Source organism: Aedes aegypti, chromosome 3, assembly GCF_002204515.2.
Source record: "Aedes aegypti strain LVP_AGWG chromosome 3, AaegL5.0 Primary Assembly, whole genome shotgun sequence".
NCBI classification, from domain to species: domain Eukaryota; kingdom Metazoa; phylum Arthropoda; class Insecta; order Diptera; family Culicidae; genus Aedes; species Aedes aegypti.
Genome location: NC_035109.1, coordinates 94,093,173 through 94,162,912, shown reverse-complemented (window position 1 = coordinate 94,162,912; position 69,740 = coordinate 94,093,173). Strand labels below are relative to the sequence as shown.

At 38.3% G+C, this 69,740-nt stretch overlaps 2 protein-coding genes across 2 annotated transcripts; one reads left to right on the top strand and one right to left on the bottom strand.

The window, feature by feature from the left end:
- The first annotated feature begins 34,220 nt into the window (after positions 1–34,220).
- On the top strand, positions 34,221–65,699 carry LOC5564638. Its single transcript, XM_001648938.2, has 2 exons — positions 34,221–34,810; positions 65,412–65,699. The coding sequence occupies exons 1-2, from the start codon at positions 34,618–34,620 to the stop codon at positions 65,633–65,635; spliced, it is 417 nt and encodes a 138-aa protein (XP_001648988.2). The 5' UTR covers positions 34,221–34,617; the 3' UTR covers positions 65,636–65,699.
- Positions 65,700–66,363: 664 nt separating this feature from the next.
- Positions 66,364–68,884, bottom strand: LOC110678096 (the record flags this gene model as incomplete). The annotated part of the gene is made up of 1 exon (XM_021850690.1): positions 66,364–68,884. A coding segment is annotated over one exon (1,593 nt), but the record flags the coding sequence as incomplete, so codon positions are not given.
- Positions 68,885–69,740: the final 856 nt, after the last annotated feature.

The following is a 69,740-nucleotide window of genomic DNA, read 5'->3' as shown; positions in this document are numbered from 1 at the left end:
TGAATGATCATGGCGTTTAATGTGATACAAGAAATATAAATTCCTGACTGATTCCTGAAATGTTTGGTCCTTTAACTGTTTTGATGTGGTTATAACTATTTTTGATGTGGTTTCAAGTTTAATGATAAGTTTATGCTGCTTGTCTGTTTGGCGTTTGAACGTTATAACTTTGTTATGACAAAATGATTTTGGCAGCACTTTCGTCGCAGGGAAAACATTGTTGACAGGTAGTACTGTTTGTTGAACATAGTGAAACAATGTGTGCGGCAAAGCGTGAATTTAAGTGCAAAAATGATCCGCAAAAATTTTGTTTCGTCTGCGGAAACTACATTTTTACGACACCGGTAAATTTTACTAGTTCATTGCAAACTGCATATCGGCTTTATTTCAAAACTGATCCCAAAAACCTCGACAAAACGTGGACTCCAAACGTTGTGTGTAGTTCGTGCAAAACATGCTTGGCTAGATGGATGTCTGGAGAAAGGTAATTATTTAATTTTCTACATTCAAATGACTAACAAGTGCTATTTACTAACTAACTAACCAACAAATCTTGTACCAGCCGCCATTTGTCCTTTGTTGTACCGATAATATGGCGCCAACCATTTTGTCATGCAGCGGATTGTTATTTCTGCTTAACCAAAGTCATGCAATGTTAATAACGGCTAGCCCCGTGGCTACACCCACTCAGGGTCGGCGTTTGCTTGCTTCGGGAGGACACACTAACCTTTTCACTGGAACTGAAGGGGACAATACAAAGTACAGGCAGACCCACTGAAATGGAAACCAAGGCGGTCTTCAATAGAGTAAAGTGGCACAGAACATAGTGAAATTTTACTTAAACATATTTATTTAAAGAAGTTACATTGATAAGGGGGGGTGTAATCGTTGCGGCCGTGCAGGTAGTAGCGAGAGAGAGAGGAGAGGTTTTTGGGGGTTACTTGCCACACTTCAGGAAGCGCTATTTTGTTGATCCACGTGCTTGGTCTTGTGGGTTCTTCGGGGCGTCATCTTGGCTGTGCGGGTTCGGTTCCAGCAGCTGGGAATTCAGGGCCTGATCTTCGTCGTGGGTTGATCTTCAGTCGGGGATGTTCGTGGGTTATTCCCGGCCTTTGACCGACGTCCGAACGCTCACCGACGGGGCTGTGACTCATAGGATTTTGAGCTACGGTAAGCGGGGCACGCCCACGGGCCTCACCGTCGCTCTCACCTCCAAAACGTCCGTCACTGTTCCCTCGTGGCGTGTGGTCCAGTGATAGCTTGGCTCACTGACCACCAGCGTTAGGCTCGCCGATCTCCAACGTGTCGCCTCGTCGCGAAGCTTCCGCAAAGTGGTAGGGTTGACGACCAGAATGTTGCGGATAATCCGGGGTTCTTCCAGGCTCCAAGGTGGGTTTCGCGGACACTTCTCACACCGGTGTCGAACTTTGGCTTTTTCCGCGCCAGAGCTTTCCCTTTCTGTCCGCACACGCACTCGTTTTTCTTCTACAACTTTCTTTTCGGAGCTACTTTAGATTTAGTCCGTATTCTTCGAGCGTCAATCACTTTCTGCCCTCTTTTTTTCCCAGACTCTCCTTTCCTCTCCATTCCCTTCTCCTCTCTTCCTCTTCTCTCCGCTCTTCTCTCCTCTCTCTTGATTTGGTCCCGGAACTGTCATTTGAGGCAGGGATGCCACACCCGTAGAGTCAGATTTATTTCAGATAGAGATGTGAAACGTGCCTAACCTCTTGCTAATCATAGTTGTAATAAGGGGGGGGGGGGGTAGCCTTTACTTAAGCATTACAAATTATTTGAGTTATACATTTCTGTTTTTATTTTACTCCTTTTGTCCCTATTTAATTTCTTATGGCTACTATAAACAAAACTCCTAGCTGGCAAAATAGTTTGACTACTTCTTGGCCTCCATAACGTGGGTGAATTTAATTGGTTCCGATCAGTCGGTAACAGCAACACGGACGTCACAAAGCAGTTGAATATCCACAAGTTCAATCAATGACAAAACCGATTCCACATGAAGATTCATCTCCTTATCCTGTTTGTCCAAAGCGAAAACGAGAGCCTTCAGTGGATGACAGTGACGAACCACCCTTTGATGAAAGCGACGTGGAATACGAAAGAAAGCCGATGCTGTTTACACAAGCGGAACTCAATGACTTGATAAGGGACTTGGACTTATCAAAAGAAAAATCAGAATTGTTGGCATCGCGCTTGATGGAACGAAACTTTCTTTCTGCTGATACAAAAGTTACTTCCTACAGAAAGCGTCATGAAAAATTTGGAAAATATTTTTCCAAAAAAGACAGTTATGCTTATTCTGCGCGGCGTGTGAGGTGAGACGAATCGAATAGGGTGACAATTGTCGACTCGCTCTCATTTGATTAGCATTAGTCGTCTCACGTCACCCGAGGTGAGAGCGACCCGTCTCGATTCACACGCCGCGCAGAATAAGTACGAGTGCTTGCTTTTGCCATGACATAAGAGGCTTGTTTGAAGAATTCGGTGAACCATATGATCCTTCTGAATGGCGTTTGTTTATCGACAGTAGTAAATTAAGTTTAAAAGCTGTTCTGCTGCATCAAGGGAACAATAAGCCTTCGATTCCGCTAGTTCATGCCGTGAACATGAAGGAATCATACGAATCGATGGCTTTTATACTTGACCTGATATGCTACAACCAACATAATTGGAAAATATGCTCAGATCTCAAAGTTGTTGCAATGTTGACTGGCTTGCAACAGGGATATACTAAGTTCATGTGTTTTCTTTGCAAATGGGATAGCCGAGCACGTAAACAACATTACGTTCGGGAAAATTGGCCCGAACGAAAGTCTTTTACAATTGGTCAAGAGAATGTAAGGTGCCATCCTCTCGTAGCGAAGGAACAGATAATACTCCCGCCACTGCACATAAAGCTTGGGTTGTTCAAGAATTTTGTAAGGGCGCTTAACAAGGAAGGACCAGCTTTCGGATACCTGAAATCCATTTTTCCAAACTTGTCGGATGCCAAGATTAAGGAAGGTGTGTTCGTTGGTCCTCAAATTAAAAAAATGTTAAACGATGAAGATTTCTACACCGTATTGAACAATCATGAAGCCGAAGCATGGAAATCGTTCCAGCGTGTAGTTGCTGTGGGCAACAACCGCGCAGGAACCAAACAACCGAAGCGAATAACCGGAGCGGACAAGTAATCGGATCACGAAATAAAAAGATACTAGGCGTCGCGTAACAAAAGGAAAGTTAACTGTATTTTGGTTCAAGTACAAAGTTCGAATGAAAAAGGAAATAGCACTGACTCGACCACTGCTTGTTTTGGTGCGATGATGTTGGCAGCAGTTCGATGGAGGTTTGACAGTAGATGGTGTATCTAGGCGAGGTAGTCATTTCAATACCCCACACTCCTCCTAAATGTAGACCGAGCCGTTAGTTGCTCGATAATCCCAGGCTCTCCAAGAAACCCCGGAACTTTACAGTGCCCAAGGGCTTCGTGAGCACGTCCGCGGTCATCTTCTCAGTAGGGCAGTAGACTAGCTTCACTTCTCCACGATCGTATAGGTCCTTGATGAAGTGCTGTTTAGTGTCTATGTGTTTAGACCGCTTGTTTGTTTTCTCCAGATTCACGAAGCAAAGACAGCTCTGGTTGTCTTCGTAAACAATCGTTGCACCCTGTTGTGGTTCACCAAGATCAGCCATTAAACGTCGAAACCAGATCAGCTCCTGGCAGGTCTCGCTCAGTGCGAGGTATTCGGCCTCCATGGACGACAAACTCACGCTGGTCTGCCGGCGACTGACCCAAGCAACGGGACCACCACCGAAAAAGAACACGAATCCTGTAGTCGATTTTCTGCTGTCCTGGTCGCCTGCCCAGTCGGCGTCCGAATATGCAACCAGTGACCATCCGTTGCCCGGCCCGAACTGTAGCTTGAACTCCTTTGTCCCCTTCAGGTATCTGATGACTCTTTTTGCGGCCTTCCAATCCATCCCACTTGGCTTGCTGACTCTGCGACCGAGTAGTGATACGCTGGCCGCCACGTCAGGCCGAGCGTGGACTGCGATGTAGAGCAGAGCACCTACTATGCTCCTGTACTTGCTTGGATCCTCGAATAACTTGGTGTCGCCGCTTGACTTTAGGTATCCCGGTTCCATTGGCGTCTTAGACGGTTTGCAGTCGCTAAGGCCAAACTTCTCTATCAGCGACTCGATGAAACAGGTCAATCGTAGACTGTATATTCCAGCTTCACAGACAATCTCGTATCCCAGAAAATGCTTAGCTGTTCCGAGGTCACAGATATCCAAGTCCTTCCGCAATTCTTCGTACACCATCTTAGCGACCGATTCTTTCGCACAAGCGATCAAAAAGTCATCCACGTAGACGAGTAATATGACTAAGCCGTCACCGTTGTCGCGTACGTAGAGGCAAGTATCAGCCTGGCACTGTCGGAACCCCAGCTTGGTCAACACTGCGTGAAGTGCACGGTTCCAGCAGCGCGCAGACTGCTTGAGACCATAAATACTTTTTCTGATCTTGCAAACCTTCTCCTCCTTTCCGCTTACGGCGAATCCCGGCGGTTGCCGCATGTAAATTTCTTCCTCGACGATTCCGTGTAAATACGCTGTCCGTACATCCAAATGTCGAAGAACGAAACCACGCTTGCCGGCCACTGCTAGCAACGCACGGAGAGTTTCATGTCGGGTTACAGGTGCAAAGACGTCCAGATAATCAACCCCGTATCGCTGGTTAAATCCTTGCGCCACGAGGCGCGCCTTGTGCTGCACAACATCGCCGTGTTCATTTCGTTTTAGCTTAAAAACCCACCGCGAACCGATGGTTTTTCTCTCTTGCGGCAACCCGACAAGTTCCCAGGTGGCATTCCGTTTGTGCGAATCCATTTCGGCACCCATGGCTTGCTTCCATGCCGGAATCTTCAGCGCGCAGCGATAATCCGTTGGTTCCTCAGTCATCGACTTTGCCATGCCGACTACGTAATCCTCTAGCTTCTTCGGACGAATCCCTCTCGTCGGCCGATCTTGCCGTCGAAGTTCCGGCTCCTCCTCAACGGCTGCCGCTTCCTCGTCGCCCGAAGATTCCTCCAACGCCTCACTGTCAGCTGTGTCAAAACCATCCCAATGGTCCGACATCTCTCCATCACTTGCTTCATTCTGCAGCAGCTCTGTATCTTCACGGTGCTCGAAACCGATTGGCACTTCGATCTCATCTTCAGCTACGTCGATCTTCTCCGGAGTCGCAAGTTGCTCCGACCCATCACCAAGCTCAATAAATTTAGCGTCCCGGCTGACGGTTATGTGGTTGTTGGAACGATCTAGAAACCGGAAGCCTTTACGATCCTCGCAGTAACCAACAAAGGTGAGCTTTACTGCCTTCTGGTCCAGCTTGGAACGTTTTGTCTCCGGAATCTGCACGTAGGCGTCGCATCCGAAAACCTTCAAGTTGGAAATATCAGGCTTTCGGCCGGTCCAAAGCTCGTATGGAGTCTTGTTGATCACTCGTGATGGCAACCGATTCTGGAGGTGTGCTGCTGTCATCACGGCCTCTCCCCAGTACACCTTGCTCATACCAGCATCAGCCAGCATGCAAATAGCCATCTCCTGCAAAGACCGGTTTTTGCGTTCGGCTATTCCGTTCTGCTGGGGAGAGTATGGCATGGTATACTGCGCTTTGATGCCCTCAGACTTGTAGAAATCGTTTAGCTGTCGGTTGACGTACTCGCCCCCGCCATCGGAGCGAATTGCGAGCGGCTTCCTTCCGAAAATGTTCGCAGCCCAGCGAACGAACTCTTTTATTTTTCCCGCTGCTTCGTCCTTGCTTTTCAGCAGATAGACGACCGTGAATCTACTGAAGTCGTCGATGACCGCCATAAGGTAACGGTTTCCCGACGGCGTCTTCGTCTCCATGGGTCCACAGAGGTCTGTGTGGAGCAAATCTAACGGTCGATCCGCTTTTCTCTCAGTCACTCGTGGGAATGGCTAACGTGCCAGTTTCCCCTTTAAACAGCATTCACAAGTGATACGCATGCCACAGTCAGTAATATTGAGTCCACTTACCAGATCGTCTCGCTCAAGCTGTCGGATTACCTCGGGATCACGGTGGCCCATGCGCCGATGCCACGTATGCTGGCACCGCTGGTGGTGCTCGCAGCTGGCACGCAGCGACCGCTCCTGCAATCGCAGCCGGTATAGACCACCGACCTTGTCGCCAACAACAACTGTATCTCCCGCTGGATCTTTGATTTCACATAGAGATGCACCAAACACTGCCGCAAAACCTTTGGCAGCCAGCTGACCGACGGACAACAAACCGCCGTCGAGATCCGGTACAAAAAGCACATCGCTCAATGTAATTTCAACGCGTTTACCACTTCCATCCTCCCCGAAGAGCACACCTTTGCCGATACCGTGCACTTTTGTGTTCTTCCCGTCTGCGAGCGTGACTTTCGAATCACCACTGGGATTTAACTCGACGAAAAATGACCGGTCACATGTCATGTGACGTGACGCTCCACTGTCAATCACCCAGCTCTTCGGAAGCTTTTCTCCGGCAACGAAACACACCGCACTGTTGTCACTTTTTGCTGGCTTCGCTTTGTGATTGTCGTCTTTAGCCTTCTTCTTTCCGGATCCACTAACATTTTTCTGCGATAACCACTTTTTGCACTGCTTCTTAAAGTGCCCCGGTTTGCGGCAGAAAAAACACACCGGTTCTTCCCGATCACTGGCACTCATCTTCATCGCTTTCACACTCTGGGATAGCGATTCATCCCTTTCACACCGCTGATTATATTCGTCCAGCAGCCGCGTCTTCACCAATGTCACAGTCCAGTCCTCATCCGCCCGGCTCTGGAGGCTCTGCACCAGGCTGCGGTATGACAATGGCACGCTTCGGAAGATCATTGCAATTTGCAGTGATTCTTCCAGATTTTGACCTGCCGCGTCAAGTTTATCGAAAAGGTCTTCCATCCGATCAAGATACACTTGCATATTGTCACTGTCGTGCATTTTCGCACTGCACAAGATATTTAGATAATGCACGATTGTTGACATCGAGGCTTTTTCGTGTTGTTCTTTCAATGCATTCCACATCCCGCGAGCACTGTCAGCAGTTTTCACAAACTTGAATTGGCTGTCCTCTAAGGAGAGGCCAATATTCGAACGCGCTTTGCGGTCTTTGGCTTTCCACTCGTCTGTAACGGGCTCGGGCTTAGCCAAATCAACCACATCCCAAAGGTCTTCTTTTTCGAGCAGCCACTCCATGCGCTGCTGCCACGAAGCCCAATTATTCTGGCCGAGCTTCGGAAACGAAACCTTTACACTATCCGCCATCTTTTCAATCGCACGTGTAAGCCGCCGATCGGGAAACCACTCGCGCCGGCACGTCGATCAATCCGAAAAAAATTCCGCGCTTTCCGCACTTTTCCGCAAACTCCGAACTGGAGCCCATAACCTGTGGGCAACAACCGCGCAGGAACCAAACAACCGAAGCGAATAACCGGAGCGGACAAGTAATCGGATCACGAAATAAAAAGATACTAGGCGTCGCGTGACAAAAGGAAAGTTAACTGTATTTCGGTTCAAGTACAAAGTTCGAATGAAAAAGGAAATAGCACTGACTCGACCGCTGCTTGTTTTGGTGCGATGATGTTGGCAGCAGTTCGATGGAGGTTTGACAGTAGATGGTGTATCTAGGCGAGGTAGTCATTTCAATACCCCACAGTTGCGGAGTATTTGGGGAACACCAGGAGCCCAGACTATGAAGAAATTGTAGCCGATTTACTCAAAAACTACAAGAGAATGGGTAAATTTTAAAGTTTTGTTTTATTTACTTTCAGCTGTAAAATTTTACATTTTATTTTAACAGGTGTGAATATGTCTCTGAAGATACATTTCCTACACTCGCATTTGAACTTTTTCCCTGAAAACCTCGGCGACGAAAGCGATGAGCACGGGGAACGTTTTCATCAGCAAATGAAAATAATGGAACGTCGTTATCAAGGATTTTGGGATGAAGCGATGATGATCGATTATTGTTGGTTTCTCTTTCGGGAAACAAATTGCAAGCATAACAGACGGAGTGATTCAAACAACCATTTTTAAACATATATTTTTTACATGTGAATTTATAGCTTAATTTAAGGAAGCTTTGAAATATATGAAATGAACTGATTGTTGTAGAGATAATAAGTAGAGATAACACTTATGTTCTGAGTGAAGTAGAAGCTCTGTTAATACACACGCCCTTTTTACAGATTAGTTGTGATCTAAAATTATGGATTGATAACACAACATTAAATCTTAACTAAGACTTATTAACTGTTGAAAGTTTAAGCAAATCTAAATGAAAATGCATTAAATTTTCTTCATGTTGTTGAGATCGCTTGAAAATCGTAAAAACTTCAAAATTCAAGTGTTCTACAAAAAATGCCATAACATCTTCAATTTTCAATCGATTTCAGTCATTAGGTACTTTTTTCTTTTGGTTTTTTACATACCTTGAGTTCAACAAGACGGGGTTGGTGGTCTGATGGCTACCGCTTCTGCTTCATATGCAGAAGGTCATGGGTTCAATCCCAGGCCCGTCCCTTTCCTCGTACTTTGTAGTTGTATATCTCTCACTTGCTTCTATCTTCCATTCTAAATATATCACACTCAAACCATTCGTTCATAGCAAACGCTAGAACCAGAGACGGACAAGAAACCGTTTCCCTAACGCTTCCTACTTCCACGCGCACGCCTTTCTTACGCCTGATATATAGGCAGTCTGCTAACCACAAAAGCAAACCTCTCTGCCATGCCTTTCCCCCAATCCATACACTCCCGCATGAACTGGCGTGGATGTAGTGGAATATACGGTCTACGTGGGAGCCAGTTCAATGCATCATCAATTCCTCCCCCTTCCCCTCATTGGTCTGCATTCTGACGTGGCAGGTGCCATTGTTGCCTAAAAATAGAAGATCACCAGCACTTATACACTGAGGATGCCTGTTAGTCCCAAGCAGTCATTCGGTTGGTTCCTTGTGTAAGTGCAGCTGATCTGGCGATACTGGAGTGCATCCACGGGCGGCCAATCAAGCTCAAGCTCAAGCTCAAGCTACCTTGAGTTCAACATGATAAACGAATTTTAAAACATCAGCATCGTGCTTAAAACTTAGCTAAAAGTTGAGAATTTGGTTAAATTTTACTGAAAAATATCGAAAAAAAAATTGATTATGCCATAAATATCTAGAAAACCGTAATTTGCACAACAAAGTGATGTTGAGACGGTAGAAAGCACATTTAATTAGCTTTATTTTGCTAAAAAAAGTTTAGATTTGGTGCTCTAAATCCGGAGATACATCAATTTTAGCAAATGACTTTTTTGAAAAACCAAAAAAATCAAATATTGAGCGTATCTCAAAAACGGTTCTACTGTGAATTATTTGACATTTTTTTTTTGGATTCAGCGTACGATTTTACATTGAAAATGGAGCTCAGCTTACTAAGTTCAGAAATGTTGTAAACTAGTGTTATCAAAATCGTAAAAAATAGTTTTGATATAGTCAATATTTATATGATTGGTTTTTCAATTGTATCACTATTCAATCGACAAGAAGGCTGTATAAGTGTTCTAACAAGCTTATAATCTTATTGCAATACCTGCGTTACAATATCAAACTGAGTTAGATTATGTTGGATTCGTCACAAAGTGACGGTGCTCTATAGACACCATGAGTCATAATCAGTGGCGCAACCAAGGGGGGGTTTTGGGGGTCAAACCCCCCCCCCAGAGCAGAAATTTTTTATAAGAATTATCAAATATAATTTTGAAAATCAACACAAAAATCTATAAACACTGGTTGAGTAAGTTGTTTTAACAAATTGTTGTTCTAAGTTGTGGCTTTCTAATTTGAAGACCTTGAAGGAGTTTAAAAAAACGTAGTGTTCCTACTTTTGTTTGATAAATAAGCTAAACGTTTTTAAATCGAAGTTTGTCAAACAAACATGCAGATATGTATGCATATCAATACCGTTTAGAAAGCTATTTCATTCGAAATTCGATGTTTTAATTTTTTTTAAGTTAGCGCAGCATTTAGTCGAATTTTGAAACCTACAAAGAACACGTAAATTTTCGGAGAAGCAATTCTTTAGTTTTTAATGATTACAAATAATAATCCAAGCAAAAATTAAGGGAGATGTTGGTTCAGAAATTGTCGTCTACAATCTGAAAATGTTTTAATATCTGCAATGCTGATTTGCCTTCGACAAAATGCTAATGATAGTCGCAATGCTTCTCACTTAGACTTGCGCTGGAAGATTCTGTTCGTTGATAAACTTGAAAAAGTATAGGGTAGATGTACCAATAGTGGAGGTACTAAGCACGATTGAACTTCATTTAACCGCCTAAATTCAAGAAGCGCAATTAATGTACATGCTAATGTTGTAACGGGAAGTAACAATCATTGACTTAATGGGAAAAATGATTTCATCGCAGTAAGCCACGGTATGTCAGTGAAAAATAATAACTTCACTATTAGTACACTGTTCCTTTAGTTGCGGTATATTTTTAAATTGTGTTGCTATAGTTGCGGTATCCGTTGTTTTTTATGGGATCCTCCACTATAGGAACACTTTACCGCAACTATTGGTACAAGTAAGAGAAGTTTTTGCAATTTTAGTGATATTTCATCAGTTTTGAAGCAATTTGAACGCTTTTTTCAACTATTCCGTGTATCAACAAGCCAATACGTCGATTGGCAGTGTCGGTTCGGTGGCTAATATAATAAAATTAGTGAAAACGCCTTTACCGCAACTAAAGGAACACCCACAACTAAGGGAACACTTACCCTATAAGGAATAGAAAAGAAATGTTCAACTATCACGCTAATGTATGTGCGTGCATCCAAATGTAGCTTGGGTAAACTTTCGAACAAATTATGAAATTTTAAAAGTAGATTTGAACGATGTCAGAATATTGTAATCCCGTTTTACCATTCACATTTAAAATGTAGAATCTAAGACAATGTTTGTAAAGAACGAATTGTTCTTTGGAATCAGAAGGTTTTTCCATGCCCAACAAAAGTATTTCGGAAAATTTTTGGAAAATTTCACCAGGTGTAACAGATTTCGTTTGAGTAGAGTTGTAAATTTATATAAAAATGTATGCCCAGGGTGGAAGAGAAGAGCTTTAGATAGCATATGGTGTTACGTTTTTTTTAGTATGAATATAGTAATGTTTTAAATTTTTTCCGCTCGAAATTTTATACACCCGATTAATTTTCCCAAAAACACATTATCTTCAAGTTCACAAAATCCCCCCTAGAGCCAAATCCTGGTTGCGCTACTGGTCATAATAATTACAGAATCTAACTTAAAATACTAAACGTTTATTGTCTCGGTTTTAGTGAAGACACGGTACAAAATAATTAAAATCTTGATTCTCCGTAACATGTTAAAAAAAATCATTAACCTTTACGTTACCGAACTCTGACATGACATTTTCAAATAGCTGCCATTTCGTCAACTTCCATTCATTTTTTTCGAAACCATCTTCAGTTTAATTAAATTTTTTATTTGGTTATTTGTCATAAATGGACAATGCTGAATTCGTAACCATGCTGGAGATATTCCGCGTTGTACTGGGGTCACAACGGTGTCAAATTTAAGAAATTTGTATAATTTTTTATTCATTGAAGTTCCAACACTAAAGTTTTACGTATAACGTATGATAATGATCGATTGTCATCAATTCTCGATTACTTTTTCAAATCGACGTAAGTAACTTCCAGACGGTTTTGAGAAAATTAATTCAGAAGAATCACAACTGTCTTCTTAAACTGTTTTAAAATGAATCACCTGTTTGACATTTTTTCACCGTGTACATTGCTTAAATTTTGCATACAAACAGCTCGCCAACATAATTTGAATGTGTGGACCGTTCCGGAACATCGTATCCGGTTGCGTCAGGGCCCGTTTGGGGACATTTCCGATTTATGTCCAGAACATACGGTGCAACTTCTCAATCTTCACGAATTCGGGAGAACATGTCAAGAAGAAATCCTCGGTACAAACAGATGAGGCCACTCCAGATATTCTGGCACAGGTTGAGGACTTTTCCGTGTAAAAAAATATTGAAGCTAGCAGAAGATTTGGCCACTCCAGAGCACCTGACATAGGTTCCGCCAGGGCCTCTTTGGGGACATTTCCATTGTATGTCCAAAATATAGTATGCGACGCCTCAATTTTTATGAATTCGAGGGAACTTGTCAATAAACGGAGTATCAATTCATTATTAACTGATTTGGCCCCTCAAGAGAAATACAATTAGAATTGAGGCGAATGAACTGGCTAAAAAAGTTTAAAGCTTCAAAAATAAAAAATGCATGAGGAATTTGTAGGTAAGATCCTTGCGGATAATGAGCATGAGCATAAGCATAGATGACCGATTGACCAGAACAGTCGAAGTTACACAGAGATTTTATGAATGGGGCCGGACACGTTTGATCCCGATTGCATCGCTCTCCCCCATAGGGGCAAACGACACAATCAATGGACCGAACACTAATGTGTAGGAAGTAGGAAAACCCTCTGCGGATAATAGAAGAAATCTCGAATGTGATTCAAATTAGATAATTGCTTGTTAGATTATTGTTTCGTTTCTAATGAAATCCTTAACATATTCTAAGCATTTTTTTATTTTGTTACACGTGGAATTCCTCCATTAGTAAATGAGCGGAACGATTGACGAAATCGACGTTTGGTCGAATTTACTCTTCTTGAAATGGGCAATAGGTTGTTCTATTTTTTATGCTGTTAAAACAATTATTGGCAGTAAATATGCCGTAAAGCCATTAATCATAACAGTGTTTTTATGGTACCGTAATCCGGGGTAACATCGATCATTTATTTGAATGTTTCTTAAACATTTAATTTGAAACTGCATGTGTTGTTATTTTTATATTTTTAAAACAAGTACTGGCACCAATTGCTCGTGTCTATGTACTGTATTTTGTTTTCTGAAAGTTTAAAGCATGTTCAACAAAATATTTTAAGTGATTTTTTTTATTTAGCTGATATGGGGTAACATTGATCACCCATGAAAACATCGTTCGGTAATATTGAAAAGATCATTATTTACTAAAATCATGGTTCCTGAAGCCGAAAATGAAGGCCAAACTCTTACAAGTCATTTACTTTTTGAGTTATTTTAAAATTAAAAACACCTTGGATTGTGGAATACGCCTAAAGGTAGGCAATATCCTAAGGAAATTTTACACGCTTTATAGTAATTTGTGAATTATGCTATTTTGAACATATTTATGAAAGTTTTGACAACGGAATCGTTTTCGGCAATGTCATTTTTAGTAGCAACCGCTTTTCTCTTGCTCATATCGTTTTCAGAACTCACGTGAGACATGATTGTTTGATGGTGTTATGTATAATCATAAAAATCATTGTTTCCAAAAGTTGATAAATTTACGCATGAACACAACTTAATTTTCGCAAAAATATTTTTGTTTATTAGCTCATTAATAGAAGAAAGAGAATGACCATTCATGCATTGGAAATATTTCATCAATAAATGGTGATTCGAGCATTTTACGAAGAGGGTCTTCTTCTTCTTCTTTCTGGCGTAACGTCCCCACTGGGACAAAGCCTGCTTCTCAGCTTAGTGTTCTTATGAGCTTTTCCACAGTTATTCACTGAGAGCTTACTATGCCAATGACCATTTTTGCATGTGTATATCGTGTGGCAGGTACGAAGATACTCTATGCCCTGGGAAGTCGAGAAAATTTCCAACCCGAAAAGATCCTCGACCGATGGGATTCGAACCCACGACCCTCAGCTTGGCCATGCTGAAAAGCTGCGCGTTTACCGCTACGGCTATCTGGGCGAAGAGGGTCATTGCGATCAATTTTACCCCGCTGATCAATGTTACCCCGGATTACGGCATATTAATGTGGAGTTCCATAGCGAATTCCCTTTATTTTTGTTTAACCTTCATCTAGCCAACATACTTTTCACATGCAAAAAACACACTAAAATGTGCATAACTTTTTTGTTTCTCGATGGATTTTGTTAAATTTTGAGAACTTCCCGAAAAACTCTTCTAGTTTATGGTCCAGGAAACTTGGGAATATGGTTTACGTGATTCCAGAGTTATTCCGGATTGTCTTGGGGTACCAAAATTGGCCACATCGTCCATTCAACGGATATCTCAAAATCCAGATATGCTAGAAGGTTGGTGTCTTCGGCAAAGTTGTTCAGCGTATTAAGGGCTATCTGGCAATAACAATCTTAGTTGAGAATTTCTCCGCTAGGTGGCGCCAGCTACAATTTTTCTTCAATCTTTTATATTCCAAGATCCTGATGAGCTAGAAGGTTGATGTCTTCGGCAAAGTTGTTTAGTAGACCAAGAGCTATCTTGTAGTGATTATGTAATTATTCGCTAGCTTGCGCTAGTAACAATTTTTCTTCAATGTCCTATATCACGAGATATTGATAAGCTAGAGGGTTGGTGTCTTCGACAAAGTTGTTCAGCAGATCAAGGATTTTTGGGCAGTTGCAAATCTTATCAAAAATTCATCCCCTAGGTGGGGAACATTCTATATCTCGAGATTCTGATAAGCTAGAAGGAAGGTGTCTTCCGTAAATTTGTTCAACAGATCAAGGTTGAAAATTCATCCACTAGGTGTTGCTAGCAATAATGTTTTAATCTGATATATATTGAGATCGCGAAGAGCTAGAAGGCTAGCGATAAAAAATGTAAATGGGAATTAATTAATTAATTGACTCTTTATTATGGGGAAATTTAGCCCGAGGCTGGTTAATCCCCGTATGAATGGGATTTCATCTGGTAGGTGGCGCCAGTAACAGTATTTCTTCAATTTTCTATGTATTGAGAAAGTTTATATGTTTGGCAAAGTTTTTCGATTTTTGCATGGTTTGATTTTGGCAACACCAAAATACATATGCAAAACTATGAATTATGGATCAGTCAACAATCGTGCTGATCTCGATATTTCTGTGAGCCGTCTTGAGGCTTTACATGTTCAATTTAATTCGTGGTCATTATCACGTTGATAGAGGTTTCAATTAAAATAACTGTTCTATTTTGCATGGTTTGATTTGGGCACCATGAAGGTTTTTTTACATGTTGGCATGTTTGGCATGTATATCTGGCGGAGAAAAATCTGATTGAGAATTCATCCACTGGAAGGTTATTCTCTACAGTATATATTTCTAGACTACGATGGTAGGATTCTTACTATCTTATAATCCTGATAAAATTCCTAATATTTTAAGCATATACTATCGGCTACGATTATACTTACAGTTGATCAAAATAATTAAAATCGTTTCATTTTTATGGAGAAAGATATTCACTAGAAATTTCCCGAATATTAAAACGTTTGTTTGAAAAAGAAATTTGTGAGGATTTTTGTTTTTCTCCATTATGTACTACCGGTACTAAAAATACTTTCCTAAATATATTTTTCAATATCGTGAGGTATATAGTTTATCAGACGAATTTTGCCATACAAAATTATTCCATATAACTAGCGCCACCTAGCGAATAAATTTCCAATTAAGAATGTCTCTGGGTCTGTTTAACAACTTTGCCGAAGACACCAACCTTCTAGCTCATCAGGATCTTGATCCTGATATGGATGATTGAAGAAAAATTGTTTCTAGCGCCACCTAGCGGATAAATTCCCAATCAGGATTGTTACTGACGGATAGCTCTTAGTCTGCTGAACAACTTTGCCAAAGACACCAACCTTCTAGCTCATCAAGATCTTTATATATACAGTATTGGACATAACATTTGCAACTTTTTCGATTTTCCATACAAAATGACCAACTTTGATAAACTATATCTCAGTTATTTATGGTCCGATTTGGATGAAATTTTCACAGAATATCAGACATAACTTGAATTTTAACATATATTTTTGAGTGATTTTTTCAATCACAAGTTGAAAAGCAGTAACGGTTTGACATGGATCTTTCTTTCTGTGTATCACACTAACTTTTTACATCAAAAGATGCGCTTACACCAAGAAACATCTCCGAACAAACTATATCGCTAAAATCAACGGTTTGGACGCTAATCGAAAAGCGCATGAAATCGAGAAAATAAAACACAGTGCACTGGAGTGGACACATTTTTTATTACCGTGTTTATTTTTCAATTATTGACAAGTTCTTTATAATTCATGAAGATTGAGACATCGCACGGTATGTTTTTGTACATAAAATGGAAATGTTCCCAAAGCAGCCCTCATTGAACCTGTGCCTGGAGATCTGGAGTGGCCACATCTGTTCGTACCGGGTTTTTTCATCTTTTATTAACATGTACTCTCGAATTCAAGAAGATTGAGACGTCGCACGGTATGTTTTGGACATGAAACGGAAATGTCCTCAAACACGCCCTGGCTACGATGTTCCGGAGCGGTCCACTTATTCAAATGATATTGATATGATGACAATCGATCATTATCTCACGTTTTACCTAAAAACTTTAGTGCTGTAACTGAAATAAATAACAGAAATAATCACATTTCCCGAATTTGGCACCGGACAAACCGGACTATCTCCGGCATGGTTCCGAATTCAGCATTGTCTATTTATGACAAATAACTGGAACCTTTTTAAGGTAAACTGAGGGTAATTTCAAAAAAAATCGAATGGAAATTGACGAAATGGCAACTATTTAAAAATGCCTTGTCGGGGGTCGGTAACGTAATGGTTAATGACGTTGCTGAGCATCCACAACATGTTCAGCTAAGGCTCTGAACCTACTTTTTTTTTCATAATAACGGATATTCGCAGATGGGCCTTATGTTATTCAATTCAAAGGCACGTGTTCTTAGGTTTAACCAAATAGATGTTCCAAATTTGTATTTTAATTCTTTAACCGGGCAATCTCTCAGTAACAAGAGATTCCTCGAGCTGGGTCTCAGGGTGGGCTTGCTACTGGGTAAGCTGAGGGAAAGTTAGGGTTTTATTTGGGTAAGATTGACTATTGCGGGTTTCTAGAGTTATCCGAATTTATTGCAAGCTATTGTTCTTGTGGTGGTGTGGGTGTTAATGGGTTTTCACGTACCGGTACGACTTGCTGCTTCTGGTTGCTGCCGACGGTCTCCTGATGTCCTACGAGCGCTCGCTGATGCTGCTAATAGGCTGATGATATTCTGCGGCTGGACAGGTGGTAACGACGACACCGTGAACGTAGTGTCGTAGGGGTTTGGCTTTCGTTAGGTGTCCTCCGTCTTTGACGGCAATCGACACGGCCCAGGACGGTACCGGAGATACCGTACCGAGAGGGAAAAGCTCTTTTACGTTTAGGGGTGAGTACTCTGAGCTGTGGACCTCCTTAACGGTTATGACCGATATTGTCAGAGGTCAGCGATGATCCTTGACGGGTTAGGCTTAGCAGACTTCCGTCTACTAGGCCGAAACGTAGGCCACACCAGTTAAGATGACAATATTTTGGCGGTACAGTCAACTTTCGTTAGTTGCACTAAACCTGTGGCCCACTTAGTGAAAGACTTTCACTAATCGGGCTGAGTTTCGAGCTGTCATATAACATAGAACAAAAGAAAAACAGAGCTACCAACATTGATAAATTGCGTCTTATGTCAGAAAATTACGTTTGCCTTCGTTTCAGGTGGGCTATAGCCCAACTAACGGGAGCGCAATTAAAACGTAGCCCACTTAAAGATAGTGCAACGAACGAAATTCGACTGTTATGAAAAAGTTCCTGTGAGGGTAATGGGAGGAGTTATCTAGCCGAACAAACCTTCTAGTCTTTAGTTATAGGCATTAGATTAAGATAGACTTAAGCTTTAATCATACCTGATGAAATAAACTTCCTCTCCCAATTTGAAAAGTTACGACTCACTCACTTTAACCCGTTAACGCCCAAGGTATCGCACAATTGGAATTCAGCTCCATTTTTGTTATTCATAGTCGTATTCCCATAAATTAAACCTTAGTTCACCAAAAAATTTCAAGTCTATGTTGGGGATCCAAAAAAAGTCTTGAAAGTGTGTCGTCCATATCTAGCTGTTCTATAAGTTTATTTTCGAGATTAATCAAATATATTTTCATGCTCTTCGACCCATTACAATGTGAACAAGTTGAAAAAAAAACTGCAGGTGAGGGGTGATTCATAAATTACGTCACGTACAGAAGAGGAAGGAGGGGATTACAAGGAAACGTGACTACCCATACATAAATTGAAATACATACAAAAAGTGTGATACAGAGGAAAATTGAGGATGATGAATATGGCAAAACTTTACGTGACGTAATTTATGGACGTACCCTGATAAATAAATTGCAACATAAAGAATAAAAATTTCAGAGGCGATAGATGCATGCCAGAACTAAATCATTTAGAGACTTCAATTCAATTTTCTGCTCGTAAGATACTGACATACATACATTTCCATACATCTAGATGTAAATGTACAATTATGCACACTTACACCATTTATACCAAAAACAAAAGCTTACGTCAAATATTTTGATTATAAAAAAACTACAGATGTTTCAGAATAGTCTTCAAAAAGATTCTATAAAACTTGGCAGCTGATAATGAAAACATAACTATCAAAATATTTTTTCTAGTACTACACTTTTTTATATTAAACTTTGGGAGGGATTATTAGAGTATGTTTAAAACTACAAATGAACTTTAACACTCCACTTTTTGCAAAAAAAAAAAATAAAATACTAAAATCACTAAGGTGAGCAAATACCTTTAAACTCTAATATGTGTTGCTTATCTTGACAGATAGGCCTATTTCGTCTGCGACTTACAGACTTCTTCAGTATCGAGTGCTCGACTTGAAGAGAACATCGCATGGATCTTTTATTTATACTAGAAAAAGTGTGTGTTATTTTTTCTAGGTCGAGTTATTAGTATACAATGTGGCTCGGATCTGACAGCGATCAAAATATATATATTTGGCAATATCAGAATTTCTTTAGTGCTAATCAAAAGTTAGTCCGTCCGTCAAATGACAATCAAATATTGGACTCCAACTATTAATGCTTTACAGACGTGAATATTTTAAGCCAACATTATTCGTCTATAACGTTGGCGTTACTGCATCACTGATGCATAAATGATCTTATCCACCGATAGAACCGAATCCACGCGGTCCAAGATTTTTGACATTGGAGAGAGCCAGAATACCTGGGGAACATACGGAAGCATGCCCGCTCAAATGTCTCAATTATTGGACATAGTGAGTTCAGCAAGGAAGGTTCTTTACTGCTACCTCAACGTATCGCTGGTTCTAAAAAGTAAACAATCATACAAAATTACGACCAAACAATGGTGAAGGCGTAATCAATTTTCTCGAAAACATTCATTTTGGGACTTAAGTAGAATTTTCTGATTAAATTGGCAACAACTCACTGCAGTAGCGCGTAGTAAATAACTGCTTGCAAACAATATCTTTCAAGCGCATTTATTACCTGTAATTTTGTGAATAATAATTTTTACTTTTCCACGTTATGCCATAAAACTGGTTCTGGATTTAGGTTGGCGGCTATTCAATTTTACTCTCATTTGACAGCCGCCCTTTACCCTTGGAGTACAGTTCATGGATGGATAAGTCAATTTGTCGGTTGTTTCGTTCTTCACTCCCTGCAAAAGATCAAAAGATCTAAATGGTGTCAAGGTTCATCTAAAAATGTAAGGAGCATTGCATCCGAAATAAGCGATTGTTGCTCGATTCGATAGTAAGTATCCATTGTATTGATCTAGGTAGACCAATTTCTTATTGATTGTTTCTTTGATGTTTCGCACATAGAAGCAATTCCCAGCTAATTTTTTTTGCGAAAATAGCTCCTTTAGTTGATTATCGTTTTCGAAGATACCAAATTTTTCATCACTGGACTTCAATATAGGCGAATAAAATATTTGCCGACTTTCGAACTAAGAAAGTTTTAGGCGAATAGCTTTCTTTGGATTTAATCAGTGGACTGATATATAAGCGTATTAAATGTGTGCCCAGTAGTGCCATTTAGGTGATTTCTGAAGTAATAAGTGTCCAGGCGAATAGGTCTCATCTAGTTCTTAAACTTTGTCAAAAACACTAACTTTGTATCCAATCACTGGATTGAGATATAAGCAAATAATATGTTTGTCTACTAGTGCCACCTTGGGAGAGTTTTCCAAACTACTATGTTTCTGGGCGAATAGATCCCATTTAGTTGAACACTTTTGTCGAAGACACCAATTTCGAATCTCATCGCTGGACTGATACAAAAAAAAATAAATATTTGACCACTAGCGCCACCTTGTGAGTGTTTTCCGAACTAATATGGTTTTAGGCGAATAGGATTCATTTAGTTGTTCAACATTGTCCAAGATACAAACTTTGTATCTAATCACTTGACTGAGATATTTGCAACTAAAATCTTTACCCATTAGCGCCATCTTGTGAGTGTTATAAGGTTTTATGTGACTAAGAATTATTTAGTTGTTCAACAATGTCGAAGACACCAATTTTATATCTCATAACAGAACTGAGATGCAACCAAATACAATACTTGCCCACTAGCGCCATCTAGTGAGTGTTTTCCGAATTAATAAGTTTTCGGGTGACTAGATCTCTTTCAGTTAAAAACATTTATCGAAGACACCAACTTTGTATATCATCACTGAACTGAGATATAAACAATCAAAATGTTCGACAATTAGCGCCATCTTTTGAGTGTTTCCCGAACAAAAAAGGTTTTAGGTGAATAGTTCTCATTTAGTTGATCAACTTCATCGAAGACACCCATTTTGTATCTCATAACTGGACTAATATATAAGCAAATAAAGTTTTGGCTTACTAGCGCCATCTTGGGAGTGTTTTCCGAATTTATAAGGTTCTATGTGAATAGATATTATTTAGTTGTTCAACTTTGTAGAAGACACCATTTTTGTATCTCATAACTGGACTAATATATAAGCAAATAAAGTTTTGGCTCACTAGCGCCATCTTGGGAGTGTTTTCTGAATTTATAAGGTTCTATGTGAATAAATATTATTCAGTCCTTCAACTTTGTCGAAGACACCATTTTTGTATCTCATAACTAGACTGCACAGCATTCAGCAAGACCAAGCGCAGCATTCAGCAAGACCAAGCTGAGGGTCGTGGGTTCGAATCCCACCGGTCGAGGATCTTTTCGGGTTGGAAATTTTCTCGACTTCCCAGGGCATAGAGTATCTTCGTACCTGCCACACGATATACGCATGCAAAAATGGTCATGGCATAGTAAGCTCTCAGTTAATAACTGTGGAAGTGCTCATAAGAACACTAAGCTGAGAAGCAGGCTCTGTCCCAGTGGGGACGTAACGCCAGAAAGAAGAAGAACTAGACTGAGATATAAGCAAATAAAGTTTTGGCTCACTAGCGCCATCTTGGGAGTGTTTTCTGAATTTATAAGGTTCTATGCGAATAGGTATTATTTAGTTGTTCAATTTTGTCGAAGACACCAATTTTGTATCTCATCGTTGGACTGAGATGTAAACGAAGCAAATATTTTTACGCTGGAAAGTTGTTTCATATGTTGCTTATATATGCGACATTTGTTGGCGTCTGTGCGCCACCTGGTGAGTTAATTCTGAATTAAAATAGTTACCAAGTGGACGTCAGCAGTCCTGTGATCAACTTTGCAGAAAACAGTTTTCTCCTAAACATCTTTATTTTCAAGATATTTGCACTACAAGTACTGTCCTATTTATAGGACGCTCGGCGTTCGGGGCTTCTGTCCTATTTTTAGGACGCTGGGCGGATATGGGTTAATTAAAACTTTGAGGACACTTTCAAAGATATACTTGAGCACACGTATGCTTTTTACAGAAGGAAGGAATGGCAATTCCTGAATTTGGCTTGACCCTCTTATCGGGTTCGCCTCCCCTCACCAATTATCTCAATCGTGGGTTCGGGGGTTGTTACCAGCTGTAGCGTGTAATACGCCTGCTGGCCCGCTTATCGTTTATGATTGTACTTGTACCCACAGCTTGCATGCAACTTTTTCATGTTTATAATTCAAATTTAACAATTCTTCTGATATACTAACAATCATATTTTAACATTTTGACAATCTACTAACATTGATAACATTTACTAACCCTTTATCTACTAACCCTATACTAATCCAACACCACTGAACACTAGAAACGTGACAGAATACAAATGAAAAAATAGCACGAATTAAAAAAAAACTAACAATTTGTAACAAACGGTTACAATTCCAACATTCTCGAATTGCATAACAGGCAGTGCCGGATTTGGGTTTCGGGGGGCCCGGGTTTAAATCTCTTTCCGGGGGCTCTTGGAACAAAATAAGCGGTTCTTTCCCGAAGGAAAGTTTAGTATTATTATAATAGGATATTTGGAAAATTCCACAAAATTGTACTACAAGTTTTTTTTCGCGGTACTGCGTAAACAGCTTTAACTCAAAAAAGACTTAAAAAACGAGTTATTTCAAAAATCGACGTTAATAAAACCTGAGTCAAAATTTTTGTTTCAATGCAAAACAATGTACTACATTACGATTCGTATGGTCATGAAACTCAAAAAAATATCGCGGTTTTTACATCGTTCTATGAATTAATGCGGCTTTTTACGCAGGACGTCGAACGACGTAAAAAATCTTATTGTATTACTCGGATTTGACTTTAACCATACTACATATTCGTAAATGCTGCTTAAAAAAAATCATCTGTATAAAATACTTGAAAGTTGTCAATGATCAGTATGAATTTCTACTGAATAGTTTTCAATCAGGTCCTAAAATAAAAATGTTTCGGATAAGAAGCAATTGCATTCAGAAAAGCACATGAGTTTCACTATCGGTCAACTTTAAGAATTAGCTATATGAACCAACCCCAAGATTCATGGTCCAGATGATCCTATTGTCTCTGTAAATAGCTCTCGAGCGGGAATCTTGCAAAGATTATAGCAAAATTGCCTTGATATTGATATATGGGCTATTTATTAAGGATCCGGGAAACTATTGTATATAAATTATGTAGATTTGTAAAATTTGCAATATTTAAACATAACTCCTTGGGGCCCAGATAACCGTAGCGGTAAACGCGCAGCTATTCAGCATGACCATGCTGAGGGTCGTGCGTTCGAATCCCGCTGGTCGAGGATCTTTTCGTAAAGGAAATTTTCTCGATTCCCGGGGTATAGAGTATCTTCGTACCTGCCACACGATATACACATGTAAAAATGGTCAATCGGCAAAGAAAGCTCTCAGTTAATAACTGTGGAAGTGCTCATAAGAACACTAATCTGAGAAGCAGGCTTTGTCCCAGTTGGGACGTAACGCCAAAAAGAAGAAGTATGACCTTGTTATTATTAAATTATTAAAATCTGGTACAAATGGAAAAGAGTACAGTAGAATATATAAATATTGAAATTCCGGTAGAATTTCAAATGTGTATGATAGAATAGTAGTTTCAGTACCCTGATAGTAAAATCAAGAAAATGTATGAATTACAGAGAATCTTCGCCTTTTCCTTATCATTCCAAGATACAGGGCACGGTAACTTTGAAAGTATTTCACCAGAAAGCTGTGACAGTTTGCAATTATTAACCCGAGTAGAGATTTAAGGTTTTTTAGAAAACCTTGATGATTTTCATTGAAGAGTTAGAAAATTTTCATTGAAACTGAAAAATATAGATAAAATTCGTATTGATTTTTAAATAACATAATCTCATGTCATAATATCTGTGTTTGTAATCGTATCAGATTTGTATTTTAAATTTAAAATCAATAATGTAAAAACAATTAATTGAACTGTGTTTATTTTTTTTCACTTCTCGGGGGGCTCGGGGCATTTTCCCCCTTGGCACCCCCCCCCCCCCAATCCGGGCCTGTAACAGGTACTTTCCTGTACGTTCATTGTTTCTGAAAAATCAACAAACTGTTTGATTTAACGACATTATAGGCAGAGCCATTGTTGATCGCGATGTGGCTTATAAGCGGTGGAAAATCTCTAAAAGCTCATCTGATCTGAAAGCATTTGAAACTCTCCGTAACAAGGTGACATTGAAAGTTCGCCAGACAAAAAGAGCATACTATGAAAGAAATTTAGATACGTTATTTTCCTCTAAAGAGTTATGGAAAAGATTGAAAAACATCGGTTTTGGTAAGGGAACTAAGAGTTCAGAAAATGAATTTGAATCCAATGAGATTAATGCAAATTTTGCTAATAATTTCTCTGAGAGTAATTATATTTTGGATACAAATAATGCTGCTACCAGAAACCAATTCTATTTCGACCAAAAATGAAATTGATGTAATCAATGCCCTTTATAATATGAAATCAAATACCACAGGTTTGAATAATTTACCAATCAAATTTTTGAAATCAATCAATTATAGTTAGACCTGTTACACATTTATTCAATTCCATTGTTACAACCAGCGAGAGGGGACAAACTTACAAATTTTCGAAGGACTCATACAAGAAGTGTGAAAAAGGGGGGAGGGGTTAGTCGAAGAAGTTGAAATTTAGCGTGACATAATTTGTGTACCATCTTTTATCTACCAATATCATCGGGCGTACCAAAAGGCTCCATTCTATGGCCAATTCTATTTTCTATCTACATCAACGATCTGCCAGAAGTTTTAAAAAAACACTGTGAGATACATATTTTTGCGGACGATGTTCAGCTTTACTTCGGGTGTATGGAAAATACATCCATAGCTATCTCCAAGAAAATTAATGAAGATTTGTCCAATATACATGCATGGTCTCGTAGAAACAATCATTTGTTGAATGTCGATAAAACTTGTGCTTTATTCCTAAGCCATTCTCAAACTAATAATATTTTGAAACCAACTTTGAAGCTGAACAACACTGTAATTGTGTATTTGGAAGAAGGTGTAATATTGGGTATTATGATTCAATCAAATTTCAAATTTGATAAATTTATTTTCAAACAATGTGGGAAAATATATGCAAGTTTACGTACTCTTTATGCAGTTTCCTCTTTTTTAAGTACGGATATTAAACTCAAACTCTGCAAAGGTTCATTTCATTGCCTGTGATTTCCTTTCAACCGAATCGTCAATGTATGCTAAATCAAGGTGGCAAGTAGCTTTGAATGCTTGTGTAAGAGTTGTGTTCAATTTGAATAAATATGATCGAGTTTTCCATCTTCAATATCATTTGATAGGCTGTCCATTTAATAAATTCTCGCAGCTAAGATATTGTCTATTTTTATTCAAACTTGCGAGAACAAAAGCTCCTGAATATCTTTATACAAAACTGAAGCCCGTACGTAGTTCCCGTGCAAGAAAATACGCTATCCTACGTCACAACACGTCCCTATACGGCAACTTCTTTTTCATAAGAGGTATTTCTTACAGGAATTGTTTACCGAACGATATAACCCTAGAAAACTAAAAGCTTTTAAGAGGAAATGTATTGAGCACTTCAACAATTAAATTAGATTGAAGCGATGAATTATTGAATTGTAACTGAATTAGTGTTGATATGTTGATGCGCCTTTCTGTGCCCCTTTCTACAAAAGGTAACAGTTCAAAGAGACAATAGTCTTATGTTACTTAATGAAAAATAAATAAATAAAAAAAATGGAGAACCATACACTTAGTAAAAAGTTATCCTTAAAGGGCTATACAGGTATGTTCCGTTTTTATCACGTTCCGTTTTTTTCTCGCTCCGATTTTGTCACGTTCCGATTTCGTCAACAAATTATTCCGTTTTTATCAACACAAAAAAAAGTTTCATTTTTATTTTTTTAAATGTTTGAAATATAAACTAAAAACCCATTTTGAAGCTATTTACATGTTTTTCAATAGCCTCAGGCTTGAATTTTCGACTTTATGTTAGTGTTGCTCACCATGTATCGTTGGTATGTGTCAAGTCATATACGATTTGATAAGGTTTGACTCCTTCCTATCCGCTAATCAATTAAAGTTTTCAAACTTAGCAAGGGCTGTTGGAAAAAAATGACGCATCTTTCAACAGTCGAGAGTTGCACTGGCTACGTCCTAGCAAACCAGACTTGACAGAACTCCTCTGCGATACAAAAATGAGACGGTTTTGATGTTTAAATACAGATCTTGATGATACAACACAGATCCTCAAACGATTCAAATGAGAGTGCAAAAAAATATGAGGATTTTTTCTGGTACTCTGGCACTACCACAGTTATTAATTGACAGCTTTCTTTGCCAAAGTTGCCATTTTCGCATTCGTATATTGTGTGGCAGGTACGATGATACTCTATGCCCAGGGAAGTCAAGGAAATTTCCATTACGAAAAGATCCTGGACCGACCGGGAATCGAACCCAAGCACCTTCAGCATGGGTTTGCTTTGTAACCGCTCGGCTGAGGAAGGCCCCATGCTCACATTTACTCACACTTTAAAAGAACTCTTGAGTGTCCACCCCGAACAAAACAGCCCTCTCGGAGTTGCAATGGCACTCTTTTTTTATGAAATTTTGCTCTGTTCAGCATATTTCTCGCTCAATTTTCGTTGTCTCTTTGCTTATATTTTTTTCGCTCCCTAGCAAAGAGGCAAAAGCAGCAAGCTGTTCTAGAGTATGTCAACGAACTTTGATTATGTTGAGGAGTATTATCAAACCTGCTAGCAACAACTGAAATTTGTGATTAGTTGGTTACGTACTTAGTAGAGTACTCACTCAAAAGAGTCGCCTCTTGAAAATTAGTGAACGAGTCACGATTCTTTTCTAATGAGTCGCTATCATCGCATTTTTTGGAGGAGAGCTCAAGAAATTTCCAGGGTTAAAATTTTTGGCTTGGATTTATCACAGCAAAGTGCACCAGACATGTGTAAATAGTTCAACGTTCAACTAGTTATATGAAAAATGTTCTAATTCAAAAGCGTTCGTTCCTTATGCGAGATACATGATTCGTTTTTCATATTATAAAATGAAAATAAAATAGTAAAAGGCGTATTCAAAACTAGTTTAGATTACTGAAGAAAATATATTTGTATAAACGAGAGCAAAATCGTAAGATTTATTCGCACTCTTAAGTATATATTTTACTTTATGGTCATTTTACTAAAAACTCTCATACTTTTAAAATCATGTATGCGTATTTATCGATCTACATCAAATTGTAAACGTTTTTCTCCAAATATTCCAATCAGTAATCTAAGAATAATATAATATGAAAATAATATGTGGAAAATAAAATCGATTTCATTACAGCAGTGTTGCTAGTTTGAATGATTGTCATTGGGTTTTGAGAGATCTTCTAAAAATAAAACATTTATTTTTATTTTTCAATTCAGTTCGTGTTTAGACTCAGAGCAAGTCGGTCGATAGTGTCTATAGCGGAGTGTATTAATCGTGCTGTGTAGCTGAGACTACAGTAAACCCTGCTTTCCTCTTGTTCGCTTGAACAATAGGCGACCTTCAACTAATCGGAAACAACGGAATATAGGAAAAATGGAAGAAGCGCGTGCAAATTCCATGCGAATTCACTTTGGCCCTGGAAAAAAGGAACCAACCGATCATGAAATTTTTCATTTCATGAAGGTCAAGATGAGTCTAAGTCCGGCTACTCTGCTTTCGATGTACAAGGACCCGAAGGAAAACTGCGTTTTCATCAAGTTCAAGACGGAAGAACAACTGAAGGCTGCTTTACTGCGGCTACCATCGGCGATGGATTTCGATTACAGCAAGTATGAGTCAACAAGGGTCACGTTTTCTGCAGCGTCAACCGTATTCAGGTATGTCCGGATTTTCAATCTCCCCCCGGAGATCGACGATAGAGAAATCTCTTCAGTGCTTTCCAAATATGGAGTAATTCAAAGAATGGTGCGAGAGAAATACGGAGCAGAGACGGGATTCCCGATATGGACATCCGTGCGAGGCGTACACATGGAGATCAAAAGCGATATCCCAGCGTCGATACACGTGCGGAACTTCCAAGCACGTGTATTCTACGAAGGACTGCAAAATAAGTGTTTTCTTTGCGGCAGTATGGAGCATCGGAAGGCGAATTGTCCGAAACGAGTGAGCATCAACCACAGGTTGGATGTGACCAGCGTGGCATCGGAAAATACAAGGACATCGGAACCTTCAACAAGTTCGGAGAGGCATTCTAGTGCGATAGGCGAAACCGCTGTACCATCGTTCAGTGAAATTGCAGCTGGACGTTGGCGGTCTCGGTCTGTGAAGACAAAGGTTCCAGAAAACAATGAAGGTATGGTCGTTTTGAACAAACTGTTAGCGGCTGGCGAAGAGAAATCTGTAACGGCGGTGAGTAGTACGGTGAGTGCTATTCTAACGAGTGACCAATTAAGTGTATGCGTGGAAGCTATGAACGATAGCTCTACCAAAGAACGAAACGTTGAAGCAGTAGCGGAACTCTCTGAGGTGGTCGATAGTGGTAGTATCACTCCAGATGCAGCCGCTGGTCACTCTGCAATAGAGGTGAGTGAGATGGAGGTAGGTGAATTCCAGATGGTAGGGAAAAATAAGAAGCGTGGCCGCACTTTGAGCAAGAAGGATAGTAGGTCGGCATCCGAGACGTCACCAGATTCGGACAAAGGTGATGTGCAATCGATCAAATCACAATCATCTGGGATAGGAGTGAGTCAAGGAATCCTCACTAGAGGAAGATCAAAGAAAATCATAATTGATGGCAATGAAAAACGTGAATGTAGTGTATAAAAATGTATATTTCTCTTTGTTTAACCTCTCAGGCTTCTAAGGAAGTCTGTTAGTTTTTTGCGATAGATCAGTAATTTGACTATCAATACTAGTTTTAAGATCCAGGATGAATCATATTTTGAAAATTGCAACGGTCAATCTGAACAGTACGACAACAGTAGTGAATCAAAATTTATTAAGAGATTTTATCTGGAATCATGATATCGATTTAGTATTCCTGCAGGAGCTTTGTTATGAAAACTTTTCGTTTCTTCCATCTCATTTCGCTGTAGTTAATATTAGTGAACATGGTATGGGTACTGGAATACTTTTGAGGAAATTGTTTGATTTTGAAAATGTGATTCTAGATCCTAATGGACGAATATCTTCTATTGTAATTAACAAAATTAATTACATCAACATTTATGCTTTCGCTGGAACTAACAGAAAAAAAGAACGGGAAGATTTATTTGTAAATGGTTTAGCGGTCCACTTGAGTAAATCTGGAGTTTCGTATTCGGTTCTTGGTGGAGACTTTAATTGTATTCTTGAACGGTCAGATTCTACAGGAATTTTCAATGATTCAGCTGGTCTCAGGCGCTTGGTGGAATCCTTCCAATGGAAGGATATTTTGAAGGAATTGAAACAGAATCAATTTACATTTCACAGATCTGGATCAGCATCTCGATTAGACCGATTTTACGGTCCTGTGGGATTCGTAGAATCAGTTTTGAGTGCCGAAACTCTATCTATTCCATTCTCTGATCATTGCGCGGTTATATTAAAGGTAAAGGTGGACCCAAACAGTCTTCCTATCAAAGGTAAAGGCTATTGGAAGATTAATTCGGTATTTCTGAAGGACGAATCGGTTTGTAATGATTTTTCTGTGAAATATAACTCCTGGAAGGCATTCTCGTCATATTGCGCTAGCAGAAATAATTGGTGGAATTCAGTAGTGAAAAGTAAAACAAAACAATTTTTCAAATCTGAAAGCTGGTGTAGAAATCGAAGAACACATCAAGAAAAATCCTATTTTTATTCAGTTTTAAATAATTTGCATAACAGGCGATGTCTTGGTGAAGACGTTTTAAAGGACATGAAAATAGTGAAATCTAGGCTATTAGAGATTGAGCATGATAGGATGAAGTATTTCTGCAGTACAATTCAGGATCATTCTATAACTCAGAAGGAAACAATAAGTATATTTCAAATTTCTGCCCAGATTCAAAGGAATTCTAAAACAGGTAACTTAAGACTTTTAGACGGGAATGTAATTACAGGTGATGTTGGTAAGTTAAAGCAAATAATCAATGGATATTTTTCAGAACAATTTGAAAAAGCTGGTTCGAACAATATATCTCTCAATTTGGAAGAGGATCCTTTAAACAATGTTACCAAACATCTGACAGTTCAACAGCAAAGAGAATTAGTTAAACCAATTACGATAGAGGAAATGTATAATACTTTAAAATTATGCAAGAAAAAGAAAAGCCCAGGTCCAGATGGATTAAATTACGAGTTTTATTTACAAAACTTTGATACGGTAAAGGAAGATCTATTAAAAGTTTTCAATGATTATTTGTCTGGAGTTGAACACCCTCCGAGAGAATTTTCAGCTGGTATAATTACATTGATACACAAAAGTGGTAGCAAACACATTTTAGATAATTACAGGCCTATTAGTCTTTTGAATTGTGATTATAAGTTGTTCACCAAGATAATAGCAAATCGTGTATTATTTTTCTTAGCAGATTTAGTGAGCGCTGGACAGTCAGCATGCTTACCGCAAAAATCATGTACTAATAATCTGAAAGACATTCGTAGAATTATACATCGTGCTAATGATACTTTGAAATTCAAAGGTGCATTGGTGAGTGTTGATCTTCAAAAAGCGTTTGACAAAGTTGACCACGATTATCTTTGGAAAGTTTTGAAAAAATTTAATTTCCCAGACGTATTCATTGAGTGCGTAAAAAACTTATACAGAAGCGCGTCTTCTAAGGTTCAATTCAATGGTTTTCTGTCAAACGATATTAACATAAATTCCTCTGTCAGGCAAGGATGCCCACTCAGCATGATTTTATTTGTATTATATATAGAACCACTACTCTGTAAATTAAATGATAGCATATCAGGTGTCCTTATTTACGATAAGTTCATCAAAACGATTGCTTATGCTGACGACATTAATATTTTCATAAGAAACGACGAAGAGTTTGATTTGCTTGTTCAAATTTTGCGCTCCTTTGAATCGTTTGGGAAGATTAAAATGAATACTAGTAAATCTGCTTATATGAGAATCAATAAATGCGTTTTAGGCCCACAACAGATTCCAGAAGTAAATCATCTCAAAATTTTGGGAATAGAGTTTTCATCTAAGATTAGTTCAATTATAAATTCTAACTACGACAGAATAATACAAAGTGTAAAGCGAATGTTACAGGTACACAGTGTGAGGAACTTGAATTTATGGGAGAAAAGCTGGTTGATTAATTCCTTCGTACTTTCGAAATTTTGGTACTTGGCCCAGGTTTTTCCTCCTGCAAAAAAGCACATAGCTGAAATCAAATGCTGTGTGGGTCAATTTCTATGGAAAGGATTCATATTTAAAACCAATAGAGAACAGCTTTATTTAGATTATGATCAGGGTGGGCTGCGGTTAGTAGACCCAGAAACGAAAACAAAGTCTCTTTTTATTAAAAATGCAATAGACTGGGAAAATAATGATACATCAGAAGAATACATAATACATAAATTGAAACCCCAAAATTTGCCTCTCGCTGTTAAGGAATTAATTGTTGAAATTCGAAAGATTAAGGATATGCCCAATATCACTACTACCGCCTTGATTTACAGACATTATATCTCACAGAAAAATATTGTTCCAGCTGTTACAATTGAATATCCTATGATTAGATGGGAGATTGTATGGAGAAACCTGAATTTTAATTTTATCTGTTCTGACGACAAAGCTACGTGTTTCGCATTCTGGAATAATATTATATCTAATAAGGAAAAACTTGTTGCCTATAACATTGGAAGGATTGGAAGTAGCGCCTGCGACCAGTGTTCGCGCTCCGATAATAATGTTCACAGATTGGAACAATGTCCCCCAGCCCAGATTATCTCAAATTGGACAAAAACAACAATTTTGAAACATTGTGAAATAAGGTTGCAGAACTTAGAAGATATTCTCCATTACGAAATAGATAATTCAAAGAAAAATGAAAATGCGGCTTTATGGTTAGCAGTCAAAGCAATCGCTTTCAATCTGAAACGGTACCCACAGCCTAGTTTGTATTTGTTTAAGAAAGAAATTCGTGAATTGAGATGGGAAAATAGAGAGTTTTTCAACCGTTGCTTTGGAAAGTACATAAATGTAAGCTAGGGCTCAGAAACTTATTGAACAAGCAAAAAGCGAACCTGTTATTATTAAGTATTATAATGTAATACTCTGTTATCAATAAAAAAAAAAAAAAAAAAAAAAAAAAAAAAAAAAAAAAAAAAAAAAAAAAAAAAAAAAAAAAAAAAATTGTGTTTTAAAGGTGTTCGGAATATGAGACAGAATGAACACAGTGTTCGGCATTTGAATCAAAAAGAGTTGTTTCTTGTTAAAAATTTCTCGAAAAAAAAACAATATCAGCTTGACCCACTTTTTTGTAGTTATTTATACAAATGTGACCTATCTCATGATGCAAATCACATTTAAGTGATTATCGTTTTAATATTCTATATTTCATACATTGAAATTCATTGTAACCAAGAAAACTTGAGCTATTATTGATTTATTGCATTAATTAATGATATTGATTGATTAAAGTCTGCAATCCACCTTATTTACGAACTCATACGAATGACCATTTTTTTTTTAAGAAAGACACTACACGTTAATGCTTCCAGTGGGCTATTTGCCCTTTGAAGGAAGCACCACACTAGACAACGGACTAGCATGCAACGCCCAGTGGCACAGTCGGAAAACATTCCTCTCGAAAAGTTTTTCGGCCTAAGGCGGGAATCGAACCCACACTCCTTAGCACGATGAGGCTAAACGCCTCGGTGACACTAACCGCACGGCTACGAAGCCCGCTAATCAACGCTCCAATACTGTGTATTTATATGATGAAATTGTGTATTATCCTGGCAAAACTGCAATTGTATTAAAAAATTTGTAAAATATTTTGTCTAAGAAAATTATTCCGTTTTTGTCAACTGAAAATTGCCGATCGTGTTGATAAAAACGGAACATACCTGTATATGAAACTGCGATTGTTTAGTCTATCATCAACTTAATTTTACTGGACTAACGCAAAGCGTAAACACCGGGCTTGCCTTAACCCTGCATCGATTTGCATTCGCGTCCAGTAACTAGGGTAACGGTCGTATTTTGGACCCCCTAAGGAAGTGATTTTAGTTGTTTGCCCGAATTAATTAATTACACAGCATTTCCAAGTCAAAAAACGTGTCATAATGTAGAGAAAAACTTTCTCTACGAGATAAAAATGCCCACACTGTCATGTAGGGTCCAGAAAACGTCGAAAATAATTGAATTTTGTATCACTGGTTTTCATTATTTTGGACACACCAATGCATTTTGGACCCTCAAAGTATATATTTTGGACCCCCGGCATTTTTTATCGCTTGGCGACAAAGTCCATGACACTGGTTGTGTAATATGCTTGCCCATAGTTTAATCAATCGATTGACAATGGAAAACCGAAGAAATTCTGCGCTTTTAGTCCACAAATTTGAAAAAAGTTTTTGTTTACAGTTGAAAAATTTCTGACGGCTTCAATTTTTGTGTGTAACGTGTTGTAACGGTTGCATGGATGAACCGATTAAATTAAATAAATTTCTGATAAAATAAACACTTTTTCTGTGTACAAACGGTTGATGCAAGTGCGGAATAGTCCTTTCTTCCCAAATGGCATGCGAATTGAGTTGTTCTTTTGATTTAAACTGGGAAATTTGCAGGAAAATAGCCCAGGGGGTCCAAAATATATAGGGGTCCAAAATATATTGGTTACCCTAATCCATCACTGCATGGTGTGCTGTGCTGTTGCTGACATTAGATAATCGCGCATTTGTGTGCTTTTTTCGGGAGGCCTACAAAAACCATACATACCCGGCCGGATTCCGCATGCACACACATGCTTCGGTTGAAGTATTGTATGTACAATCATCTCACAGTTATTCATTACACTCTGTTATGAATAGCCCAGAGATATCAATCAATTTCAAGTGATTTAGGTCAGATTCATTTCATATCCAAGTGATTCATGTAGAATTCACTTCATATTCAAGTGTTTCAGGCCTGGTTCACTCTATATTTAAATTATTCAGGTCTGAATTACTCATATTCGCGTGATTCAGATCTCAAATAAAGGACAAGAGATCCATAACCGTGGAATGACTGTATCTGCCTAATCGCGCTCACACACGCGCTCGCGAGTCGCACATGCATGCGGTCCATGTGGTGGGCGGAGAGCATTTGGCTCTCTCGCTCGGCGAGCTTCATCCACGATGTTCTTCGCTCGTGAGTGAGTAGGCCAAGCAGGCCCATTTAGGTATACCGCAATAAGGTTGCTACGATCCACGCGTCGTATCGCGCGAGAGCAATATTGTCACTGTCACTGGCCTACTACTCGGATGTGAAGTTGATGTTTTGATCATAAAAATAGATAGTTTTTATTTTCGTCATAGCTAATAGGAAAACGACGCGCTTTTTGATCTTGTTGTGGGTGATCGCGAGTGATAATTACTGCCTGTTGACGTGTGAAGTGCCAGATGGATCGTCAGCGAGAATTTTTAGAACACACAAAATGACAAGAAACAGCAAGGCAGAGGTAACCCGATGATGTTCATGATCTGTGTGGAGATTTGAGAGCGGCGTGTGTTCGCGATCGTTTGAATGGTGGTGAAGAAGGGTGGCCAGTGTAGGGTAGGAAAATGGTGATCAGCGCCCCCGGCAAGATGTTTCTGGTGACCTGCTTGCTGTTCGCAATGTGCGTGGCTCTGTTCTTTACGGTGGTCACGATGAAGAAGAACGAACGGATGCTCCAGTGGGAAAACTTTATGCGACGGGGCCAATCCAGGCTGACGGAATCCGGGGCCACCAACCATTGGTACTTTGTGGTCAGAGGTACGTAGATGAGAAGGGTGATAATTTGCAGATTTTGTTCGATAAGGTGGGCTTACCAATCGAAGCCAACTCGACACGCTTATCTCTTCTGTGTACAATGAACCAAGATTAGATAACGTTAGGTGGTTTGCTACAAAGCTGCGCATTCACCCTGCATCGTTATTGATAGAATCACAAACGGCGTTCGCTGAAGAAATGAATGGCGAAATGAAATTTGAAATCGAAGCATCTAGTTAGGCTGGCATCTAACGAAAAATTAAGATTCCTTCTTGTCACCCTTTGTCTGTACTCTGGGGTCATAATGAGTCTCATTTAGTTGATCAACTTTTTCGAAGAACCCATATATTTTTCATCACTGAACAAAATATTTGCTGACTAGCGCCATCATGAGAGTGACTATCAAACTAAAAAGATTTTAGGCGAATAGTTTTCTTTCGATTCAATCACTGGACTGATATATGAGCGAATAAAATGTTTGCCCACAAGTGCCATTTTGATTTTCGAACAAATAAGTTTCCAGGCGAATAGGTCTCATATAGTTTTCGAACTTTGTCAAAGACACCGACTTTGCATGCAATCACCAGTGTTGGGAAACTCGTGATTACTCACTGAAAACTGCAAACTCACTCGCGAGTATGAGTTGTACAGCTTGAACTCTCGCGTGAGTATACTCAGTCGTGAGTTTCAGTTGTACAGCTCATACTCGTGAGTGAGTTTTCGACTAACATTTACTCACTCGTGAGTAATTTTACTCACTTGAAATATTGTAAATATTCTAAAAGCTTGCGAATGGCTCAAATAAATAATAAGTAATAAGTAAGGCTATTCTTGAGGTGACCTTATTCAAATGATAACATGAAAATTTTATTCTGAAAACTATTTGATGCACGCAAAACGTTATTATAATATGAATTCTTAACACAAGCTGTAATTAATGTTTGGTGTTTCGCTGCGCATGTTGCATCGTAAATGCTCTTTTCTTCTGACATTACACCTCTACTGGGCCAGATTCTGCTTTTTAGCTTAATGTACTTATGATATGAGCATTTCCACATTTATCAACTGAGTTTTATTTATTTGCCAATTGACTATTTTTTTTTATTCTCTACTTTACGATATGCAGCACTACTGCAATAATAAAAACCTGAGACAGAGACTCGATAAAACGTATCTGAGTTTCGTGCCAAAACTAATAAGCCGCTGATTGGTCTGCCAAACAGCGTAGCCAGCAATATTTTGTGCGAAAACTTCAGCAATTCAGCTTTTCAATTTTCATTTTTTTCCGGTTTTCTGACAACACATAGATCATAAAAGAGGAGCAGAAATCTAACAATAAGTCAGGTGACACATGTCTTAGATAGAATCGAACAAAAGAAGTTATAAAAATATTTCAGAAAATTTTTTTTAAATTGTTTTTTATTCATTATGGGACTAGACTAAACGTTGAAAATGATACATTTTTAAATGTCTGTTCCTTAAACAGCGCTATTGAAAATTCTATATTGAAATATTATGCATACTTGCTATTACCACATAACAGTAATGACCAAACAATAATCAGAGGCCCGTATAATGGTTTAACGAGGATATACTTATCATTCACTATCTATATATATCAATATCTATATCAAGCAAAATATAATAAATTCCGAACATTTTTCTGATCAGAAATCTTTATTCGGCAACGTTCCATACAAGTTTTCTAGAACAAATTTGCAAATTACATAAGGTTTGCTGAAAATATTCAAAAGCGAAATTACATATGAAATGGGCAAGGTGTCAATCGCAAACCAAATTTATGTGAGGTACCGCGGGCAAGTGGGTAAATGGGGTAAGTGAAAATAATTTGTATATTTTACTGAATATATGTATTCACGTTTCAAACTCATGCGTAAACCTTTGAGGCCATTAAGAGCATTACGATAGATAAGAGATTCCTGCGATTTTTCAACAATTATTGCATGATAGAGTGAAAGATTGTCTACCTGCCAACTATTACTCCGTAACAAGCTGGCGGCGTGCAATCTTGTATTGATGTGTTCAGCAGAAAATAATTCTCTGTACCACATCTAACTACTCTCTGACAGTTTTAAACTGAAAATAAAAGTTTTGGGATTAATTCGACCTAGACATAAAAATAACTAAATTAAAACACCATCAATTTTCTAATCACGTGGGGCAAGTAAAAAGTTTCCCATTAGAAATTGAATATGTGTTTTCTTTTTAGGTAGCTATTAGTAAACAAGGTTCGCAATTATCATAGAAAATCGGAACGTGCTTCAAATTCAAGATACACAATACTCAAAGCGATAAAAGCTATTACTAATCATAGAACTTCTCTAAAAGAGGTTGCCAGACGATATTGATGTGCCTGCTTCGGACAGCCGATAGAAAGGAAAACGTTGATTGAAAAGTTGCAATATAAGAGAACGCACGGGAATCTCATGGAATGTAAATGTAAAGCTAGTCCAAAACATAAAAATGGGGTATGGGTCTATCCACACAAAAAAGAATCCGAATACTATTGAAGGACTCCGTTCCAAAAAATAATTTCTCCCGAAGAGTTATCTTATATCATATCCGACTTTCTTAGAAACAAATAACGACCGGTGAAAATGCTACAGAGCCGAAACTGAACAGAATAAAATTGAATTGACAAGAATAAAATATTCTTTGTTTACATGTTACTTACCTAAGGAACAGGACGCCTTAACTAATGTTGAAGTTAATAGAAATCGTGAATATAACTAAATTTCAATTTATTGTTCAAAAACTTGTGGAGCAAGTGAAAAGTGGACATTTTGCAAAAACTTTTTCTGTATTTTTTTTTTTTTCATTTTTACATGAAAATCAATTTTAGCATTATGGATATAATTATTATGGATTATTATATCAATTTTATCCTATTATGGAGAACTTAAGCACGGTGTTGAAATTTAAATCGTATTTCAGTGTCCAAAACCTAAATATTATAGTATATTGCACTGTGGAGTGTTAAAACTATCCTTTATCTGGAGTATAGTGAAGTAATAGAGTAAATTTTCGAATCAATCGTACATTTTTCAACATAAATCTGAAGCGCTTTCTATGTCCTATTATTGCGGTATTTCATCCTATTATTACGGTAGTGCCGTCCTATTATTGCGGTATACCAAAAATCATAGATTTTATTGTATTCAGTATACATTCAATGGCACACAATGTTCTAGCATTGAGATTATACACCCTCCATGTTAATGACACTGCACGATACTGTCAGTTTGTGTGATTTTGGACATATTTGTGGGGTCATGCATAAATTACGTCACTCTCCAAGGAGGGGGAGGGGGTCAAGCCAAGCGTGACAAGCCTTACAAAATTTTCGTATGACTCATACAAAAAACGTGACAAGGGGGGGGGGGGGTAAGGGGGTCAATAAATTGAAATTTTGCGTGACATAATTTGTGTACCATCCCTGTAAAGAAAACTAATTCATTACTTTATGTCACGATTCGACAACAAATCAATAGAAACGAATGATTTTCTGCCGGTTTCGTCTCCTCTTCCGTCGCAGCTGGACAATGTTAACGTAAAACGACAAGGTTCTTCCATCTGAGACCACTAGTCGCTGTATAAAGAATGATTTTATTATTAGTATAATCACAATGTTGATGCTTTTAAAAATTTGTTTCACTAGTTTTCATTAATCCAATGCAATTTCAAAAGATTGTTTTCTTGCGATCATCTTGTATATTAGTTTTTCAACGCATTTTTGGCATGTGTTCCGATTTTCAATCAGTTTACGCGATTTTTCGATAAAACATTTTGTATATTTACGATATATTTGTAAATAAGAGCAACAACAGGGTAAACATAAAGAAAAATCTTTTGTTTGACCAAATAAATGTATGAAGAACAAAAAATTATGTCACAAAATAGTATCCTAATAATATAATTGAGTCCTAAAATTTTAATAAAATCTTTTTTTTTTATTTAATAACACGAAAGAGCATATTACTGCAACTACTTTAGCAATTTTTCCAGCTCAAATAACGGCTATATCATGTTTAAACTTTAATTTGAAAATTGGGTCCATAAATGAACCTTGACACTTTTGATCATGTTTGACGTTCGCTTAGTCGACAAAACACCACAGGGGTTTTAGTTTTAACACCGGGGTTGTTCCTATTTGACATTGCGGAAGGGACACGGAAAACAAAATACACCCAAAATTTGAGTTTAAGCCAAGGGGTGTGACAAAATCTAAAAAAAAACATAAAAAATGTTTTTTGGACTTAAACCAACGGGAAACATTAGAAAATTAGGTAAACATGTGTTTTTTACCTAAACTTAAGCGTTTGGCACTAGAATTGGGGCAGGGCTTTAGGACCCTATTGATGTATCCAGCAATAACATTTAAAATGAATATTGAAACATCGATTTTTTTAATGTGATTTACAGATACCGCAATAATAGGCAAAAAGCTACTTTCATTGTCCTTATTATTCAAAATTCAATTTTTATCATGTAACCACATCCATACTGAACTGATATACCAGCTGCATATAATTGTTTTGGTTCTAAAGTTAAAAATTCACGCTTACGAAAACCCGTCCGTAGATAGAGGGACTGGTTAAAAATATAGGATTTTCTTGAGTTTAATTTTCAAAGCATTTATCTGGTACAGCTTGGGAATACTATAAGCTTTCATCATCATCAATAATATCCATAGAAAATAGAGTTTTCGATTAATAATGAGGGGTTAATTCTTATACCGCAATAATGGGCAAATTATCCTATTTCAATTTCAAGTCTTTAGAATTTGAAGAATCTCAACTAAACGATTTCCATTACCCACTTGCCCCACGGTACCTTATTCCATTTTTACTAATATTTCAATTCAACTTTGAATATTGATAACATAAACGCGTTCAGAAAAAAGTTACAGTATTTATTTTATGCCACTAAACGAAATAAATTGGTCTGGAAAGTATTTGAACACAACCGGATTTTCGCCATTATAACTTTTTTATCCATTTTGAAAAACTGGCTCTGAATTCGGTAAAGTTTAAACAACCATACTATAAAACTGCCTATCACAATACACACTGAAGTCGACAGCAGCTGTAAACACTTTGAATTATTTACATTTACAGTGTTCCACCTAGTATAGAACATACTAATGTACAATTCTCGATTACTTTTTCAAATCGACGTAAGTAACTTTCACATGGTTTTGAGAAAATTAATTCAGAAGAACCACAAGCTGTCTTTTAAAACTGTTTTAAAATTATTCAACTTTTTAAATTTTTTTCGCCGTGTACATCGCTTAAATTTTGCATACATCAAGCTCGCGTTCAAAAACTAGGGAGTTCCTGTTATTTCCCACAAAAAAAATATTACAAAATGATAAGCCGATTTATTCAGTTACTTTCGACGTTTTTCTACCAGTGTAAAATCGGCTCAAGTAGTGTTTTGTTTTGATTCGTGGTTAAGTCACTTTGTCTCTCCATACAGCGGGGCGGCGAAAGTAGTGGTTAGGTTGCGAAAGTTGAGAATCTTACTTTCGTCGTTTTGTAAATCCGGAAATTAAACGTTTTAAAAGTGAAAAATCGAGTTGGTTCAGAGCGCATCGTGTAGAATTTCGTCTGCGAAACACGTAGAATCGATAAAGTAAGTTTGTATACTTTTTTGACTTGAGTCTGTTAGAATAAGTTTTCGAGAATTTTATTTTGCTATGGAAATTGGTTACTCACCATACTCACAAAGAGTAACTTGCTCACTCACCGAGAGTAATGACGTCATACTCACTGCGAGTATTACTCTTTACGTGAGTAATACTCGCAGTGAGTTATGACGTCATACTCTCGCGTGAGTTAGAGTAAGGAATGGAGTGACTCACAGCGTGAGTATTACTCGCAAATGAGTACGAGAGTGAGTTTATTTTAACTCGCGAGCACGAGTTTCCCAACACTGGCAATCACTGGTTTGAGATATAAGGAAATACAGGTCGGACTCGATTATCCGGAGACCCGATTATCCGGTGACTCGATTATCCGGGATTCGATTATCCGTAATTTTAGACTCGATTATCCGGAATTTGTTTTTTGATTTTTGATGTTTTTCTGCATAAATCTGAGATAATTTGGTATTGCAATATGCAATACCAGATTATCGGGAGCCCAGATAGTTGTAGCGATAAACGCGCAGCTATTCAGCAAGACCAAGCTGAGGGTCGTGGGTTCGAATTCCACTGGTCGAGGATCTTTTGGGTTGGAAATTTTCTCGTCTTCCTAGGGCATAGAGTATCTTCGTACCTGCCACACGATATACGCATGCAAAAATGGTCATTGGCAAAGTAAGCTCTCAGTTGATAACTGTGGAAGTGCGCATAAGAACACTAAGCTGAGAAGCAGGCTCTGTCCCAGTGGGGACGTAACGCCAGAAAGAAGAAGAATATGCAATATGAATGATTTTGCAGTTTTAAACGTTTTTATTAAAGGGGTGTTTGAAAAAGTGTTTTTTTTTTGTGTTTGTTGATCAATAAAGTTTATTTTCTTGTAAAGACCCCTACTGCTCGTAGAAATAATTTTTGGCTACGCCACCATCATATAAATAAAACAACGAAAAAAGATAATATTTAGGTTCTTTTATTGAATATTTCATTTTTTTTCTTAGTGATTCGATTATCGGAAGAATTCGATTATCCGGATTGAAAAAAATCGATACTCCGGATAATCGAGTCCGACCTTTAATGTGTTTGTCTACTAGCGCCACCTTGGGAGTGTTTTCCAAACTACTATGATAATAAATCTTCGAGCTGTTTAGTAGAATACCTATAAGTAGTAGATGAAAAAACCGAATTTAGTACTATACCATTTAATTCCACTAGAGTTTGTATCGTCTTCGCAAATTGTTTTGAATCTCTAAAATCTAGTCTAGTAATCTTTGAAAATACCTGAAGGTCGTAGACACAAAAGTCAATTTGGACAAATTGAGATGAAAAATTGTGAAAAATAATAGAATCGTTCTGGTGGGCTTCAATCCCACGACTCCCTATACGCTAGACTAGGCGCGTTAACCAACTACGCCACAGAAAACTGCAGAATCGTTACCCGTTCTGTGGCGTAGTCGGTTAACGCGCCCAGTCTAGCGTATTGGGAGTCGTGGGATCGAAGCTCACCAGAACGATTCTATTATTTTTCACAATTCTATATCTCAATTTGTCCAAATTGACTTTTGTGTCTACGACCTTCAGGTATCTTCAAAACACCGTCGGCTGGTTAAGCCGTAATCCAGCTTTTTACGAGCGCTAATGGCCGCCACAAAGAAGCTCGCTTTCTGGTAGGGACTAGGCGATCTGAAATTTGGCTTGGGACGTTTGATAGCAAATCGATAAGATCGATAAAAAAACTTATCGATTAGCTGTCAAACGACCGAACCCAAACGTCAAATCGTTTGATCCCTACCAGAAAGCGAGCCTGATTGTGGTGACCATTAGCGCTCGTAAAAAGCTGGATAGACATGACAACCCTAGTTGAGTAGTAATCTTTGATAATGGGCATATCGATATACGTAGAGAAAATTTGGAACGAAAATCACATCGAGAGGATATCGAGATATGGAGAGTGAAATGTACCATGACCCCACAATTATGGATCAAATAGTGTGGAGTCCAGCCTATAAAATTCAATAAAACAACAAGGAAAACGTAAAATTTTAATTTAAAAGAACGAATTGAATCGTTTCAAAATGGAACTTCGGCTAGTAAACTATTTTTTGTATAATATTTACATAGGATTGCATAAAAATTAAGAGTTATATCGGTTTCTGAAAACCATATTATGGATCAATTTTCATATTATGGATCAATTTTCATATAATGGATCAAATTTTGACGGGCGGTAAATGACTGGACAATGCGCACCTTTGGTACTTCGCGTACCTGCAGGTATAAATTAGACCCCATTTGTGGTCCTTAGCCTCTTGTCCAGTAACTCCTATCCCTACCTCCCCGTGGTGCCGCCTGGGGTACGAGTAGGTAACCGTAGGGAAGATCGGGTAACCAAACCTGGTGGGACCTTGGTCGTATGCTGACAGGGAAGGGGGGCTCCTTTCTTCTGAGGGTGTAGCTTATCAGAGCGTCTGTTCTCCATGTTAGGGGCGGCTCAAAACAGCGTCTGTTCTCCATGTTAGGAGCGGCTGATCATCGTCCTAGTGCCAGCGTGGGACTCTAAACAGTGCTGTGCACGATGATCCTCCGGCGAGACAGGGGGTTGGTGCAGGCCTTAAAATCCAGCCGTAAAACTCATCAGTACAGGAAGCATACAACGTAAATTCGCACCGGAAAAATAGACCCAGGCATCGAAAACGGACTAACGATTGGAAACTCGGATCATGGAACTATAAGTCTCTCGATTTCTTGGGATGTACCCGCATTCCTTCCGAATTATTTAGGGGTCCGCAAGTTCGACATCATAGCGCTGCAGGAGTTTTGCTGGAAAGCGTCGACGGTACATACGTATAGGAATGGTTATACCATCTACCAGAGCTGCGGCAACAGACATAAGCTGGGCACATATTTTATCGTGATGGGCGAAATGCAGAGGCGCGTGTTTGGGTGGTGGCCAATCGACAACAGAATGTGCAAGTTGAGGATCAAAGGCCGTTTCTATAATATCAGCATAATCAACGTGCACAGCCCTCACCTAGCAAGTGACGATGACGATAAGGGCGCTTTCTACGCGCAGCTGGAACGTGAATACGACGGCTGCCCAAGCCATGATGTCAAAATCGTTATCGGAGATCTCATCGCTCAGGTTGGCCAGGAGGAGGAATTTAGACCGATTATAGGGAAGTTCAGCGCTCACCAGCTTACGAACGAAAACGGCCTTAGACTGATTGCTGCCTCCAAAAACATGGCCATACGTAGTACCTACTTCCAGCACAGCCTCCCGTATCGGTACACCTGGAGATCACCCCAACAGACTGAATCGCAAATCGACCACGTTTTGGTTGATGGTAGACACTTCTCGGACATTATCGACGTCAGAACCTATCGCGGCGCAAACATCGATTCGGACCACTACCTTGTGACGGCTAAAGTGCGCCAACGACTCTCCGTTGTGAACAACATTCGGTACCGACGCCCGCCACGGTACAATCTGGAACGACTCAAGCTACCCGAAGTCGCAACTGAATACGCGCAAAGCCTTGAGGCAGCGTTGCCGGAAGAGGGAAAGCTCATCGAAGCCCCTCTTGAGGACTGCTGGAGTAGGGTCAAAGCAGCCATTAACAACGCAGCGGAAGGTGCCGTTGGGTATGTGGAAGGAAATCGACGGAACGATTGGTTCGACGAGGAGTGTCAGACGGTTTTGGACGAGAAGAATGCAGCGCGGGCGATGATGCTGCAGCAAGGCACCCATCAAAACGTGGAACGATACAAACAGAAGCGAAGACAGCAAACCCATTGTTTGGGAGTAAGGCAGGCAAAAGCATACACAAATTATAAAAATTCATCCGATCCCATATCACCCCAAGATCTCCCAAAAGGGGTAGTAAATTTCTCTTTCCCGAAGATAGCCGAGATTGTAGATTGCAGAATACTTTGAATGCGAACACTTCTCAGTGCGTAGAAAGGCCCGACGGAGTCCAGATGGACTAGCACGACTATGTGTTTTACGTGTTGTAACTGTTTGTAATTATTATTTAATATTGTAAATAAATGTGTAGTTATATTGTATAATAAAGTGGATTGACTGTTATTGTAAAACTGTGGATAATATATAGATTAATTAAACTGTGTGTGGATTATAATATGGAAGATAGTCGAAATTACCGACCAAGGCAATGATGGATGGATATCTACCAGTCCGTTTGGCATCCCATTTTAAATCGTGTTGGGCCCTGGAAAATGTTCACTCCCGAAGGAATCATCAGGCCTAGGGTCCAACATAATGGTCCTTCGAGCCGGATAAGTATCAGGACGGACTGGATTCGGAATAAGGTTGAGGATATCGTCATAAGAGTTTGGACAACAATGGATGAACACGCCATCATCAATAAGCTAAAACAATTAGCACATTCGCGAGGTCACACAGTCATCAGAACAATTACATCGCAGCTATCATGCAACGGGCATAGGACAGAGTTTGGATTTTCCTAAACTTTTGGATCATATACCTATCATCAAGCTCCACATTGATCTACACTGGAATGACAACACTAAGTAAGCGGGACCTGCTGTTTCTACAGGTAAATATTTCACTTAGTGTGTGTCTAGCCCAGATAGCCGTAGCGGTAAACGCGCAGCTATTCAGCAAGACCAAGCTGAGGGTCGTGGGTTCGAATCCCACCGGTCGAGGATCTTTTCGGGTTGGAAATTTTCTCGACATCCCAGGGCATAGAGTATCATCGTACCTGCCACACGATATACGCATGCACAAATGGTCATTGGCATAGTAAGCTCTCAGTTAATAACTGTGGAAGTGCTCATTAGAACACTAAGCTGAGAAGCAGGCTCTGTCCCAGTGGGGACGTAACGCCAGGAAGAAGAAAGAAGAAGTGTGTCTAGCCGAAGCTACGCTACCCAGTATGCTAACCCCCCATTTTAAACCATTTATGGTACTTACGACGGCGCATCACATAACGGCAACATTTTCGAAAGGTTGAACTTCATCACCATGGGATCAGGAGAAATCACCCAGGTTTGAACCTGAACGAATAGGGCGACGGTATCGATCGAGCAACACCAACACACCGAAAAACAACTTCAACATATCTACGCACAGGTCGGAACTTCACCAAACAGGGACATAAGCACTGGTACGAAGAGATAGCGACGTAAATGGTTTCCCAGGTTAGTGAACATAGTATATGTCCACCGAAGCATTCACAGATCTACACATAGTAATTTGGAATTTATCCTCTTCAATACCCATGTACTTCTTCACTACACCGCAACGAGCAAAGCACAATTATCCGACGGCACCAAGAATGGCTTGTTATCAACACAATGTTTGCATCGCGGAGCTGAATTACAACCACGTAGCAACAAACACTTCCTCAGGATGAGAAGCACTATACACTAGCATCTATCACATCTGTGTGTGCTTTCCCGAAGAGCACTTGGTACGCACAGAAAAGTACAACTTACTTGATGGCACCAAGATCCAATGGAACGGCGAAGACACATCTACACAATCAAACCCCATTTTCGTGAGTGATCAATCAGGAGGTGAGTGAGAAACGGATCTGCTCACCAACGCTTCAGCGTTTCTACCGTGGTGCAAGATACTAGGTTCTCAGCAAATGAGTGACCAACAGTTACCATACAGATGTGGCACTGGTTTTCGATACTACCACTACTTATCCGGCACAAAGGGTGCCACGGAATCGGATGCTAGGGGCATCTGAACAATTCGAATCCAAGGATTTGGACATGAGGCATGTTCAAAACAGTCCAAAGGACACATGGGTGTCTTTTCCCTATTGGCGGATGCTTGAGCATAAGGCAGTTCAAGCACACTTCCACGGACTCTATGAGTGTCCAAGCTTATCTTCGGATACTAGGGGTAATCGAAGAAACTCCAATTAGTTTCCATGGACGGAGACTGAGGTTTGGCGATGGAATATCCAAATATCTTCATCGTTATCTGGAACACAGGGTGTTCCACACTACACTGGATACGGGTCACAGGGACTCGTACGTTGCACGGTGCAACAAATCCACACCAATCAAAGCGAACAAGGGTGTTCGCAAATCTGGCTCCCAAATCATCAACAAATTAGTTACGGAATAACTTGCACTACGGTTGGTAAACTCTCTAACCACGTTTCTACCCGGATTCCACAATTTACCAAACGAAAGAACCGGCAGATCAAGCTTCACTCACGACGGCGTACGGTGCACTAACCGTCTGCCAATGGGTTATAGGAAAAGCAGACGAATACACCAACAAACCAACTGCACGGACAAGAATCTCTCAACATAATACCATCTACAAATGATCAACTCAAGTTGGACAGGGATGAGATCTGCTTACAACTTTGTGGACCACATACGATGGCTTCAAAGGTGGGTGAGGGCAGATGGACCGTAAAACCAACACATCTGGAAGGAAATACAAACAAGCGCTGGTTACCTAAGATCACGATTATTAGGTTTGGATGTATGGAGAGGTAGCAAAACAACACGGTTTCTCAGGTCAGTACTACACACGTATATGTTCCGCCGAAGCCCGACAACACTTGCTCTTCTAACCCACAATTCTTCTCCAATACCACACTCGCACCAATATGCACTTCGGATATCAACACTGCATTGACTTGGAAGGAACATGGCACATTTCGGGCAAACGGCAGTCGCGTATCAAACGGATTAGGGAGGGCTGCATATGAAAAACACTTTAGTTCAAACCTATTTTGGCTCAAGGGTATCGAAATTAGAACAGTTCAGAAATTTTACGAAATTTCAGGGTGGGTGAGGATGTTTGGGAGTAAGACAGGCAAAAACATACAAAAATTATAAAAATTCATCCGATCCCATATCACCCCAAGATCTCCCAAAAGGGGTAGTAAATTTCTCTTTCCCGAAGATAGCCGAGATTGTAGATTGCAGAATACTTTGAATGCGAACACTTCTCAGTGCGTAGAAAGGCCCGACGGAGTCCAGATGGACTAGCACGACTATGTGTTTTACGTGTTGTAACTGTTTGTAATTATTATTTAATATTGTAAATAAATGTGTAGTTATATTGTATAATAAAGTGGATTGACTGTTATTGTAAAACTGTGGATAATATATGGATTAATTAAACTGTGTGTGGATTATAATATGGAAGATAGTCGAAATTATTGACCAAGGCAATGATGGATGGATATCTACCAGTCCGTTTGGCATCCCATTTTAAATCGTGTTGGGCCCTGGAAAATGTTCACTCCCGAAGGAATCATCAGGCCTAGGGTCCAACACCCATCTATTCCGGAATATAAAGCGCCGCCTGAAAGAGTTGGAGTGCGAAGAGATGGAGCAGCTGTATCGTTCTCAAAAAACGCATAAGTTCTACAAAAAACTCAATGCATCTTGCAAAGGCTTTGTGCCGCGAGCCGAAATGTGCCAGGATGAGGATGGAGGTATCTTGACGGATGAACGTGAGGTGATTGAAAGGTGGAAGCAGCACTACGATGAACACCTAAACGGCGCAGTCGAGAAAGATCAAGACATCAGGAGGGATGGCTTCATCAGTACGGCGGATGAGGGAGATGTGCCAACTCCCACAATAGGCGAAGCTAAGGATGCTATCAATCAGCTCAAGAACAACAAAGCAGCTGGAAAGGATGATATTGGAGCGGAACTTATTTAAATGGGCCCGGACAGGTTGGCAACTTGTCTGCACCGATTGATAGCCAGGATCTGGGATACAGAACAGCTACCAGATGAGTAGAAGGAGGGAATAATATACCCAATATACGGGCGATCGACGACAGACCAAATCTTTATGTTGCGGCAGATCCTCCAAAAGTGTCGCGAATATCAAGTCCCTACGCACCACCTATTCATCGATTTCAATGCGGCCTATGATACCATCGACCGCGAAGAGCTATGGAAGATTATGGGCGAGAATGGTTTTCCCGGGAAACTGACTAGACTGATCAAAGCAACGATGGATAGTGTACAGTGCTGTGTGAAGATACCGGGTGGATTATCAGACCCGTTTAAAACACGCAAAGGACTTCGACAAGGCGATGGTCTTGCCTGTCTCCTGTTCAATATTGCGCTAGAAGGTGTTATGAAACGGGCGGGCTTCAACATTGCTGACGACGTGGACATTGTCGGAAGAATGTTCCAGGTGGTTTCTGAACAGTATACCAGGCTGAAACGTGAAGCAGATTGGGTTGGATTGAAGGTAAATACGTCAAAGACGAAATATCTGCTGGCTGGAGGAACCGAGCGCGATAGAGCTCGCATTGGCAGACGCGTGATGATCGACGGGGATGAGTTCGAGGTGGTGGACGAGTTTGTCTACCTCGGATCATTGATAACGTCGGATAACAACTGCAGCAGAGAAATTCGAAGACGTATCATTGCCGGAAGTCGTGCTTCAGGTATCAGAAGGCCGGCTCCAAAGGCACGTTCCCCACCAGTTGGGAGATTTGTACCATGTACAAGACACTAATAAGACCGGTAGTTTTCTACGGGCATGGGACGTGGCCAATGCTCGAAGAGGACTTGCAAGCGCTAGGAGTTTTTGAACAACGTGTGCTTAGGACGATCTTCGACGGAGTATGTGAGAACGGCGTATGGAGGAGAAGAATGAACCACGAGCTTGCGCAACTCTACGGTGAACCCAAGTATCCAGAAAGTCGCCAAAGCTGGAAGGGTACGATGGGCGGGACACGTTGTGAGAATGCCGGACAACAATCCCGCAAAAATGGTGTTCACCTCAAATCCGGCCGGTACAAGACGGAGGGGAGCGCAACGAGCTAGGTGGTTTGACCAAGTGGAGCAGGATCTGGGAAGTGTGGGGCGATCGAGGAATTGGAGGATAGCAGCCATGGACCGAGCTAGTTGGCGTAACATTGTGACGCAGGTCATGTCTTGAAGGACGTAGAGCCAGCAAAAGTAAAGTAAGTATCAAATTGTGACATATTACGGATCAGTGCGCACAATCAATAGATTTTCAATTCAATGCATCTATATTGCATGATTTGGCGAAAGTTAACAATGCGTCACATATTACTACAAAAATAGCAGTGTTAGATCTGGAAACAAGGGTCAAATGCCCTTTTTTATGATACTGCATTGTAGGGGGAGATCCCTCAGTACCGGACACTTAAGCCACTAAATTCATAATTCGAAAAATATTGATTTTATTGGCTCGTGTTACCCATTTATGATAAATATTATCATTTTTATAGTGTACAAAAATAAATTTGAAAATATAAATATGAATTTTGATATTGCATTTTGATGATGAGTTTTAGTACCAAATTGATCGATCTCGAAAGGTGGCACCCAATACCGGACAAGATCTGGAAATGTCTCGAATTCTGTAAATATGAACATCATCGAATGTGTACACTATAGGAATAGTTTATAATTACCAATTCAATGCATTTGCTACATTTACAAGAATAATTTGAGTTTTTCTTAGTTTGCAAGATGCCTATCAAAAACCTCTTTCATATATGATGAAAAATAGCACATTTTACGATGTTGTTCTGAATGTTCATTATTCTGAATTTTATTGCATATTTGATACCATGATCGACGGAACCCATAAAAAATGAAAGTATTCTGAGACACTGATGCAATAATTACAAAGATATCATATAACAAATCAAGCTGTCCGAAACTGAGGGACAGGAGGTGCTTAACCAAAATTGTAATTTGTCCATATTTAGTTCAATTAAGGTACAAAATACATTCATACTATCAAATTAGGATTATGTTCGATCATGCTTGCGGGATCCAAAGTATTTTTTCATATCCAAAATATTTACTGAATTGACTCAAAATTAAGTGGATACCGTCAAACGGGGTAACTTGCAACAGGGGTGAAACATGCAACACAACGATATGTAACTGAATTGACGTTTTTTAAAGCATTGAGTATAATTATTCGAAATTTGTTACACCTGTTAATGACCTTATGTATAAAAAGGGAGGTTTTGTTGAGGATTTGGGTATAATTTCTATTTTCGTTGGTTTGCTGGAGGAGATAATCATATCTCACATTTGATCGTACAAAAGCAAGACTGAAAATCGTTCATGGTACCACACAAACGGGATATAAATGTTATTCTAAACATTTGCTGTTCGTTACAGTATTTAATAGTACACAAAAGGACTATGTAAAAGTTTTGCTAATTTCACGTAGAAACACTGAAAACATTTAAAAACTGTTTTTGACTACCGTTGTGGGGTAACTTGCAACAGCAATTCCAATCTCATTATGGCAAGATGTTTTCTGCCGCTTGTCATCAAAAACACACGAAAAAGCAAAATTGACCATTTATTTGTAGAATTACATTATGAGGTAATCAACTTATTACACATTTGGTATAAAACACTATAAAAGTTACATTAATTGCATTATTATTGGAATTTATTATTTTTTCTTCGTGAAAACCATGATTAATTTGAAAAATCCGTTTCAAATGTAAGTTGCAGATCTGTCATTGTGAACTTTTTGCATAAAATATAAAGATAGCTATTTCCAATGACCAACAGAGGCCATTTCAAGACACGCTTTAAATATATGATACATTGCTTTGGTTAAAATATGAATAAAAAATAAGTTATGAAATATGAATAAAAAAAAATGCACAAAAATCTTCGAATGGTTTTCCACTATTGACGGCTAGTGATTTGCTAGAATTTTCAATTGTTGAACCAATAAAATACAAAATTAATTGATTTATTTATCGGATAGAGTCAATACTCATAATTCAATCAATAATAATATTTTTTCAAAAAGTATGGTACCTTGTTTCTGTTTATTATCATGCTTTTACTACAATCTATGATTCAATGATAAAAACACGGTATTGATAAATTTTTCGATAGTAAACATTAGTAAGTATTGTGTGTTGCATGTTACCCCACATCAGGGGTAGAATGAAAAATGCATATTTTGGGCCTCTCATGATCCCAGCAAACCAAATTATATTAAAATAAACACAACATGGTATTCTTTACGTGGCGATTAGGATACCAGATTGTATTTGGTTCATCTGAGTCCTTAGAATTTTCATCCAAATAGATTTGAAATTGAAAAGTGTTGCAAGTTACCCCGTTTGACGGTACGTCATTTTTTTTAAAGATTTTCAAACTTTTCTACTTTTTTTAAAAAGGCATGCATATTTCAAGGATGTGTTATTCTACGCAATCATTAGTCTACATAATAGCTTTCTTTTCTACTAATACACCATCTTGATTGGACCATGATTTCTCAATGTTTCGGCTTTGTCCGGTATTGGGTGCTGTCCGGCACTGGGGGATCTCCCCCTAGTAACTGAGACATGAATTGTTTTCGCCCCACACCAAGTTTTCCACCCATTTTTGTCTGCCTAAAAATAAAAAATACAAACCATGATGTTTTATGAGTTTTATCCTTAGTGCTATTGTCTGAAAATGTCGAATCCAATTCTTGAAATGGCAGAAATCTACATTCTTTGGAAGTGATCCATAACCGTGGTAAACAATCATTTCCTGGTCCTTATTATGGATCAATAGTTAGAAGTGCTAATATTCGGTATTTAGAATCAACAATCAAGAAAAATGTTTTCCAACGATGAATTTATACTAAATCGAAGCGAACGAGCATGTTTGATGCTATAACATTTGAATTTTACCACCTGTGGGAGCTAAACATTTGTCAAAAACACCGTTATTTAGCGGTTGTTGTGCTCAGGGTTGGGAAAAAATCTGGAACTCACTCTACAGTAGCCAAGCAAAGCCAATCACAGTCAGCGAAACCAGTGAAACTCACGCCCATCGCTGCTGTAGGCAAAATGCCTTGAAAATAGCAAAACACCCGTTGCTAAGGGCAACCCAAAACTACTGTAGAAAAATGTTCTATTTCCCGCTGCATTTCCCGCATTTAGAGCCATCAATGACACTCATGATTTAGAAAATTCGTGCACCCAACATAGGCTACTTGATGAGATTCACGTTTTTTGAACTACTGTACTGGGAGAGCCACGTGATTTTCGCGAAAATTCAAGCCTACTACTATTACCATTCCCAGCACTGGTTGTGCTGAACATTACAAATGGTAGACGACAAATAGTATGACATGGGAAAAATATGTTTTACGTCAACGTTTATGTTTTGAGCGAGTTATCTGATGTTGAACGCCAAAGTGATCCTTAGCTGTGTGGACATGGTATGCAGAATGAAGGGACCGAAAAAATCATCGACATAGGGAGAGATATCGAGATGTAGAACATCGAGATGTGGAGAGTCGACAGTAATATTTTTGTGGGCGAAGAGATCTCATTTAGTTGAACCAGTAGCGCAACCAGAATTTGGTCCTGGGGAATTTTAAGATACATCTTGAGGAGATATCTGTATAACTAAAAATGGAATGGTGTTTGTTTGTTACGATATGGCTTGAGAACGGGCCATCCAATTTTGATATTTTTTCCATAGTCATATTTTTAAAGTATTCCAACGTGTTTGTGTGTATAAAAAGCACAGGATATTGAACGTAAATGTCACTGAAATGGGAGTAACCGAAACTATCATTTTATACGGAACGTTTCATGACGTTTTTCAACAGCCTACTTGATGGAAAGACAGAGTTTGCCGGGACCACTCGTTTTTTAATAACAAAAATCAAGTTGAATAATTTAAGTATGTTTTGTTTTTGGCATAATAAAAATAATTAAGGATTTAGCGTGATGGCATTCAACCGCTCTATGTTGTTCTTCAAATATGTTTTCGAGTTTTTAACAATGAGAATGACTTTGAATATAATGTTTGAGCGCAACAATTTGCAATAGAAATCATTCCCACTATTCTCGCGGAACATTACTAAAGGACCTATGCACAAATGAGAGATTCTCTCCTCTCTCGTTCTCTTTTTATTATAACAGTGGAACACTAAAGATTTTGGGAAGTTTTTCACTATAGATCGAAAGTCAATTTCCTTGACTAGCGTTTCATACAAAAAACGCAACAGAAGAGATTAATGTGACTCAGTTATTAATGAAAGAGAAAGTAAACAAAGAGAGCCTCTCAATGTTGGATAGGTCCTTTAGTAATGTTCCGCGAGTATTCTTGCAGTAGATAGAAAGTGGTTCAGCATTGCAAACTACCGAATAAAGACTAATTGTCACATATCGTCCCCTTAATGCTACAACTAGATAACTCGAAAATCAAAATTTTGGGATGTGCCACTTTGAAAATATGACCGTTTTACAAGGTGACGGTTAATCGCAGAGGATATGGTTGAAAAATAAACTTTAACTTGTGTATTTTGAATCACACGCTTATGAGCTGTAGGTATTTTACAGATCTAATTAATAAAAATGTTTTGGCATATTGAAGTCAAAAATTTCAAATTTCGAGTTATCTAGTTGTAGCATCAAGGGGACGATATGTGATATCATACAGAACTGACAATCCAGAAAAACGAGTCCAAACCAAAAATGAGTTTTGCTTTAATTGTGAACATTCTATGACCAAATATTGACTCCCACACTCCCTCATTAAGATGATCAACTTTCTGAAAAACACCAATTTTGTATCTCTTCGCTGGACTGATATACAAAGAAGCAAATATTTTGTACGCCAGAAAGTTATTTAGACATTTGTTGGAGTCTGTGCGCCACCTTGCGAGTTAATTCTGAATTAAAACATTTACCAAGTGGAATTCAGCAGTCCTGTGATCAACGTTGCCGAATACTCCTAAACTTCTTTACTTTCAAGATATTTGCGCTAGATATGAGCGGATATGGGTTGAAGAACATGAAAACATCAGAATTGGTGTTAATTATCCATAATATTGATATCGAGCCAACTCTCCATAACTCGACATGGGAGGGACTATCGAGTTAAGGAGATAACGAGATACAGAGCTCAAAACCAGTGCAAATTCAATCCAAGGGATCATCGAGCTAGCCATGAAAATCAAGTTTTACTATCCCGAGTAGCACACATGTTTTAATTGAGGCAGAATAACTCTAATATGACCAGATTTGGTCGTATAAGAGTTATTCTGCCTCAATTATAACATGTGTGCTCCTAGGGATGGTTCTCTAACTCGATATCGTGATACGGAATATCGAGTAAAGCTAAGTATGCTGTTCTGCTCAAGAAAAGTAAAAATTTCTGCGGAAGAAATGGTTAAGAAATTTTCTACAGTGAGCTCCATTAGAGGGTTGGAACAAAAAATATTTTTTTCTTCTATTAATCCTACAAATATCCAATCCTCTAGAATTGGTCCTTTGGACGCTTTAAGGCTCATGCAACAGCTATGCGTTAGATTGCATATGTCTTATTTCAACGGCTTTGATGATCCATAGACTCATATAGCACATTTCACGACTGTGAATCCAAACTTTACGATAAATAGGGAAAGTGTACCAGTTATGGCCATAGTGGTTCCCTATTTGGCCATACGGGAAATTTCGATAACTTTTACAATTTAAATATTTTTGAATGTTTAAACATAAAGATATATCTTAAATCTTACTACTACAACACAAAAAATCTTTCAAAATGTGAAAACATTCAAGTTATCCCGTATGGCGAAATAGGGAACTACTATGTCCATAACTGGTACACCTATCCTATAAGAGCCTAATTGAACAATGTGTAATCAAATTTGTTCCAGAGCGGTTCATGTGAAAAATTTACCGCACTTACTGTCAATAAAGCATCTTATCTTCTAAAGATTCTAAAGAACTTCAATGCTTGCTGTGGTGCATTTGTTCTATGCGGAGATTGCTCACTGCGCGTTATTTTCGCGAAGCAATCCAAATTTTTAAATTTCCCCGCAATAATAACAGCTGATTAGCAATTTCGTCCCTACTAGAAGCTGATAAGATGCTCTTTAGATTTTAATGAGAGCCAAGGTTCAGCGCAATGCATTGGAATGATTAACATTTGAATCAACACTAATTAAACGCTTCGAAAGTTTTTATTTGACTTGTTAGAAATGATTTACTAATACACTGAATAAGTCATTATTACTTCTATTAAAAAGCTAACATTCCACTCAACAAATGTATCTGATTAAAGTAGTTATCAGAATTCGGACCAACGTTATAATTGCGATAAATATTTACATCGTTGGGCAATGAATAGGCATCACATAAGAATTCAGACCATAGCCAAAGCTCCATAAATGGTCAGAATATTTGAAAATTGTGCACACTAAGATTATTTTATCGGAATCCGTGAATTTCACCGTAATTTCAACAGCTGAACAATTCGGTGAAATAAAACACCGAAATTCCGTCGAAATTTTACAGATTCCAATAATACTGAATACTGTAAAAATTTACCGTACTCGTTTAATTGTGAAATAACTGTTCAGCTGTTGAGATTTCAAAGGAATCGGTAAAATGATTTATGTGTGTGTAGAGATCCTAATGCATTTTAAATTTCAACTTACAAATATTGAATAAGTTAACCAGTATGATAGAAAAACAAAAACATTTAAGGTACGATCAAGTTAAGCAAATATCAACTTATGGAACACATATTCAGTACAATTGCGATTCGAAGGAATATCGAGGTAGCCATAAAATCATTCTTGCAATGTTTTTATAATTCAAAATCGAGATACGAATTCCTAGTTACGAAAAATGTACTGTAAATGATTTAAGAGTGATTTTTCCACTGATGGCTAAATAAAAGATACAAACATAAACAAATTTAGTAAACAAGTCATCAAATTAGTGATTATAGAATAAAGTAATTTTATTTTATTCAATAAAACAAATATATTAAAATAATTACCAGCACATAACTTCACAAGAAATTTATTCATTAAATTCAGATTGATTTTACTCTGTGTTCACAAGTTTAATTATTAACGATTATTATCAAAAACTTTTTCAGTGCGCGAAAAAAAAGCTGACAGAACGATAGATGGATCAGTACCGTGCATTCCCGCTAATTTCCTTATTAGCAAATCCTACACCTAATCCTAAAAATAATCCTAATTTTCGCTATTCCCGCTATCTTATGCAAACCATCGGGGTTCATTTTTAATTGAATTCTGTTTACCCAGTAAACACAAACTCGTATACGATAGCGTATAAAGGTATAAATGTGGAGGCGATATACGTACATGCGCCATAAGCTGAATGCAAGATGTACGTATATCGCCTCCACATTTGTACTCTTATATCTCATCATATACGATGGTGTGTTTACTGGGTACTCTATGAACTACAGAAAATCGTCCTTCTGGTTACTTGTTTTGTTGTATCTGCGTTTCGTTTCATAATGTTCCACTTCATTTCTCTCCGTTTGAAGAATTTCTAATTTGAACGATGTGCAAATTAGCGGAATACAAATTAAAAAGTGTTCAGATTAAATGCGGTCAAATCAAAGGGGGTACCCGGTACTGAACAGTAGCGATGTAATGCGTTTGTTGTTAATCAGCTTGCTAGCTGTCGTACGGAGAGATCTGCCAATTTGAGTAAACTGAAACGACCACCCTCTAGTTTAAGCATATACTATCGATCAGTGACACAAAATTGGAATTCTAACGATGTGTGCCGATGGCGTCCTGGATTTAGCGAGAATTGTTCATAAGGACTGTTCATTTAAGAAAGTGGACACGTGTTTTTTACAGTAAACTGTTTATTTTCGAACAAATTCATGAGTTTACCTAAAATACATGGAAATCAACGTAATTTCGATCAAATTCACATAAATTTGAACAATTATTGAGCATTGCTGGAGAATGTTTTTACTTATCTTTTGATACCTCCCATAAAATTCTGCACAACTTTTTTCGGAACTTTTCGAACTGCTTTTTGAACTGCTGACTACATTTTCTTGAAAAAATCGATGGAGCTTGCATCTCTTCCATCCTTCTTAAGATGCCGTTTGATTATTGCCCAATATGTTTCAATGAGGCGTAGTTCTGATCAATTTGATGGATTCGATCATTTTTCTACAAATTCGACTTATTCCTTCTTGAGCATCTCCAAAGTAGCTGAAGCATAGTGAGCCGATGCTAGGTCTGGCAAAAACAATGGAGGCATGGTATGCTTTCAGTAGATGAGCAGAAGCCATTTTTTAATGCATTCAGTTCTGTAATTTTCGCCGTTGATTGAACCCGTCGTGAAATATGTAGTACTTTCATACCGCAGGAGCAAATTGCTTGCCATACCAAATCATTTTTCCCAAATTTTTCTGTTGGGATGTATCGTACGTCGTCAGGAATATCTGTTTTGGCCACAGCGTTGAAAAGCGTTGACACTTCGCGATTTAAGCCAAATCTCGGAACGGCAGTTTTTCTTTACACCATTTGGTCGGTGTTCAGACAGACTGGACTAAGTGCTTTTTCAAAGATTTCAGTAAAACTCACCCCAAGCAAACAAAATGTAAAAATATTTGCATTATTTGCTGTGATAATGGAATTTAACTATTTGATGATACATCTGCATCAAAATTGCATCGAAAAAATCAGAACTGATGGAGTTCTAAACGTATCTTTAGAACGCCAAAATATCATCTAGTCCGGTCTGTCTGAACACCGACCATTTGTGCAGAAAAAAATTGAGAGTCGCCATTTCAATTCGACCCATCGTTTAGAATTTATATTTTTTTTATGTCAACTTTTGTCTGCTGTCAAAATAAACACTTGAGATCACACTGAAACAAAATTTTATTTGTTTTTATGGAATTTTTACACCAAAATGCTAATATTTAGGTGTCCACTTTCTTAAATGAACAGTCCTTATGTTGTGAAAAAATATGAAGTTGTTGCAGTCCCATATTGAATTTAAAGGCATAATAGTCTCTATATGAACTTTTACTCCAAATAGCAACTGCAAAACGTGAATTGTGTTCAAGTTTATATTTTTCTCAGATGAATAGAAAAAAAATGAGTTATCTGTACGGTGCACAGTGCGTTGAATGTATGGAGCTGCGGGACAAAAATCGAAACTAGAAGATTAAGCCATTGGTATGGAAGGGAAAGTTGTTTCTGGTCAAAAGAGCTACAATTTGCATAAATGACATATAATATACGCATAATCGCAAAACTGTCCCAAGCGCCAATTCATATTTTTTCCAAGAAAAACCATGCCATTTGTACTTTTATTGCTCATAATTATGTAAGAAGTTATTTGAAAATATGTCTCTTATCACTCGTAGCTGCAAAAGTGGCTTATACGCCTTTATGCAAAAAATCGCATTTTTTTTTTAAATTTTTCAGTTTTTTATATGAAATTTGATTAAAATCTTGGAAACTACATTTGAAGTATATTATTTTTAGCATAAACTTGCTCTGGTGTAATGTCTGGTTGAGCCGAGACCACATAGTGTTGCAAGATTTTCGGATTTTCCATCACAAACAACTCATTTTCATACTTGTGCTGGTTAAGGAATACCCCTAAAAATAGTCAAAAATCTCGAAGAGTTGCAGGGAGTTGCAGCTGTATCTTTCAGACCTTTCACATGACACTTTAAAAAACATGTCTGTGAGTGATTTAGGGTGGAACTCGGTGGAACTTTTTTTGAATCGATTATCAAAGTTGCATGTTAGTATTTCATAAGTTTGATTTCATAGTTGGCTATGAAATCAAACTTATGAAATTCTAACATGCAACTTTGATAATCGATACAAAAAAAAGTTCCACCGAGTTCCACCCTAAATCACTCACAGACATGTTTTTGTCGATTTCTCATATTCAAAGTTAAAATTGGTGTTATTATCCCATCAAATATACTTTACCAACCTCCAGCCATGTTCTCTTTTGGATTTTGATTAAATACATTGGTTTCAAAACTCTCCGTACTAGTTGAAAGGAATGCTGAAAACATGCGACAAAATTTAGTTTTTCTGCTACTCCGACAATGGATGCTTTCGAAGCTTGTTGTAGTAGTTTTAGTGCTTTGTATGTCTTATAAATACTTGTTTCAATAGCGGATGCTACCTATAAAAATTTGTGGATACTTATTATCGCAGAATAAAATAACTTGAAATTTGATTTTTGTCTATGGAGCAACGCACTGTGCGGTGTTGCGAAATGAATAGAGCTTGTAGAAATGTACTAGAAAATTATGAACATTTGTATGAGAAGACAAACTTCAAATTTGAGCGCTTTTTCTCAATGTCTACTAGTTCCATATGGGACAGTTATGCTTTTATGGGCAGTATACGACTTAAAAAATTCAATGTTATTCTACAAGTGTCAAAATGAATCTATTCAAACGTGAATCGAATTGCCTTAGATCTAGCAGACCTTTTCGTCGAAAATACCCACAACTGAGTTATCAAGATTTGTATTTGTAGCTCACTAGCGCCTTTTCGTTGCATAATGTTGAACTAAGCATACAACCAGAGTAAAGTTCATGAACCAATATCACCAGAACATAGAATAATCTTATATAAGACTGTTTGTGAGAAGAAAGTATCAAAAGTCGCTTTTGTTACATTTTTTCACAACAACCTCTCTTTCACAATGAACCATATCCCTTTTAAATTTGCATATTAATTTTAGTACAACTGAATCATTTTTTACAAATCAGCAGAAATATTTAAAATATTTGTTATCAAAGTTATCATGATCTGAATTCGGGATCAATATGGCTCCAAGACACAGACAACGTAACTTTTTTTTTGCACAGACAGAAGGTTAAATCATGTTCTTCGGTGTGAAGGAGATCGTGTTGATGCGTAGGATCACTCTGACTGAGTTCTGTAATGTTGCTGGGGCGTACCGCGGCATGGGGGCGCAATTGGAGAGAGACGTTAAGGTAAACACCTTGACCGTGCAATTGGTTAACATGCCGCTGTCGGTACCAGTCTTACTTGTATTTGATATGTGTTGCGCACAGCATATAACTACAACTACTTATCAGAAGAGTTTGTATCGTTAATTCTATTACAAAGCCGCTCTGTCGTCGTTCGGTCGATGTTGTGCGGAAGTTTATAATATCGATCCTGGTGGCTATTGATGTAAACATGATTACTGATTAGTCATCAGTTGGTGGAAGGCTTGAAGCGCAGTTTACTTGTTTACATCTTTATAGAACTCTGTGGGATTTAAATTGAAAAATAGTTTGGGTTCTCCACATGACGTGCAGCAAAATCCGTTTGTTATCAGTCTTCACGGCGTGTATATGGGAAAAGATTATCACAAAAAAATAGGCATCGCTAAATCTTTCACCATTCGAAAATATAGGTTTTTAGCTTCCATTTGACGTGTTCCCCAAAAAAATCCACCGAGGATCCCAAAAATTTTTTTTTTAATTTTTGTTCTTTAAAGTACATTAGGGGTCATGCACAAATTACGTCACGCTCCAAGGGGGGGAGGGGGTCAAGCCAAGCGTGACAAGCCTTACAAAATTTTCAGAGGACTCATAAAAAATACGTGACAAAGGGGGGAGGGCTCGAAAAAGTCGAAATTTAGCGTGACATAATTTGTGTACCATCCCTTATTTTTAAATGTAATCATTGTAAAAGACAGTTTCGTTGGTCCTAAGCTCGAAGAAAGTTTCATTTCCATATAAAAGTTCATAAAATACATATACATACTTATATATTGAGTTTCATTTTGTAGAAAACAAAACTGTCCTATATGATTTTGAGGATTTATTGAGCTATAGGACACTTATTCGATTAGATATGTTGGAAGTTCAACTGTTCACTTATTCGTACAGTGGAAGTATATCTAACCGAGCACTGTTTCCTTCCATGGTTAGAATACATTAAATTTATTCTTCTTCTGTCATGCATTACACCTCTGCTGGGACATAGCCTGCTTCCCAGCTCTGAGTTCGTTGAGTACTTAGTTATTGATTGAGAATTTTCTTTTCCAATCAACCGTTAAAAGGTCAAAAGTAGAATGGATCAACATTACAACAGTCTACGAAAGTAAATTGAATATGCTAACCTTTGCAAAAAGCTTTAAAAATCCTCATTAAGCATAATATTGGGGCACCCGGAGTAAGTGACACTCCACAGACTTTTTAATAGTATTGTAATGTCTTTGATGTTTTTAGCATGGAATTTCAAAATTTAATAAGTATATAGTGCAAGATATTTCCTATTAAATCAAATCAATCAAATAGTTCCACCGTGAAAGTGGTTTTCTGACAAGCAGAACGACAAGAATACAATTTCCACAATTACTGCAGTAATTAAAACACGTAAGCAGCTTACAAACAAGAAAGTTTTACCATTTTATACTCCTCTTAAATTGATATCATATTCATATAATATATGTTTTCAACATGAAATATGATTAATTATGTGATTATTGGCAACGGTAAGTATTATGAGGTAGATTAACAAGTTAAATTTCATGTGCCTACTTGTTCCGTAGAGTTGAGTAACTGCAATTTACAGTAGATTTTTAAGGCTTTCTTCTAAGGGTTTCAATATCTCGAAAAGATACCTTCCCATTCGTGCGCACATCAGCGGTACGCTATCTTTTACGCCGGTAAATTTCTAAATATAAGGTATTTTGTTCAATTTAAAATTTTGCAATTTTTTGGGCTTTTACATAAAAACAACATAAATCAAGTGGCCGCATTTATTGGTCGTAGCAAAATGAGCTCCATGCAGCACACATTTTACATTACCTTTTGGAGCTTTTTGGCGGGTTTTGCGATGATATCGGCACAAGAGTCTGCCTCTTTTTTTACAGTAGCTCCATAAACCTTAATCAAGAGGAGTCAAATAAGAATCTCCAAAATCCAATCATATGTCCCTTTTTTATATCAGATGTGCATGGAATTTTCATTGTAGAGACATAATGAACAAACTTCCAAAGATATCGAATTTCATCGACAGTTTCGTACTGCTTGAAAAAAAAAAATGCTCAATGATTTTTTTGGCGCGAACGCTGGTCCAAACTGTTAGAAGGTACTGGTCATGGAATTGCGTTTCTAAAATCTTGAATAGATTTTCTGTTCCTCAAATGTGGCATTTTTGCTTATTTATGAAGCCAGATGGTGCATGTTGACCACGATATTTTCAAGGATATAACAGTTGAGTTAGCTCAACTGCATGACTATTTTCATTTAAAAGAGTCACTATTTTGGAATTTTGTTTTCTATATCATATTAATTGTGGAAAAGATGAAAATATTAACCCAGCAGCAAGTGTTATTGATTTGTAGAAATGGTTCAGAAGAGCTTTATTTCGTATCAATCATTTGGCGGCGTCCATTTATTACATAACGCTAAAATCGGCAATTTTTGACCACCTCACCCCCCTCCCTCCATAACGCTTTTTGAATGGAGCATAGTCCTCCCTCCCGCTAGAGCGTTACATAGTTTGTGAAATTTTCAGCATAGTTGATTAGATCTTATCGGTTGAGAATATTTTTTTACATACAATATAAAAAAAACATTGGCGAATCAAATTCTTAGTCAATGAGTAACCGAAGAAATCTGAGAAGCTGGCTTTGTCTCAATAGGGGTGTAATTCCAGATAGCTTAGCTTAGCTTAGCTTAGACTGACTACCCATATCAATGGTTGCTATTCCGGGATTGACCGAAGTCAGTGAAAATGCACAAAGAATCAACTAGAAGTTCGGCTGGGATTGGCCATAATCTTCTTCAGTGTGCATAATTCAGTGCCTCTATTTATACAGGGTCAATAACGGCGCCGGCCACGTCCTTGCAGTCAGGTGGGATAGGGGAAGGAATGTTAGTGTGTAACCTTTGGAGACCGTGTTTGCCTCTGCATCTCCACAAAGGTTACTGGGAAGGATGTTTGTTAATGGGGAGGATCGTTGGGTCAAAGGATTCACTTTGATAAGTGATTAGACCATGATAAATAGTTTTTTGTCAAATATAAATATGCTTTTATGAAAATATAATATTTTCATTTGATATGAACAATTTCTATGTAAAGGAAAATTATGCCGACACTTGAGGTGACGAACCATTCAAAGTTTGTTGAACAAATATCTAAATGTAACATTCTTACAGCTGTCAGGACTAAAGCATGTGTTATTATATTTTACTTATTTGAAAAGAAACAAAAACTCGATTGGCTGGAACATCATAGAACACTCTTATTCTTATGCCGACACTTACAGTGGCGAACCATCCAAAATTTGTTGAATAAAGTGAACCTTTCGCAAGTCTACACTTGTAGTGTCAAAACATTCAAAGTTTTTTTTTTATAATTACAAAAATAAAGATAAAAAGAAAGGGGTGTTTTAAAAACAAAAAAATGTTAAACATAAATAATTCATGAATTAGAGTTTATGTCGACACTCACAGTGACGAACCATTCATAGTTTGTTGAAAAATCATATTTACGTCCTACCGTTGTATCGATTAAATGTGCAGTCATACATATTTTATAGATTAGAAATAGTAGCATGAAACGAGCTCACCAATTGATCCGTCATCCTTGACTGAGCAGCAACAATCCACATTCAGCTTAACTCGTTTGCTCGGTTATATAGCACTCAGAGCAAATAGGCGCACGACCCGAGAGGGAAAACAACTGACGACTGCTCGGGCTTTCTTGACGCACTGCCAAGGAGCAATCCTCAAGGTCGAAGATCAAACAGAACTAACCGATCGCGGAACTTTTTCACTTCACTCGACCGACGCGCGACATGTTTGATCCTGCCCTCGTCACTCGCTCCCGCAGAAGCAAGCGTCAAGGTCGAAAGATCAAACAGAACTCCTCAATAGGGGTGTAATTCCAGATAGAAGAAAAAGAAAATTCATCTATTCTAAATATGAAAAGAAACAAGGATTTAGACAATAGAATCAAATACACACCTAAATTCGAATGCCGATCTCAGCTGTGCAAATCTCGGTAAAAGGTCGTCTGCTGACATCTTAGTAAAAGTGACGTTTGATGACGGCACCCAATGGTGCTGTTTTAAATAAACTTAATGTTATGCTGATAAATTAGTTGAATTAATTTGCTGACCGCTCAGCTGTGCGGATCTCGATAAAAGAATGAAAATTATCTGAGTATGTCCTCCACTGTACGAGTAAGTGTCCTATGGCATATTAAATCCACAAGATCACATAGGACAGTTATATCCATTACAATATGTAATCTTATATATCTTTGTTATATCAACTTTCATTTGAAATTTGGGCTTCCATCGAGCTTGAGAAAAACAAAACTGTCTTTTACCATGATTATATTTGAAAATAATGTACTACAAGATTTTTTTGGGGAACCCGTCAAATGAAAGCTAAAAACTTATATTTTCGAATGGTGAAAGATTTAGCGATGCCTATTTTTTTGTAATAATATTGTTCTATCAGACACGCCGTGTCTTCATAGCGATGGAAACAGCTTCAAGAAATTCAAATTCAAAAGCAATAAATGTGAACACGGTAAAAACCAGTTATTTCCGATAAAATCCAACAGTGAACAAATTAAGTGATCCAAGTAAAAAAAAACATAAAAGCAAACGTGTTATCAACCTTCCCGTGTATGGCTTAAATATGAATGAAAGCCGATTCAGATTCAGATTTAATTCGTAATAAATTCTTCTTCTTCTTTTTCTTGGCATTAAGTCCCTAGAACAGAGCCCGTTTCCTAGTTTAGTGTTCTTATGGGCACTTCCACTGTTATTAACTGAGAGCTTTCTTTGCCAAAGTTGCCATTTTCGCATTCGTATATCGTGTGGCAGGTACGATGATGCTCTATGCCCAGGGAAGTCAAGGAAATTTCCATTACGAAAAGATCCTGGACCGATCGGGAATCGAATCCAGGTACCTTCAGCATGAATTTGTTTTGTAGCCGCAGACTCTAACAATTCGGCTAAGGAAGGCCCCTAGTACCGAGTAAACCATCTGCATCTCCACAGTTGTCATGGATAGGATATTGGGTTAGTGGGTTCATCGTTCGGCACTTCTCCATAAATGAAACAATGTCTACCAAATAAAACCATCGAGCATTTAATTAAAGCTTCTGTTCTCTACTTCCAGACCTGGACAAAATCAAAGCCATATCGGAGGTGCGAAACATCGAACGTGCGACGCGACTCGAGCAGACTGCCACCGGTTTCGTAGTGCAGGGCCTAGACTACGAAATTGTGTTCGACCGTGTCTCGGCGCCGCCGAGCGAACCGGAAGACTACGCCCTGTCGTTGGTCAAGCGGAGATTATACCGGTGGGATGCCAAACCGCGCAACTACGACGATAAGGGTTGATTGACGACGACAGTGAGGAATGTGTAGAGTGTGTGTGGAGAATAGGTGGCTCATGATAATCAGACTACGAAAATCTTAAGAAACATTCCCTTTTTTTTCAAACTTTGGAAAATTGTATATTTTTTCGTAGCTCGGAAATTAAGATGATTTTATTTCTGGCTTACACCTTAGCTCATAACACGCATGTAAGGAAAATTTTTTATGACTTTTGAAACTTTTTTGTATTTTTGAAAATTGTTTGAAAAATTGTATTCTTATATAACCTACAAATGCCTGAAGTTCATTCAACGTTTAATATAAAAAATCGTACCTTTTATATTTTTCGACGATCAACCTATCACAGAAAAAGAGCTTGGTGGTATTAAAATGATGTCAAATCTGTTTTTCCGTTAGTTACACGGAAAATAAAATATGCTCCAGAAAAAAAAAAAATATTAATTATTTTCAAAAGTTCCGTAAAAACTTAAATTTTTATTATTGCAAAAAATCAATAACCAATACTGACTTCAAGAAAAAATGAAAAAGCGTAGGGATGTTCAAAAATAAAAATTATAAAAATCTAAAACCAAAATTCATTAATTCACGAATAAAAATAAATCTTTGCCCAAAACGTGTTTAGAACGATTTTAGATAACGAAAAATTATATTTAAATCGAAAATAAAAATTTGAGTATAAGAGGGTTAAAAAAATGGGGTTTTTTAACTTAAGATTTCCACAGTTTGATTTGTTTTCATGTAAAATTGGGCCACCTTAATGGAGAAGGTTACCAGAATTTGACATTTTGATTGTGAACCAGTATACAAAGTTCCCAGTAGTTGATAGTCAAACATTTGTGATAGTTTTTTTTTTTAACTTAGTCGTTATGTAAGGTACTTTTTACTTAACATGTTATCGTGAAATGGATTGACGGCTGCCTGATGACATAATGTTTTATAATAATATTGATATCAACGGTATATAGCTCAGCTGTATTAATAAATATCCGAAATGTCCGAGTCCCTCTTCCAATGACAGATATTATCTGTCAACTGGCCCATAAATAACTGCTCATTCGCATCGCGATCTCAACGTGCGGGCCATTACTTTTTATTCTTATTTTGACAAAACAAGAAGATGCTCTTCTTTATTTCGGAGGGAGGATGAAGATTAAATTGGGTCCTGTCATGTATCGCATTTGCTCCGTTTCTTCCTCACCTGATGCCGCCATAACTCCGAGCTATGCCAATAGCAGGGCTGGTAGCTGATCTCTTTTTAGAGACTATCTCACTGTTTTAATGCACGTCTCTGAAAAGTCTTTTTTTGATAGGAGGTCTCTTTATTAACCAAAACGATAACAAAATGCCTACAATGCCTGGTGTAGAATTCTTTAGAAACCCTTACGCGAGTTAAATTTTCACGGATGGAAGTTTCTTTTTAAAAAAAGCTACTTAACTACCCTAGAGCCGAAATCGAACTAAACGTTTATTACAATCTATCCATTAACTACACTTCATTTGCCTGCACTAGCACTTTTCGTCGTCGCATATCGAAACAGCTGGATCGCGTCGATGACCGATGGTTACATCCGCCCCGATGCCGTCGTCAGCAATCTCCACTGCACCCATTCTGGCGGCTCCGTTACCGACTCGCTGCAGCTGGGTCGTCAGCATTTTTGGTTAACGCCAACCGGGTAGCTCCGTTGCTAACTCGTCCCTTCCTGAGAGATGAGGTTCCGTGCGAATCACGTCCATTAGACTCAAAGGCTTGATCCTGGGTTGAATGTCCACCACTGATTCCTGAGTAGCTATGTCATTAGATGCCTGTATCTTTATAGTGGCTGATCTGTGGGAGAAAACTTTGAAAAGAATCGCAATTACGATTATCATGCAGGGGAACGAGATGATTCCCCCAAAGGCGGGCCAAGAGGGCCACTTGATGCTGAAGCTGGTGTTGTTCAATCGGATATACTCCATCTCCTTTCTCATCTCCAGATGCAGGTTATGCAAATGTTCCAAACTCAGGTTTGCTATTGTAAACTGCTTCTGTATTGAAATTCCATCTAAAGGTAGCTGTATTGGGCTTCCTGCCATATTCTGAACCGTGTTTGAATAGCTGGTATTGTTGATGGTTACTTCGCAATCGTGAAATGATAGCAAAAACGTTCCAGTTAAAGTACGATTACTAATTCCACAATTTGATGTAAGAGAAATGTTTTGGATTGTGTTCAGGATAATGTTTCCATCGTTTATAATAATGACTTCCTCATCAGGTGGGTTCATGGTATAGTTGCAGCTAGCTTGCTGTCCAGAGAGAAGATTTGGTACGCATTTGGAGTTGTCGAATTCCGTTTCATGAATTTTGTAAATGGTTGATTCCAGTGAATTTACAATGTAGTTACCGGTATCATGATTCAAATAATACCTTTTCGCCAAATGAATTTGTTTATGATTGGATGTTACAGGGAAGACGTGAATCTTGTTGAAAATCCTTTTATCTAAGATGGGTGTCTTTATCAAAAGGGTCAATTCCTTGGTGTTGGTTGCGATCGTTGTATCTGCAAGGCTCAGTGCTTCCAAGACGTTATGAAGTGTAATATTCTGTTTAGATAAATCTTGATACAAAACTTCTACTTCATCTTGACTTAGTATTTTTTCGTTTAAAATTCCTATTTTGGCAAGTATTACACTATCGACAATTTGTGTTAATTTTTCTGCTAGATACTTCAAGTTAAGGAAAATATTAATCGAATAGATTTCCAATGATTTTGAATTTGAGAGGTCTATTGCATCCTTTGTTTTGTAAACCAATTCTTTCATTTGCAAATTTAGGGCTCTGTTTATTCTGATCTGCTGATTATTATTATTAACAAGTTCGTTGATTGAGGAGTTTATAATTTTTAAATCGTTCGCGTCTGGGCTACCGGCAATAAATTTCCATCCCGCTCCTAAACTATCCCATCTCTTGTTTCTTTTTGATGGAGCTAAATTTTTAAGTGTTTGATGAATCTCGTCAAATTTTTGGAGGATAAGCTTCGTGAATTGATTAAATTTTAGCTGTTCGAATTGACTTCTAAGACCTTCTACATGATTAGTTAAGGAAGTAATATTGAAATGATGGATATAATAATGGGATGATAATTGAATTCTCGCTGAACTTGAATGAAAAATAACAATCGGCAAATGATCAATTCTGTTAACGTCTATTTTACTACCTATTACTATACTTAAGCTTATAAAAACTCTGAAAAGTGAAATGAAGAAAGACAGATGTTAGATTTTCCTGACCTTGACATCATTTTTGTGAACTTTTCTTCCATCATCCATAGTAACCGTACTGTTATTAACGTGTTTGATTTTATTTTTCTTAAATCGCGGTTTATGCTTCATCCTCTGTCTAGCATTTTCATACACTTCCTGATTGCATTCCAGTTCAATCGTTTTTTTTTTATTTATTATGATATTTCAAATCCTTTTTCTGTTTTTCCGTAATGTTCTTGAAAACTTTTTCTATTATTTCTGGAGTTCTGGGAGAAGGAAGGATAATTTCGAGAGGAGTATGTTTAGTGGTACTATGGATTGAGGAATTGTATTTATTCAATGACAAAAGGAGCATTTCATTAACAGGTTTCCCTGGATTCTCTGCTTTTGTCATTCTATAAATTTCTAGAATTGTGGAGTGGAAACGCTCCACAACACCATTCATCTCGCTTCGTCCGGTTGCGGTAATATATGGTTGAATATGATGGGTGTTGTAAAAGTTTACCAAATCTCCAGTCATGAAGGATTTTTCTCCGTCCATTACTAATATTTCTGGTGTATTGTACTTCAAAAGGATCTCTTTAACTGCGGGAACTATATCGACAGCAGCTCTAGAATCAATACTTTTAATTTGGGCAAATTTGGAAAATTTGTCGATATAGGTTAGGAAGTGGTGATTCTCAAGGAAAAGGATATCGATATGGGCAATCTTGAAAGGGGCATTTGGGATTGGAGTGGCCTGGATAGGATATTTGATAGGGTTTCGATTGTATTTACTTTCGTGGCAAATTTGGCAATTTGTCACAAAGTCTTTCAACTTTTGAGAGAGTTTTGGGAAGTAAAACCTCCTCAATAGTTGTAACTTGTT

Bases quoted from the DNA above. Each gene is read 5' to 3' on its own strand.
- LOC5564638 (XM_001648938.2), top strand. From the start codon at position 34,618: ATGGTGATCAGCGCCCCCGGCAAGATGTTTCTGGTGACCTGCTTGCTG. The intron at 34,811-65,411 runs GTACGTAGATGA...CTCTACTTCCAG, and splicing joins TTGGTACTTTGTGGTCAGAG to ACCTGGACAAAATCAAAGCC.